Here is a 72,089-nt window from a genome sequence, read left to right on the forward strand (position 1 = left end):
GTGTATCATTCAGAACAATCAAATACTACGTGCACAAAAAAGCAGTTTAGAGCAACATAAACTTTAAAAAAGTGACAATTTCATCACACAATTACTGTACACTGCTGTTCTTAGGGTTGAATACTTTCCTCTCTCACGCTCTCTTTCTCTCTGTTTTAATCTTTCTCTTTTTTTTATTTTCTTTTTTTGATTTTTTCCTTTTTTTTTCCCCCCCCCCCTTTTTTTTTTTTTTTTTTCTTTTTTGGGATTTGGTCCACTGGAGATAAATTGCCCTCAATGATATATATATTTAAAAAAAATATCAGCAGCAAGACTCTCTCGAAATAGATTCTGTTTGATGTAGCTAGTCTGTCTTTTCTGTTTTGCCCTCTTTCACAGCAGCCTCTGAAGTTTTCCGCAGGGGGGCTTTCTCCGAGTTGGCGTGTCCTTGGCCGGATTCCGCCGCTCCTCCGTTTTTGTGCGATGTGTGCTTTTCCAAGTAGTTCAGCATTTCACTGAGAACAGTTTGGAAAGTGCTTAGGGCAGCACATATTGCAGGAGTTCCAAAACCATGAGTGATCAAACTGCAAATGGGAAGGAGACAGAGGAAACAAAAAAAAGAAAAAGAAATACACACACGCACATAAATATCAATGCGCTCATCGAGGAGTTTACAGTACACTCATTTTGCTACAGTGAAATTCAAGATTTGCTCCCTAAACTATTTATTACCTGTGGGAAAAACTGAAAAGAAAGGAGTAGAGCCAAACAGCAGACTGCATACAGCTTCAAAGGTGGGTTTTGGAAGGAGCCTCAGTTCTGAAACACCGTGGGACAGACCCTCGGCTGCTGCAGACTGACACTGGGTTGTTGACTTCAGAGGAGCCAAGAGAGGATCCGTACCCTTGGCTCTTCAATACTGATAATTTTCCAGTCCCAGAAAGTCTGGCTCCCCCTTTCTCACATAAATAAAAGGATTTCTGTGTGATTAATTTACAGTTCTAGATCAAACTTTGTTGACTTGATGATCTTGGAGGTGTTTTCCAATTTTTATGATTCTATAGCTCTTGAACATGACCTGACCATACGTGAACTGAATCTGTACCAGGAAATTCAGCAATGCCAAGGATACAATCTCCAACCCTCAGCACAACTGGCATGGTTTGGTCATACCCATGCTGTTAAGCTCTTGGAGTATCCAACAGAGTGAAATCTGAACTGCCTCTTGGGAGTAGACCCTGACCCAAGCAATGACCAGAAAATGTGTCACACAGGGTTAGTTTAGCCAGGCTGAATTTATGGACCATCCTAACCGACTAATAGCAAAAATAACCCAGTTCCAACAATGCTGCCCTGGTAGTGTTGAACTTAGTGGTATAGATTTATCCTGTTGCACCTTTCATTGAAATAAGGGGGTTTTTTTTCAAGATAACACTGAGTTTTTATCATTGTTATTCCTGCACTGCAAAGTAGCTGAATTTCACTGGTGTTCTTCACTTAACAGTTACTGAAATGAAGTGTTAATGTAGTTACCAGGTAGAGCTATTGTAGGCTAATCTCATTTCAGTTTAGAGAAGGATTTCAGTGCACACACGTGTATCTGCAGTGATTTGAGATGTTTTGGGCATTCAGACTGGCTTCCACCTGCATATCCAGAAGTGTTCAAGTTTCCCACATATCCTGTCTCTTGGATACTGTCTCTGTGAGGATCACAGAATCACAGTTAAACCCATCCAGTTCCACCCCCTGACATGGGCAGGGACACCTTCCACTAGCCCAGGTTGCTCCAAGCCCTGTCCAACCTGGCCTTGAACACTTCCAGGGATGGGGCAGCTGCAGCTTCTCTGGGAAACCTGTACCAGGGTCTCACCACCCTCATAGGGAAGAATTTCTTCCCAATATCCCATCTAACCCTGCACTCTGGCAGTGGGAAGACATTCCCCCTTGTACTGTCACTCCAGGTCCTTGTCCAAAGTCCCTCTCCAGCCCTCATGGAGCCCTTTTAAGTACTGGAAGGGGATCTAGGGTCTCCTTGGAGCCTTCTCTTCTCTTCTGAATAACCCAGCTCTCTCAGCCTTTCCTCACAGCAAAGCTGCTCCATCCCTCTAATCATCTTTGTGGACTCCTCTGAACTTGCTCCAACAGGGCGATGTCTTTCGTGTGTTGGGGACCCCAGAGCTGGATGCAGCACTGCAGGATGTCTCACCTACCTCAGGATATCAGAAATTGCACTAGAGACCATTTTTTAGGCAACTGAATTCAATCCCATTTGCCTAAATATTATGTGTACAGTAAGGGCCACAGAAACTCAAGTTTTATTGCACGTCTTACTATGGGCAACCAAGTTATTCCCATTGTTATAATGCCTCATTTTGACAAGTGGTAAGTGAAAAAAAATAAAACCCCTATCCAAATCCTCCAGATTTTTAGTTTTAATTTAGAAACATAAATGTAAAATTATTTCAAAATTAGAAATGCCATTGAAGTGATTTCAGTTATTCTAATTCTGCTCAGGGAAGAAAGAAAGCGAAAGGAACAGAAGCTGATTTTTGAGTTTGTGGACAGTTTTGAGAAATCAATACTTTATATTGGTTTGTGTGAGAGGAAAAAAAAAAATCCAAATCATAGTGATTCTTAGAAAAAAACCCAACTATTTCCTATCCCATGCTAATTAAGACTTTTCCTTATAGTCTCTCTGGGTGTCTCAGGCACCACACCAGCAAACCCCGATTTAATGTAGGGTTTAATTTAATTTAATTCATGTGTGGGCCAGAAATAGGAACATTTCACTTCAGTGACAACCTGTCTCCTCTGCTCTTTGGATTTTCAATCTTTCCAGCACTTTTAGAAAAAAGTGCAAAAGTGAGGACCAAGGGGAAAGAGGTTTTACAGGACATGGACAACTGCCAGAATGCTGGAAGTATTTTAGGGTGATCTGTCTGCTAGACATGGGAAACCTGTTTGCTAGGAAAGCTGGTATCCTGGGGAAGACACCAAAGATATGTGAATCCTAACCAAAATGAGAGCTCAGTTTGGAAATATCTCCCCATTTCAGATTGGGAGAGGCACAGCCTTTTATAAAAGGTCTCTAAAAGGCTATTAACAAATAACTTGCATTTATAAAAGGTCTCTAAAAGGCCATTAACAAATAACTTGCATTTAGAATATTTATCCATCAGTCTCCAGGCACTTTTCAAAGCAGGAATTTATGTTTATCTCCAGTTATTAACAAGAGGAAAATGATGATTAAATATTTACAAGGAGTATTTTGCAGACATCAATTAATAATACCAAATGAAGTTTGGACTTGAAGCCTGGACTTGTAGCAATATCTGGATCTTTATAATTTAGCATAAAAAAGAGGTAAACATACCTCAGTTTAATTTTATTTTCTTTTTAGAACTGCCTGGCACACCAGAAAAATCAAAATCATCATCACCATTGTAAGTCATGCTTTTGATAGCAGTAAAAACTAGACTAGAAGTAAAATACAAATAAGAGTATTTTAAGAGCTTTCAAGTCACTTTAAGAGTCAGCTGATTTCAAGATTTTGTGTTGCATTTTATCATCTTTTCTAATCTTCCTAAATCTAGAGAAATGGAAACGTGATGGAGCTCACAAGATTTTTACACTGCTTGTGTGATCTTCTGGGTCTTGACTTGGGGAACTGACTACACCGAGACATATAAAAAAATATTTATAATCTTACACGCAAAAGAAATTAGTTTATTTATTTTAGAAGTAGGTAGTATCTGAAATAATTTGTTTCCAGTAGATACAAATCATATAATCACAGAATCCTTTAGGTTGGAAAAGACCTCTAAGGCCATCAATTCCAACCATGAACCCAGCACTAAATCACCAAGTGCCAAGCCACCACTAAACCACGTCTCTCAGCAACATATCTACATATTTTTGAACACTTTGAGGGATGGTGATTTTACCACTTCCCTGGGCAGCCTTTTCCAATGACTGATCACCCTTTCAGTGAAGAAATTTTTCCAAATATCCAATCTACACCTCTCCTGGCACCACTTGAGGTCGTTTCCTCTTATCCCTTGTTAGCTGGGAGAAAAGACTAACCCCTACCTGGCTACAACCTCCTTTCAGGGAGATGTAGAGTTCAACAAGGTAAAGTAAATAGTAAGTTTATCAAAGGATTAAATTGAAAAGAAACTTTCTGGTCTTCCATCATTAATTCTTTCAATTTGTGAACAAAAGTAATAATACTGTGTTTATTTGATAGCTCAATGCACCCTGCAGAGTAAAATGGGAATACTACCTTGAAAACTTACAGAGATTGCTTCAGAAATGATCTGTAGCAGTCAGAACAAACTTTAATGTTCTGAAATGTTGAACAAGACTGTGGAAAATACCAGAATAGGACAAAAATTTAAGGTATGTAAGTGTAGGTACCAACTTGTAGGTATTTACATCAATGGTGCCTAAACTCCCATTACCAGCAAAGGGGATTTAAGGTAGTTTCTTATCTATAAGAATCTACAGTGATTTGAGATGTTCCATGACATCTGGAACATCTGCACAGATTTGCTAAATAGGATATAGGACTGAAATCCACCTTGCTTTTAGGTGTTTTGACACCGGGAGGTCACCCCTGTGCGTCTCACATTGTTTATGCAACTGAACTGAGCCCTGGGACTTCATTCAGTACAGCCAGAGAAATCTGGAGAATGATTTAGCACGTTAAGTGGATGTGCCTCCTTCAGGATGAGCTGCACCATCCTTCTGGCTACACTGAGAACTCCGTCAAGCTGAATAAAAATGTGAGTTGGGTGATATTTGAGATGCTCTGTGGTAAAGAGGTATCTATGTCAGGTGAACAGGTAATAATGCAGAGGGTTTATAGGAGAACAGCACCCTTTTAAAGCAGCAGTGGACTGACGGAATACCTGATAGCTTCTAAAAAGGCTCAGCTGTATCTTACCCTAGATCTTCATTGACTACATGGGAAGTATAGACATCCAGCTTACATAGAAACACTTACATATGGCTACTTTATTCTGAACAGAATATGAAACTTGTGGTTTAAAAACTAGTGTTCATAGAAAAAAAGGATTTTATGGGATGAGTAAGGGGTCCATCTTCTTTCCAGTTTAGCCTCTTAATTACCAGTGATCATTATATATGGCAGCTCTTACCAATACAACATTGTATTTCTTATTAAAAAGCCAACTCTTTTTTAGTGAAATGATGCTGTAGAGTCTCATGGCAACTCTACTTTCAGTTCCTGATGAGTATATGCTTCTCCACAGATGGGGATATGCAGAGCCTATTAATTTTCCCATGGAGCTTATTAAGAGAAACCATTCTATAGAAAATTTCTGACCACCCCTTCTTGCCAAGCTCCTGTGAGGGTGTATTTTATTAGCTTCACTTTAGGTAATGAGCATAAAAAGGCCGAGAGATATTATCTCCTACTTTATCTTACATTTCTATCAGTAATTCCCCTTGCTCTAATTTTGGTGGACTTTATTTCTCTGCAAGTTAAAAGTCTTTGAAAAATCTAAGAAAGTTGTTTAATTTCCCTTTGCTGATGAAAGTAAGTTTCAAGTTGGGGAGAAAATCTGATTTTACATTTAAATCAGACATGACAGACGGAAGAGTAATGGCAAAGCATTCAAATATGTTTCCTGAAAGTCAAATTTAGCTGCCTGACTTTCCAGGCTAATTGAGTTCACGCTGAAATTGGTTCATTTTTGGTGTGCTTCACACCTATGAAAGGAGTTGCTTTCATTATAATAATTTCTTTTGGGTTTATAAGTCTAAAATTAAACATGGTGGTTTCATAATGGAGTCTTCTGGGCATACTCAGCTTTGTAGTGCATCCCATTACAGCTCCTATAAACCAACTTTATTGCTCTAAAAGGCAAGGCTGAAATTTCTGAGTCTGGTACTGGAGAGCTGCAGGAAGAAGGCAATGAGTATCAGGCCAACATATTATGAATCCCGATGCTTAAGGACATCCAGTCCTGCAATTCTGCCCAGTGCTATGATGCAATTATGTCTGCTCATGTTTTAATGATGGCCTTACTTAAAAGTGAAAAGATCCAAGTGTGCCTGAAGGCTTGGAGTCTCGTTTGGCAACTACCTCAAGGACTCCTCCACACCCCAGGCTGCTGAAGCTCCGACAGGCAGCAGAAGAAACAGCTTCCCTCTCAGTGGGGGGGGGTAAGGGCCATCTGCAAGGAATGTTTACACCCTCATTTAAAATAAATAAGAGCTTTAAAACAATGATGATGAAGACAAAGCAAGCTTGAACCTATTGGTCAGACTTTCTCAGAACTTTGAATGTGGAAACTGCTTAGTGATTATCCAAATTCAACAATTCACAGCAGATGACAGATAGTAAAGTCTGATAAGACTTTTGATGGCTGTAAAGGAAATTGTAAAATATTTGTATCTCTTCCCTAATACAAGTAACATTTGAAGATAGAGTTGAATATATTGACTTTGAGGTGCTTCTGTTGATTTCAAGATCTGTCCTGTGAAAGTTCTCCAGAGAATTAAATTGTGATAAATCTCCTTCAGAAGGTCACTAGGCCTAACTTAGACTGATATTCAAAGTTGGAATGTGGCCAGTATATATTACAGGAATAAGTAGTTTATAGATCAGAGTGGCAAACAGCACATACAGAAGTTGCCTTCAAAGTAGGCCCTCATCTTTTTTTTCTGTTCATACTCAAACAAGTGTATTAACACTTGTCCTCCTAAGCAGATGGACCTCCTTCTACCATGTGTAAAAGCAACTGAGAAAGTAAGAAGGGAGTGCTAGAGCTGATGCGCCCTATTTCCAAATTTCCGTGTATTTTTGACCTTGGCACTGATTTTCCACACTAGAAGGACTGTGTAGGCAACATCTGAAACATCCAAGACATATCCAATATTCTGGAGTGTTTCTGAGCTGTAGACCAAAGATTCCTTATTTTGGTAAATGTGAGAGTTCCTTAAATGTTTTAAGAAATATGAACTACTGGATTGAAAAACAATGATGAAAGTATATTTGTTTCTTTTCCCATGATTATGGAATGTATTTGTTAATTTGTTAATGAAGTGGATACAGAAAACAGATTTTCATCTGTTTTCTTGACTCCATAAATTGTGGCTTTAATAGTATCATAAAACTCATGATAAAAATCATAAGCAATATTAGAAATTCACACCCTTCCAAAAGGATTTTGTTCATGGGCAGAGTAGGAGAAGGTGATTGAGACCTCGCTATGGAAAGATCAAAAAAGGAATCCCTTGGAAAGGGAGTGAGGGAAAAATCCCAGAGGAAAGGCACTCTAATACTTGTGGTAAATAAAGAGACAAAGAAAAGAAATAAAATAAAATTAAACAACAAAAAAAAGAGAGAGAAAAGAGAAAGAATCAATTTGTTGTTTCTTGGTGCCTCAGCACTGGACACCAGCGTTTTGCCTCAGCTAAATCCAAAGCCTGTTCGAGAGAGCTCCTAAATCAGGGAACTCTAGAGGGCACCAGAGGTGTTTCACCACAAACTCCACTGTGCATCGGGCTTCTTCCAGTCCGTGCCTCCCAACAGAAGGCTGCTGCTAATCGAGACGACTGGAATTATGACAGCAGCTGCTCTACCTCCTGATAAGCAAAGAAGCGTAAAAAAAGCGAGAACCTTTATAAATATATAAAAGGGGGTGAGAACATCTTTAAAGGCAGGTAAGGCTTCGGGCTTGGCTCCTTGTTACAATTTAAAAAACACATTGAGCTTCAAAACCCATTTCATTGGTCCCTTCTTCCCTCCAGAAGGAAGGATGTTCCTTTCTCGCTGCTCCCGAAGTCTGTGACTCTGGTTTCTTGTCTGTCACTTTCTGTGTCACCTCGTCAGTGTGATGCCAGGCTCTGGCAGGAGGCTGACAGCTCCAGGCTAAGAGACAAAACTCCTGTCTCAAACCGTCTCATGGAAAGGGTATTTCATATCAGTTGGATATGAATCAGAACACAGAACAATTGGTGAGGATGCTGATTGCTTTCATTACCCAACTTTAGTATTCTGAACCTATTATTTTTTTTTTGGTCTGTTTTTATAAGGTCTCTGCACTGAAAGAAATGTCGCTTACAAGAAAGTACTTTTCCCTTTGCTGTTTTACTGTCTTTTTCTTTTATACATAAAATAGAAGATCTGGGTGTGATTTTGTGTCTTGATGAAATGTAACCTTGAAGTTAAAGGATCAAATACAGCTTCAGTAATCGGTGGGTGTTCATTTTTCCCTATATGATGGATGGCATTAGTAGGATTTCTGAAATTTCCAAACACCCCAGATTCTTATAGACACAAGTGTCCCAAAAGCAGATGTAGAAGAAATGTCTATACCCAATTTTAGAAGTGAAGAAAGTGAGACTAAGAGGATGATTAACGAGGTCAAGGAGTCTGTATGTACAAACCAAGACACAGATCTCTCGAGTATGATCTCAGCAAGTCTTCCCTTTGAAAGGTTTTTGTGTTATGTTTTTGGCTTTCCAGCACAGAACGTGGGTCACTTTTGGTGGGTTTTCTGGTTAACTCTAGTTTACATGAGATTTTGGGGAACTGAAATAAATTCTGCCAAAAATTTAAAAAAAACCTCTCAAATAATTTCTGATGCAAGGGCAGGTTATGAAGGCAAAGACATGAAGACACATGTCAGTGTGACTTTCAGGTTCCTGGATGAATCTCAGATATAACAGTGGAATAGAAGAGAGAATGTACAAACTGAGGTCTGGTTTGGTATTTTATCAATAGATTTAAGTGTGAAATGAATAAAGCGGGATCCTAGATGAGAACTCCAGCTTTGGTTTGTTGCAGAAGCCACTACATTACGATACTTAAAATACTACAATGTGATATAACGATACTCAAGGGTTCATTCTCTGTCCAGCCTTAACCTTCCTTCTGCGAAGGGGAACAGCTTCAAGAGGAGGGTTGGAAAGTGAACACACAGGTTAATCCATGTAGCCAGAGATACCATGAGATGTTTAAAGTTATCTATAAGGTTGGTAGATGTGATGCAGGACTCACAAAATACCCTTGGACTGAGGGAGTAGCAGATGAATGTGAGACAGGATGTCCTTTTACACCTAAAATGACCCTAGATCTCCAGATTCACCAACCAGGTGAGTCACCCTAAGGTTCTGAAACTGAAGCTAGGGAATATCTTTAGTCACCTTTAGCTTCATTAGCAAAGCGAGAGTACACAAACTCTCCCTTTCCTGTAGCTCACTCCACTTTGGAAGCAAATGGTGAGAAAAATAGGTACTTCTCATTAAAGCTGTAGAAAATCTGGATTTCTTTTCTAATACTGATATGCTGACTTTGCTCTCTTCTATAACAAACTCATAAATGCCTTTACAGGCATTAGAGGACAGCCTTTAGAGGACAACAATAAGATGCTCATGTATCTGGATGAAAAGTCTCAGCACTTAGTAATAGAAATTAATTTTTCCAGGATTTTGTTTGCCCTGTGGCTTAGTCCTTATTCTGTCCTCAAAAACTAGGTATGGGATAACTCAAGTGGTGACTTTCAGGCCAGATACAACCCACAGGATTTTGTTCAACGTGTTCAAGGCCAGGCTGGATGGAAACCCAGTCTAGTGGAAGGTGTTCCTGTCCACAGCAGGGGGTTGGAACTAAATGATCTTTAAGGTCTCTTCCAATCCTTTCAGCTCACAGAAGAGCTGAAAGACAGCTTAGGTAGCTCTAAAATGTATCACCTCTTCTTGAACACTTGTATAATGCTTAGAAATCTAAGCTGTCCCAACATTTAGCCCATGAGGTTTATGATCCAGCTCTGATAAGGCTGGAGTTCTGTAAATCTAAATTTATAGCACAGGTAAGGCACCTGACTGGGCTGTAATAAGGGCTGGTGCTTCCATGAATTCTCAAGTTACACATATATTATTGACATTATGCGCACCACTGTGCTCAGGAATGGTTTGAGACAGTGTTAGTCAGACCCGGCAAAAAAACACCAGAAATACTGCAAATAAAGAGCAGCACAGGTAGCAAATGCCTGTGCCCTGGCACTACTTCTATTTGCTAATATTAATATATTTGAGGTTATTTGAAGTTATCAATATAACTTCAACAGCACATTGATAACTGAAGTTATCAATATAACTTCTCTGCAGTAATATCCTCCAAAATATATTGAAGAGGGAGGAATGTTGAATGAAGCAAACATAATACAGCCCTGGTTCAGATAGTGCACAACAATTGCTGCTACAAATTTAAGGCTCTACAGAATTGTCTGCTCCTGATCAAACAATATTGGAAAATCATTCTTCATGGAGAATTGAGTTTTCTGAATTCAGGTTGGATGGACATCTCAGAGAGCAGCTGCACCAACACTGTTGTACCAAGGGTGTAGAGAAGCCTCTTTTTTTGCATAAAGTTGTGCAAAATTCAGCAGTTTTCAGGCTCACTGGCAGCTCCTTTGAAGATTTCCCCTGTTTTATGCTTTATGTGAACTTTGAGTTTGGAGTTTGAGCAAGCCCAGCACTTCTGATCCCTTCACGGGGACTATCCTGTACTTCAGGTTGGACACATGTTTACAGGTCTTGATGAATTCGGACTCAGCAGAAAAACTTCAGACAGAACTGTGGGCTTGAAGATTTAAAACAGAGGAAACAGGAAGAACTGCTTCAAACTGACCTGTGCCAGTCTGTGAACTCTGGTCTTAATAATTAACACTGAGTAAGTAACATCAGAAGCCAGTGGAGCGCATAACTCCATGCTCAAAAGCTGCAGGGTAATTTATTCCTAAAGAAAACTCCATTTCACCCCAAGATAGTAGTGCTGGATCAGATTCCACTGTATGGATCAGATGTTATAGCTTTTCAAAAAGTCTTTCGCTATCTTAGTACTTATTTAAATAATAGAGATTTGTGTGATTCCTCTGAATTTTTATAGTCATAAAAAAATCTCTTTTTCTTTCAGACATGATGTCATAGAAACATAAAATGGTATGGGCTGGAAGGGACCTTAGAGGCCATCTAGTTCCAATCCCCTGTCATGGACAGGGATATCTTCCACTAGACCACGTTGCTCCAAGCCCCATCCAAACTTCGAACACTTTTGATATGGCATAGGGATATACATAAAAGTAAAAAATACCAACTTATCATCTTCTTGTTTCTATGCTGCCTTTGTTATGATTTACAAGGCAAAATTTCTGAACCTCTTCTTGTTGTATTAAATCTGAATGAACAACAGAAAACCATATGAGCTTTCCTATGATCAAAAATCTGCTCATATTTGATAGTGGTTCAAAAACATATTATTTTTATGCTAAAAACCTTCACAAAACCTTATCAGAGATTCTAGAGAAAGGTTTTGACTTATTCTTGCCAAATAAAATACTTTGGTCCCATACCCATGTAGAGAATTCTACAGCATAGAAACAGAGGATTTACTGGGGAAAAAAACAGTGTTCTAGAATAAAGGTATAAATGAAGATGAAAAGTTCACTATTGAACAAGTATATAGATAGATAACATCTAACATATAGGTGCTATAAAACTTGTGATGACTGTATGGAGTCACTGCTTCAGACCTATGTCTCCTCTGCTACAGACCTATTTGTAGAGCACCAACAGCTCTTGGGCATTTTGGTCATAAATAACATTAATTTCATATGTATAATCAGGACCAGCCACTTATTAAGACAATCAAGCTTTCTCTGTGTGTTGGGGTACCAAGAATTTCTTCCACTTCTCTCATCCCCAGCTGATCAGGTCCAATTTCCTGTGACACAGGTTGGTTCAGTTTGAGGGTCATTCCTCAGAGAAACACAGAGAAACCCAGTGGTTTGTCACCAGTCAGTGTTGGAAACCTGACACAGAAAATAGTTAATGCTCCTGGAAAACATGGTGAATCATATCCTCACACCTTCTCTGGCATTTAAAACAGACTTAAATGCCTTCTGTGATATTTGGAGCATCTCATGGATGCCCCATCCCTGGAATTGTTCAAGGCCCTGTTGAATGGGGCTTGGAGCAATCTGGTCTAGTGGAAGGTGTCCCTGCCCATGGTTCAGTTGGGGTTGGAGTAAAATGAGCTTTAATGTCCCTTCCAACTCAAACCATTCTATGATTCTATGGTTCTATGGGACGCAATCTCAGGAAGACAAATTTTGGCAGAAGGGGTTGGGATGACCTAGGAGTGAAGGTTGCTGGATTTAGGGGAAAGGAATAATGATTTTTTTGCCTACACTCTATTCAGCTGTTTACAGTATAAATGTCTAGCGTGGTTGGACAAGCTCCCACTCAGCTGGAGATCTAGACCAGACTGTTCAGTCAGTGAAGTTTAGAGAGAAATTTAAGCCACACTGATGTAGGTGTCTGTGTTAGACCTGCTTAACCGTAATGCAGATTTCCCAGGCTATACAGGCCTGAGATGCCCAGAGACCATAGCAGAAGATACACAGCTGGCTGAAATGGAGGCACCTGCATGTAGGAGAGTAGACTTAGAGGTCTGGGTCAGGAGCTGATCTGACCTCAACATCTCTGCACTAGATGGAAAAGGAATATGGTCTGAGCTCAGTGTCTGGGCCTGTCAGCACTCATCATTCCACAAGCACAATCAGAGAGGACTGATTTAAATCCAGGGAAGTGTCTGTGTAGGATCAAGACCTGTACTTGTCCAGGTGCCCATCTTCAGTCCAACACTCAGTGCCCACAGCAGATTGAAAGAAAGGACTGAATGATCCAGGAGCTGCCTGCAGAAGCTTTGTACTCCTACCTACTGAAGTGCAGCAGAGAAAGAAGGATGGGAGCTGTACCAGTTGACAGCTTTAGTAGCTGAAGCATTCAGCATTTTATCCTGACTGCTATTTCTTTTTTAAACACAGGAATCCCTGGGGTTTAGCTACCTTATATCACATGTACTCTATGTGGATGTTACAGGGAATTATCTTTTTTTCCGCAAGCTTAGGTAGCCCATTAAAATCCCTCTATGAGTATTCTGCATAAATAAGTGTAGTCAGGTGTTTTGGAGTGTGTATATATAAGGGAAAGTATAATACACCCAAGTGGTATGTGTGTGCCTGTGCATGAGAATAGAAGTGGGGTAGTCTAGGTGTGATTGCATATGCATAGGATGCACAGATGTGTAAGAATAAACAGGCATGTGTGTATTTGTGGACCAGGAATTACCTTTGCCTCTCCCCACACCCCAACAGCTGGACGGAAGAAGTGGGATGGTGGGTATTTTGGATTCTATTCAAAGTCTGAGGGACTAAACATTAGTTTAAACATTAGTATGTGGCTGCTGGGTGCCTCATGCTCTATCAGAATCTTAATAACTAGCAGATGTTTGGATATTGGGACACAGAAGTTGTCTGCCCAGCCAATGGAAAAAGAGTGGCTCAGCTGGCTGTGCCAGAGAATATACAACAGTCTTTATAGGACTATATAGGACTATAAAATCTGCTTGGTGTTATATTCTGTAAACAACACTCTGGAACAATCCTTTACGTGATGGTTTTTTCATATATCAGCTAATTAATGAAAAAAACCAAAAATCTGTAGCCTCATCTAGTTATGTATTCTCCTCTGTGGTCTGAGCAAAGACGGGAGCACCTCTAGGACGTTTCATCAAACTTATCTTTGATAAATATCTTAGATGACCCCTATTTCAAAGTGGCCCTCTGGAAGTTCCCACCTCACTCTTCACTTTATCTAACACGTTGCCTAAAGCAAAAAAAACAGGAAATTGCACTGCAACTCCTGGGCTAATAAATCTTTCTGATCCCAAAACATCTACACACTTTTATCCACAACTTGGATAAAAGTCTGATGAAATTTGGAGTTGGCGTGCATGTGCCATGGGTTTTTGTCTTCATAAGAGCTTCTTAGGCTGTTTAAACCAGTACATTAAATATTTCTAGGGCACAGGCCCAGGAGCTTGGGCTAAATATAGTAGCAATCTCTGGCTTTTTAGTCTGAGCCAGCTTTCATTCTCCCAGACTTTTCCAGGGTGTTGCTTAGTAAATTAGTGAATTAGTGCAGTAAAACTATTTTAGTCAGTAATATACTTTGAGACCAGTCTGCTTCAGAAGCCAAAGGGTTAATAGTATGATCATGGTAAGATGATGTCAAATGGTCTCAGTGGCATAGAAGAGGTTCTGGAACTATTTAGTTAATTGTGAAGGATGCAGTCTGTTCCTCCTTTTATTTCTACTTTAATTTATATTGGCTCTGAACTTGAGTTTCTACACTTCTGGACCATCCACTTGTGACCTGTGACTTGGGTCACACTCAGAGCAAGACAACTTTCTGGACAGATGAAGGTACTTGGCCAGTAGATGTGGAAAATTACTCTACCCAGACTGTGGTCCTAGAAGCAGGTTGAACGCAGTGAGCTTGAAAACTACACTGCTGGGCAAACCTGCACTTTTTATAGGCACAGATACCAGGGATTATGGATGTTAATTGTTTATTTGGATGTCTTTTAAGCAAGAGAACAAACACTATCAAAACATCACATGCAGTCTTTATCAAAATTATGGATTTTAGTTAATTTAGTTCCTCTTTCAAAATCATACCTGAAATGTGTTAAATGTCTCTGGATGTCGAGGTCTAATATTGGAGTCGGTCTGGAGGATCCGAGGGGTGATCTGTCTTGACTTAGAAGGTCTTGGAATTCTTTACATATTTGTCTATATGGAAAAATAGAAATCCTTAAATAAGACAGGTGTAATCCTTTCCTCAGAGGTGATTCCCATAACATTGTCACCTTATCCTGAGTGATCTCATTCATAACAGAATTCCTTGGCAGAAGTACTGTTACAGAAACTAAGGGCAAACAAATCCATCTCTTGCTTCCCAGCCGCAAATGCTCAGAGCAAACAACACACAGAATCTCTTGAACAGGAATAGTTCCCCTCTGGAAGCATATTAACTCTGACATTTTAAAATGTGATTTTTCTCTTGAACTAGCCCCAGTTTGGCAGTGTTAAGCCTGGCTTAGCTCATGTACATTTGAAGCAAGGTTTATAGTTTAAGAAAATGCTGAACTAGCATTAGAAAATGCCTGAAATGTTTGAATTGCTTTATTATTTACTTTGTGTAAACACACCAATACTTGTACATTTGCTTGTGTGCACCGGTTTATCTGCAAGTTGAAGTCCTGGATATTTTGAATTTGCATTCTTGATCCCCAACCCTTAAGACAAATTGAGCAGTAGGAGTTCTGAAGGAAAGACCTCTTGTAGTGGGAATTCAGGCTCTGTCTTGTCTGGTCTCCCACCAGCATTGAAACCCAGCTTCTCTGTAAAGAATGGATGGTCTTATTGTCTTCCCTCTCAAGCCTTCCCTCCGGCTTCTCAGGATGCCTCAGCACCTGAGGGTTAAATTTATCCCCTGGGATTCCTCAATATAGGACCTAACACTAGGAAAGACCTAAGACAATAAGGCCTTTTCATTCCTGTGATGTTGTTGCATTGGGCCAGTTTGCAAATTAGCTTAGGAATATTCTACCAATATACTTTAAAAAAACCCAAACAAAATCAGCTCCATTTATCCTCAGCAGAATATTATATGGACCATGGATGACTAGACATCATTAACTTTCACTTGGTTTATGATACAGTTAACTAAAAAGGGAAATTATTTCTCCATTGCCTGTATTGGAAATATAGGCATTGATAGGGGGGCAGGAGGGCATGATCACCTCCAGATGATCAGGACATTCAGTTAGGTTGCCTGATACTAGTTGGATTGACTTAATACTAGTCACAGTGACTACATTTAACCTAGTAACAGTGCCACCCAGGGAAGTACAGAGTGCCAGGGGTCGTCCTCATACCTGCAAGCAATTTGTCATCATCTGATGTCAGCATAGTTATGCTTCTCTAGTCTCCTAAACCCTGTGGCTTCCTGAGAATAGACCCTGGTGTGGGCTATGTCACAGAACATGCCCAGAAGATGTTTGGGAGAATTCAATGAGCCATTCTAACATTTTAATAGCATGGACAATTGGAATCTGATGAGTCAGTGTGTGTGTGTGGTTTACTTTGTTAGCATAGATGGAATCCTTGTGCCTGGGGCCAGTTTCTAATACTAAAGAGCACCTCTGTGGTCGTGATTTCTGTTAGAAGACTCATTGCACATCTGGTCCTAGAAAAATTTGGGTTCTTCATTGTAACTCTTGTCTTTTGGGACAGGAGTATAATGGAAGAAGTGAGTAAATTCAGCTTCTAGGTCTTTAGAAGGTCCTTCATTGCTGAGTTACCAGCAAGAAAATACTAAACTTGTTTTACCCTTCACTATATCACTGTTGTACAAGTTGGGGATACAGACCTTGAATACTACAGCTCTCTCTTGACTAAGAGGAGAGGAGATGCAGAAACCTATTTCCTGCTGTGCTGCTGGACCCCATCCAAGCCTGATTTCTGCAAATGCTTGTCATCTGTATGAACCCAGACACTGACTGCTTGAAAAGACAGCATCATCTTAGCCTTTCAGACAAAGAGAGGTATTCAGCAGAAATGTATGTAAATGCAGCATACAGTTTTAATGAATCAGGTCCTTAGAGGAAAAACAGTTCCTTTCAACAACTGAAAACAGTCAGTCATTTTGGCTTCTAAACAATCTACTATCCCCAGTCGGCCCTGTCAGCACTGCTCTTCTCTCCTTCCTCCAACCTTTACTTTCTACCTGTTGAGAAAGTTCATCTTAAAAGTTCTTTTATTTTGACAAAGGAAAGTGTCAGAACCAAGTGTGCAATTAAGTTCCCTTCTATCTTCACATGTCAAAAGTCTTTACTGAATGTTGGCAGCTAGAAAGAAAAGAAAAAACTTTTTTATTATACATGAAAACCTGTAAAAGGCAGTAACCTAGTTTTTGTGGGTTTTTTCAAGGGGATTTCTAGGCAAAGTGGTGTCTCAGGGCCTCCACTACCAGTAAAACATCACCCGGGGTAGTGACAGGGAGAGGGGCTGACAGTTATTTGCTGAGCTGGACTGTGACTGAAAAAGCAAAGAAAGATGATTGTGCTGCCCTAGGGAGAACAGATTAATTACAATAAGTCCTGGCCACTCCTTCAGGGGAGACATCTAATGATTTGTGATACATGGTTAGATGATCCAGTAAGCCAAATAAGAGATAAAAAATTCTGTACTGGGTCAGAACAAGAGCCCACCCAGTCCATGATCCCTATCAGTGACCAAAGAAAATGCCTTGTGTTGAGTACAAGAGTGGGGCAAATGTGAACCCTTGAGTCTGATTTATTCCTGGTAGAGTTTCCAGAGTTTCCACCCAAGAACCAGATATCAGAAAAGTGTCGTGAGTCAGATATTGACTATTCTGTGTTGGCTGTAATCAATTCTACAATAAAATCATTATTCACAGTATTCTGTTTTGGTCTATGTACATATGTGTCTATCCCTGCCTCTGTCTCATGTGGAAGACTGTGCTGTGAAGAGAGTATTGCCTTAAGCTCAGTGGCCTCCATGTGTTAAAGAGGGCTGTTGGCACCTAAAGCAGCAACCTTTAGCCTTCACTAGCCCCTGGGCCACAGTTCTGAGCATGGCAGCTGAACTACTTCCATTCAGGGTGGGTGGATTGCTTGAGTATAAGGTATAGATGCCCTTGACGACAAGGAGGCCTGGGAGCTCCTACTGGACACCAGAGGCTTCACCATTGTAGACATTAAGGGCTCTGTTTAGGTACACACACATAAATATGCAATACCCAAGACATTCATAATAACTGGCAATGCAACACAGTAAGAAAAAGAGACCTGTGTGCTCCTGGGGCAGCAGTGGGTAACCAAGCTGGATAACCCAGTTCAACTCAAATGGCAAGAGGTGCTTGTGTTTGGGCAACTGAATCGAGCCACTGAAGCTGGGTGTTTAGATCCAGAATGGAATTTCACCTTTATTCTAGGAACTATGGAAATAACTTTATTTTTCTTCAGTACCCCACACGTGAAAGATCTCACCAAAGGCACTTCTATGGGCTTCTGCCTCCGTGCTACAGTGGACAACAGCAACACACACAGGCATTGGCACTTCAGTTCTTTCCATAGGCAAAGTTTGTCCTGAGAGATTTTACCACCCTGGGATTTCTGTGTTGGTTTTGGTGGCAGCATAACAATCCATCACTTTTTTTGGTGTCATAACTCACAAGGTCATGAGTCAGGGAAGTTGTGGAATTAATGAAACTGCAAAACTAAAGCTTAGGTATGACTGGTGAGCAATTTAAACTCCTGATGATTGTCTGGAGTACCTTGTATCAGATATATGGAAGTATGGCTGGAAAATGCTATGATGTCATGGACCTGTTTCTCCTGTAACACCTGGACAAGACCGGGCTGGGAATCACTGTTCTCCTTGCAGGCAGGAGAGGGCAGTAGTAGCACACACATTGACCCATCTGTCCCTGTTACTAGACACCGACTGCAGTAGGATGTGGCCTTTGTATTATCGACAGATCTCTCTGCTCAATTTGCTGGTGCTTTTAACTGAAAGGATGGGGAAAAAAGTAATTTTGTTCCTTACAATTGCAGGATAACCACCTACAAGCCCAAAGTTCATGGTGGTGAGGGGTAATGAGGGCCCATGACTCTCCATCTCAGCACTAAAGAGGGTGAGAAAGCAGGTATGGAGTGGTGAGAAAGGGTAGTGAGACTCTTGGGTGCCCCTCAACCTGACAGCCTTTGGGGACAGGACATAACAGTGACCCACTGATTATTACAACCCACAGCAATGTGATCTCTCACTAGAGCAAGGAAAAAGTGTGGAGGATTTGTATCATTATGGTTGAGTGGTGGTTCATAGATGGGTCAAATCCTTCAGCTGGGGCAACTTGCAGTCTTAAGTCTTGTTGAGGCTGTGCTGCCCAGCAGTACAATCAACTCTTGCACACTTAGAGGGCAGGTTTTTAGTGGGCTACACAGAAATGGGGAGACACAACTTCCTGGTTCTTGCCAGCTGGTTTGTTCTCACGCCTCTGAAACCCCTTGAGCCCTTATAACAAATGTCAATGGAGGTCAGAATGAGATCATATTCCAATTATATTATTCCTTTTAGTGTACAAACAAATTAGGAACATGATATGTGAGGTGTCTCACAGCCTTCACTACCAGAAAATGCCCCCCTGAGTCATGTGGAGATCGTTTTATCACCCCAGGAAAGGATCACACAGATTTGCAAGCCCAGGATGTTTTGGTGCATCTGTGTCTGGATCATCTTCAGGGCAAAGAGCTCCGGGTACAAAGGGATACATCAAGGCCAGGAGTCTTGGCAAAGCAGAAGGACATTGGGATACAGAGGACAACCTTGCTGCTGGTCAGCCCTCTTCCCTACTACAGGGTGATTCCTCTCTGCTGGATGTATCACAATCTGGATGATTTCCAAACATTTCCAGCACTGAGGTGATGATTTGAGGGCTTGGATTTCTGGCCTCAGCTCTGCTGCAGCCTCACATGTAACACTGCAGCAAACACAGGGAGAGCGTGAATGTGTTCAAGGTTACCCCATGTGGTCATACCACACACCTAGGGTAGGTCTACACTGTTCCATGCAGGCTATTTATCCCTGTTTCCCATGGCTCACGAAGGCTAATTCCTCCCTCATCAAGGCTAATTAACCTAGAAGAAATGTTATCCTAACATGTTGTTACTGCTCCAGGGAGGCGAGTGGCTTGTTTAGAGTGATGTCTGGTGTCTCTTTGTGTCTTTAATGTCTTTAGCAAAGCTCCCCTGCTGTTGTACATTGTTCCAGTGCCTTTGACTTCAGGGGAACTCTTGCAATTTCCATCCAGAGAGGATCTATCCCTCTAAAAACCACCACTCCCTCGGTAGACTAATGATAATTATCTGAGGGTAACCAGTACTTCGGTAGGAGCTTAGATCTCGTGCTCACATGCAAACAGGAGACAAAGCCTGTCTCTGTCCTACAGATCTTACCGTGTAATAATATCCCCTCCTTTCATCTAAACCAAAGCATCTGAGAAGTTGTACGTGCCCCCTCAACCACAGGCAACAAGAGCACAGCCACCAAACCCTCCCTGTAGTAAATAAGGTCCCTCTTTCAGCATCTCTGGAGAGGGTTGCTCTCACTCCATCACTGAGCACTGTTGTGATAGCAGTCACCACACTCCCAGCTCCATACTCCCACTCCTCCCTCCTCCAGCCCCCAGATCCAACATGGAGAAGTGACAGACAGATTTCTTTTCTCGTTCCCCCTCCTTACTTTGTCGCTAGGATCATCTTTTTCCTCGCTGTCTGCTCTTTCTGTTCCATGTGCTGCCTGGCAATGTGCTCTCCCACCGCCTTGGCAGGGAACTCTGTTTCACAGGTGTAGCCGAAATCTCTGGCCAAATGTAGTGCTTCCCCTGTGGCCAAACAAAAGGGGTCAGTCAGTTTTTAGGGTTATTTTTATTATTACTATTATTATTGTTACAGATTTACTTCGCTCTTTAAACAAACAAACCAACAATAGCAAATCACTTCTGCAGACAGCCATTTTCAACTCAGTTACACATTTCAGCCCATTTAGTCTGTTCATGCTTAGTCATCAGATGGTGCCAGCCAGAATATAGGAGGGATATTCCTCTTATGAGAAGGAAGGATATTACTTTCATCAGAAAATACTAGCCAAGACACTTATGTTTAGCTCCCTCCCTTCCCACCAGTGAGTAGTGGGCAACTGCTCCAGTTTTGTAAGGCCAGTTCATCATTGATATTTAAGGTATGGAAAGGATTGGGAGGTAGGAATAAACAACTCTGAAGAGCTGAGTCAGCCTTTGGTGCTTCACTTCCCTATGTCTAATGGAACTATGGCCCTCTGCACCAGGAGAGAGCCATGGAGGTAACGTACATATATTTGCTTAGGGGTTGAGACAACGGGACAATACTAGGGCCCCACACTAAAGATCAGTAGAACCCAGAGTAGAATACAAGAAATGAACCTGTTTCCAAAAGATTGGAAGCAAAATAGACCAGGCAAAACAAACAGGGAGGACAATGCAGAAGACAGTTGCTATTTTATAGGCGGTTAAATCAAGGGAAAAGAAGTACCTGGCTCCATTAGGCTCTGTGAGAAGTCTGTGACACTGAGCATCTCTCTAGCTCACTACAGAGACTGGGGCACCATAACCCAGCTCCATGCTGGCTGCCAAATACCTCTGGAAGAACCTGACTCCCTTTACTACCTTAGAGAACCCAGAACTTTATTTTAGGGTTTACTGAACACTCTGACCTGCATGCTGGGAGTCTGACAACCCTGGTGTGGGATTTATCTGATCAAAAGCAGCTGCCTGGATTGTGAACATCTGTGCCTAAATTAGTCTTTCCCTGGTGGGAAATAGGCACTTCCAGATGACACTTGCTCTCATCTCATTGAATAAGAAGAAATAGGTCAGCTACCAGAAGCATATGCTGAAGCACATCTGCATGAGTGACTAACAGAGGTGTGCTCCAGAACAGATCTGGAGTTCAGGTGTTGTGGGGGTTTATCCTATTTTTATTTTTTTCAGAGTTGTGTGTTTGATTGCCATCAGGAGAAGTGGTATTGGACCCTGGCTCTTTGAAGATCATGTTGATGCTCCAGGTGAGCAGTTTGGAGGGATGAAGGACCTGTAACTCCTCCCTTTGAGAACATATGAAATTCATCTGATTAACTGTAAGTATTGATGTCTGACCTTATACCTCCAACTCAATGGAGACAAACTAGCACTTGAAGCATGTATAGTCCTATACTAGAATAGAAGGCAAAAGGGAATCACAGGAATTATGGAAGAGTCTAGATTAGAAGGGAACTCAGGAGATCACCTTCTACTGGAAGCATGGCTTAGATTAGGTTATTAATTTTCAAGCCTAGTCTGGAATATTTCCAACTATGGAGATTCCACAGCTTTTCTGAGCAACCTAATCAAGTGTTTAATTATTAATTTAATTTAATCATTAATTCCCCAGTGCTGATTTCTCCCTGTTTGCTACAATCTGACATGAAAGGACAGATAGAACTGCACTGGAGATGGTGAGGTGAATCCCATCCCCAGCAAGGCTGGGTGTGCTCTGCACAGACCTGGCCAAGACAAGGAAGAGGAGAACTTCCATGGAAACAGTGGTTCTGTGCCAGGGACAGCATCAGAAATAAGGAACCACATTCACTGACCTTTATTCCAACTCCATTTTCCCCTTTCCAGATTTTGTTGTCTCCCGTTCTACCACTGGAGTTTTTAAGAGAAAAACACCTTTTGATTCCACAAACCAACACTTTGCTGTGTGTTTATCTGACCCAGCTGAATTCAGGTAGTAGCAAAATACCTGCACCGCTCCCAGGCAACCTGTTTGCTGATCTCAACCAACAACAACCTTTGCAGCTGTAACCAACTCTACAGCAAAAAATGAAGATTATAATCAAAATCATCTGCTTCATTTGGATTTTTTTAAACATGATTTCCAGCATGCCTAAAAAGAATAAGTTAACAAGCAACCACTCTCACTGAGTTGAAAGCAGAAATGGTTTCCATTTAGTTTACAGCTTCTAGAAAAGTAATTTTCAGTGAAAACAAAATGGACTTCAGTGATATGTTAAAAGTGAATCAGAATGAACAGACATAGAGCTGACTGCCACCTTGGTGTTTAAAACATGTCCCAGACTTCTTCACAGATGAGAAAGAATACAAATTCAAGCCGTAGCTATTAAATTCCTGTAGAGGTGCTTCAAAATTTCTATTTCAGCTCTGCTTTTACTCTTACTAAAATAAAGACTTGAAGAGTAAATCAATTGCAGAAGAGCACCAGGTTTTTGTTTTCAACCAAATTCCATGAAAATACTTGATAGGTTTCTCTTCCTTCCAGCATGGAAGGAAGATAAAGTCAAATCCTTTTGGAACTGTCATCAGGTGGAATTACAATTCTCCAGACAGCTCTATTGTGGTCCCAGTCACACCCAGTAACAACACATGGAATGTAGACAGCAAAGAATTTAAATATTTAGCCATTGGAAAAATCTTAGTTTCTTCTAGAGAGCAAAACTTCATGTGATGAAATGGAGGCATTTATTTAACACAATCAACAGCAAAGTGATTTAAATTTGTATGTTTTCATTTACTGTTAAAAAAGGGGAAAGAAAATGTGAATTGTCATTCAAACATATTTACAAAGATGGTTTATATTATTTAGTAGAGATGAGAAAATTATACTAAACCATTCTGATGATCTGAGAAAATTATTCAAAAGTATGAAATTTGTCTGCAGCAGGGATTGTGATTGAATGCTAATGGTATATGAAGAGATAAAATCATGAAGAAAAAGAAACAAACCCACTAATCTGCCGTGGATATATACAGGTAAAAATGTAGATACAAATATAGCGCTTATTTTGGTGAAATAATAATTAAAAATATTTTAAATAGAAATTAAAAATATTTTTAATGGAAATAGATAGCTGATGTATGCCACAAATATACATTAGAGCTGTGTATATTTATTTATATAAGCATGCACTTCTTTATACCATAAGGAGTAGATATCCTAAATTACATCTTTAAATTCTAAATAAAAAAATAAAAATAAAAATTTGGACACTCTGCAGAACACGACTAATCATACCTCTGTGTTGAGCAAAGATGAAATTTTGAACCAGAACCCAATGATGACTTGATATTTAGAAGTGGATTGTGATATTTTTTTGTGACTGAAGGTCCCTTGGATTACTGTATAGTAGGGTATAAATCTACTTGGTGGAGGAAAGCAAATTACCATAGAATATATTCTTTCTTTTTCTACATCATAATTTGGACAAACATTTATTTTAGGGGAGAATGTGCAAATGTTGGAAATGTGGATGAACTGACCTCTTTTGCTTTAGATTTGCCTTCTTCTGCCTCGTTATTGACATCAGCGTAGGAGTCACACTAAAGGTAGAAACCTCTAAAATCCTTACTTTTACAGTTAGTTGCCTGATTTCAATCTAAAAATCCAATCTAAAATCAAATTCCCCTGTGTGTGACATCCCCAGCTCTTCCTCCCTGGAGAGACAAAGCACTTGGGGATCGTGGACTCTCCTTAAACCCAGCACTCGGCTTTGCAGCTCCCGGCAGCGCTGCCTCTGCCCTGCAGTTTGACAACTGACCCGAGAGCTTTCCATGATGGAAAGGGACAGTTGCTGGAGCAGAACCGGCAGAGACAGCTCTGGAAACCCTCAGCGGAGAGACCAGACGAGTACCTTGAAATGTTTCTGTGGGCAGGTGCAAGGAGCAGCGTGAGGGTCCCCTGGGTCCTGCAAGAGTGAGAGATGCTCCTATGCGGAGTGAAGGCAGGAGCTGTGTCCCGGGAGGGGGACACGGCGTCTGAACCTCCCACTCTCCGCTCGGCTTTGCCTCCTCCGGATGCTCTACCCAGCAGAAACGTTACTCAGGGGGAGGAGGGACAGGCGGGAGGTGGAAGGAAAGTTTATTCTATTTGTAGGGTGAGAAGGGAGGAGGAACAAGTGGAAGGGTATTTAAACAAAGGCTGGTGGGCGAGAAGCTGTGACAGTTGAGAGCAGGATGAAAAAAGTAACCACTGACCTATTTTTCTCCAGAGTTTTGGTCCCCAAATGAGGAATGCCATTAATTCTGTGTCTTGGAAATTTAGTGTCTTAATTAGGTTTGACAGGAAAACAAACTATAGATATTTTCGTAAGTTATTATAATTTTTTTATTATTATTATTTTTATCTGATGGCTTTTAAATCATTCATGCATTGCTTTTACCTGCATCTGCAATCACATTTATGCTATGTCTCTGCCTTAGAAGTGACGTGTCCAAAGAGAAGGGGACATCTCTCCTCTTTTCGCATCCTCCTTACTGCCATTGGAGTGGCTTTTGACTCTTTTGAGCCAGCAGTAAGGCTTAGCCTTGACAATACTAGTATTTAGTGAAGGAGCCTTTATTGCATTAGCCAAGATGTAGGAATGTTCCTTTTGGAGCTGGTAAGAAAAATGACCTTTCCCTGCATCTAATCCAGGCACTAGAGGGCATCCCTCGCCTACAGGTTGCACAAGGATTTGTCCCATTCTGCTGAGGAGAGTCCTGCAATACTGACTTCATTCTCCCTGTCCATCTTCCCACCCATTGTACTAATTCATTGGGATGACAAAAGGAGCAGAGCTGATCTGTCAAACAATTCCTACTTTGGGGTCCACAAGTCCCTACCAAAGACACTAAAGATACAACCTGAGCAAAACAAGAATAACAGTAAACATCCAGCAGCAATGCTGAACTCCAAAATGAATACATTTGCAGAAAACAGAAGGACACAAATTCGTATTCATAAAGTCACTTAGCAGTATTCCCCAAAAATCAATTATTTTAGTCTGTTTTAGAGGAAAAGAAATATTAGTCATGCCAGAGACTTTTGAGATGGTTTTGGTCAATATACCTATTCACCATACAACTAATTTTGTCTTTTCTAACATCAAACAGATATTTGAGGTTGAGCACACTCCCACCTTTCAGAGATATTAAAGGCCTTAATATACTGAAGACTGAAGACATTTAATAATAATAAATTTAGAACCATCTAAAGTAATCAAGAGTGACACAATCTTGCATCTGTATGAGATGTTCACACAGTCTAGGATTTAATAAGACTAATAAGTTATTATTTCAATTTCTGTATTGAAATCACACAGAAAAAGCTAATGATGCTTTCTTTATGGGTTCTCTAAACCACAGAATAAGCCTCTGTCCTTCCATTTCCGCCTCTTCCAGCAGCAGGAACCATTGAGGGATGGGTTTCTTTGCAAAAACTGTGATATAATTTAGTTATCCCTGGAAGGAGTATCGGCATGACCAGAGGGAAACAGCTTATACAACCAAGAATTCAATAAGCACTGCCAAGTTTGACCCATGATTGGTTACACAAACAGAAAATGAACTTTGTTTTGTTTTCTGTTGGAATATAAACACACATGTTGGTGCCATTCTCAAAAATTCCAGTAGATAAAATTCATTATTAGCTTATCCAGGCAAAAAGGTCTCTGTCCAAGTGAGCTCAGCCATCTCAGTATTTATCTTTAAGACTTGCAGTAAGGCAGCCCAAGAACAAAAGCGACACCACAGGCTCGATAACAGGTTTGCTACTGGCTTTGATTAAAGGACAGGGAGGGGAGCACAGCTCCATTCCTGGGAAAGAGGAATTCAGTCCTGACTTACAGTAAAGGAACTTTGCCACCAATCCCAGGCCAGCAGCTGGAAGAGAGCTACCTCACCTTCAGTCTCTTCTGATGAATAACTGGCCACGGAATCATAGAATGGTTTGGGTTGGAAGGGACCCTAAAGACCATCTAGTTCCAACCCCCTTCCACTCTCCCAGGTTGCTCTAAGCCCCATCCAATCTGGCCTTAAACGGTTCCTAGGGTGGGACAGTCACTGCTTCTCCAGGCAAACTGTGCCAGGGCCTCACCACACTCACAGTAAAGAATTCCTTCCTAATTTCCAAATCTACCCTCTTTCAGCTTAAAGTCATTGCTCTGTTCACTAATAAAAGTCATAGCTGTGTTTATTCTTTCCTGACCCGAGATGCCTGAAGGACTGTGAGGGTCAGAACAGCCCTCGCTCCTCTATCCTGGTACCTTTTCTAAGATTGTAAATCCATTATGGCTTTCCCTTTGTTACACGCAGGTGTGATATGGACACACCTGTATTTCCAAGAAGCCCCATTGTAGTTCTTTGTGCTCAGTGGCCCCTGAAAACTCAGTCCCTTGTCAGAGACACTGAAAAACCTCCAGTGTTGAGGATTCAACACTATTTCTGCCTTGAAGGGTCTCCATCCTTTGAGATAACAAAAAGACTCAGTAGACAAGGTCCTGAACAACCTCTTCTAACTGACCCTGCTTTGAGCAGGAGGACTGGACTAGGAGATGACCAGGAGTTCCTTCCAACTTCAACCTTTAATTAATTCTCTAATTCTGTGGTAGTATGTGCTGAGACTTCAGCCTACTTGCCCAGATCTGTATGGACCTTTCAGGGTATGATTGTAGAAGGCATTGACCTTTAGGATGAGTTGAGTTCTCTCAACATCAAGAAGGAGGGATCTGAAATTCCCAGAGCTGCTACTTGCAGCCAAACAACAAACTGGATACTTAGTGGATTCACCCAGAATAGAAGAGGTGCAGGTAGAGTTTCTTCCCTTTGCCTGAGGGGTTTGAACCTGCATCTCCCAGCTGGAGGTTTGAAGAGCCTGACAGTATTTGGTGAATGGTATTTAAACAACAAATAAAGGCCAAGAAAGTATCTCCTGGGCCTGTCTAGAGTTTATCTGAAAACAGATTTCATTCATTTGTGTGTGGGGGGGAAAGGCTTGTCTAAATATTGTGCTTTCTTATGAGAGGAAAAAAAATCATCACATTTCTGGATCAGCTCCAGGAAATTCACAAGTTTAAAAAAAAAAACAACAGAGGATAAACAAACCTACTTATAGAGTTGGTATAAGACATTCATCTCTCTCACAAAAACATTTGAATCATCGATTTGTAAGTCAGATCCCAGCACAAAAAACACAGATCAATGCTGAGGAAACTGCAAGACCAAGACACTTGCTGGGGGCCAAGATATCTCAGACTGAACTTCCATTTTGTCACTCATTCTGTCTGTGGCTTTAGGCAAGTCAGTTCTCCTCTGTATACAAAATACAGATTATGGGATTTAACACAGTGGCCGAAAAGAGTTGGATACAATGAAGCATTTAAATTATAGTTATACTGTATTACAACCTAAGAAACCTTACCTTCTACCAAAGAAGTCAAGAGCGTGACATTTGCTGCTTTTCTTCTTCCTGCAGGCAAATTCAGTCCCAGTCTGTCTAATTTTTCTCTCAAGCAGCGTCCTCCATTCTTAGATTTCGCTCTATCATGAGAGAATAGCAGGAAAGAGAGACACTTCTCATTATTCTGCACCTTTTTCCTATGTTAATATAATTTCAAAAATTGTACACCCTTTGTTGATAAATGTGTGGGGTAATGCCTGTGACAGTGATATCGGTGAAAAATGTTTCAGAGCTGTATTCTTAATGTCCTGCGTGCCCTGTGTGAGCCTTTGACGTTGGTTCTTTGACAGAGTTAAACATTTTAATGCCTGTCATGGGGGCATCAAATCTTCAGATAGCTTTCCACCTGGTGGAGTTCAGTATCCTGATTTGGGCACAGAGCCTGGGATTACAATAACTAAATATAAATATTGACAGTGAAAACACTCGTATCTGATTTAGTCAAGCCAGGTTTCAAAGACAAACTAGAGAGAATCATGACCTTCTAGAATTACATTAAACAGACATCCAGCATGAGTGGACTTTACTCATCTGGCTCATCTGACCATTAAAGGAAGACAGAGAGCTACTTAAATGTAGATGTCTGTGTGGAACCCACATCTAACTGTCCCTCAAAAATTTATGTAGAGACTTAGATACTTAAAAATGTTATCTACAAAGCCCAAAATTTACAAGGAAAAAGGATAAGGCAACAGGAAATGCTGAAGCTAAAATCTCAGCCATCATTGGTTATTTATGCCCCTGTCCCAAACACCTGTCTTTGTTCTCACAAAGTGGTTCCTGGTGCATCCAGGTGCTGCTTTTCTGCAGCACCTCAGTGTTTGAAGCATTTGAGACATATTCACTTATGCAGCAGAAATAGGTACAATTTCTTCCTCAGCCTGAGGGAATTTTAACCTGTGTCTTTTACAGGATGCAGCAGCCAGCTGCCAGCAAATAACTGATGTTAAAATGCTTAAACAGTGAAGAAAGCAGTGACTGGAACCCAGATATCTCCCATCCCAAATGAATGACCTGTCCACAATAAGACTCATCGCCACAATTATACCTTTGCTTTTCTACAACAAATAATTAACCCCAAATGAGACTGAGGGGCCATCAGCTTAAAAAAACCAATTGCTGAGTATTTAGCACAACTAACCAGATGTTTTGAGGTGCAGGTTAAAGTTGCTTCAGGCAGAGGAAGGAACCAAACTTGGAATGTCACCATTTGGATATATGTTATTACCCATTAAGAAATACCACAACTCTGGCCATGTCAGAGATGTCTTCTGAGAAGACTTTTTTCTGAAGAACATTTTATTCTGAAGGCAAGCTATTTAGGAAAATATGTAGCCAGTTGCTGCTGACAGAATGCAAAATCAGCCCTACCAGGTCTCAGGCAAAAACCATCAGTGAGATTTGGTTTTGCTATATCTCTGCTGGTCAAACACAGGGTGTTTGAGCCTGTTCTTTAACTGTGAAACCCTCAATTATAACCTGACCAAATCTGTTCAATTATACTCTCTGCTTCATAAAACAGAATTAGCACATCCAAACTACTGGCTGGGACTGGTCCCTGCCTTTTGCTAACTCCTGAACAATGGCCAGGATTGATTTGGAAGAGGGGATATTTAGTTTGGGTCAAAAAGTTATGGGAAATATTCTAGCATTTTAACAGAAGAGAGAAATGAACCCCCGCGTTCAAATTGATGTCCTTGAATTCTCAGTAGCTTGCAGTATAGTAGTGAGGTCTGCAGTGTGAGTATTTAAAGTGAATATTCACTGGAGGTTTCTCCAGTGTGAAACAAAAAGAGAGGAAAGTTTTGGTGGATGTCGATTTTGAATTTCAGTGCCTACAGAGGCCTTTAAATGGGGCTTGTGCCCTGAAAAAATGTTGTGATCTATAGTCATTATTCTCCAAGATGGCTCGAGACAGCTCCTGAATGCCCACATCTCTCAGAATACTGCAGGTTGGTTAAAATGACTTTCAGTATAAGTGCGAGGATCAGTGTGGCCCTCAGTGACAGCAGTGAAATAGCCCATGACTTTCCAGCTAGTTTTGATCAAAGGGTATTCAAGTAGCTCATGCCATCTGAGCTGACGCCTCGGGGACACCGCGACTCAGATATGCCGGCCTGAATTACAGCTGCCTCCTTGTTTTCCACTTGCAATGTGAGGCACAGTCTGCCTCTCTCCTCATTTCTCTCCTGCTCTCTGCAGGTGTCTGCTCTGGTCAGCCAAGGGTCAGAGGCAAAACTGCACCTAATTACTTGCTTCTCCTCCAGTATCTCACCACGAGAAAAGTCAAACCAGCTTATTCTATCTTTTCTGTGCTCAAAAGATACACCAAGGAGAAGGGACGAAAAAAGGCATCCTTACACCTCCATATTTTAGGTTTTAATTAAATGAGGGCTGTACCTACACTTGGTAAAACAATTTGCTTTGAGGTGGTTTCTCAGCAAGAAGTCAGATTTGTAGCTCTGGTGAAATTTTCCATACATTTTTCTGCACATTAAAGCTCTCTCTTTTTTTTTTTTTTCATTCAAAACAAGGCAAAGTGACACCTTTCCATGTCTGTGAACAACTGAACTGAGGGGGTAAAAAAAAATCAGTTTGATGAAAAATTTAAACTTTCTAATTTACGGAAAACTTCCCAGTGTTCCCTCCCAATCCATCCCCTCCTGTTCACCCCAAATACTACAACCTATCCAAGCAGGGAAAGAGAAAAAAGCCTCATTGTAGAAAATAAAATTACAGAAATGACAGCGCTGTCTAGGACTTGCTACTCTCACCTTCAACTTACCTTCTCAAAATCCCTCCCAGGAGGGAGGCGTTGAGGCATTCTGGGGGTGAAAGGCGCCTCTTCACCTCTGCAATGGTCACTTTGTACTTGGAAGTGGAGCTGAGGAGAGACAAGCGACCGGGGACAGAGCAGAACAGGTCTGTGGGGTTCACAACACAAGTGCCACCTACAAAAAAAAAAAAAAATATTAGAGCAGAGGAAACCTCATATTCCGTGTTTTGGTAAATGCAGTCATGAAGAACAATTCTGTTGTTTACTTGTGGTTGGTTTTGTTTGGGTTTGGTTTCTCTTAGGGGGTGTGAGATTTGGTTTTTTATAGTGTTTGTTGTTTGGTTTTTTATAGTATTGTTGTTTTGAGAAAGATGAATGAGTTGATATTTCAGAGTGGGAAGAGTGAATTGTTAAATCTCACAAACTTTTAAGTCAAAGTATGTAATTATGGCTATTTGATATGATTTGATTTCATGTTCAGTAAAAAGTACCTATTATCACTAAGGTCTATTCTATCTAGTAGGATTAACAAAACCAGACTGAACCATATTTAAATATCACTCATGGTTTTAAAAAACACGGTTGGTGAAAAATTTAGAACGTTGGTTTTAATGAGAAATGTTAATTTTAATTCTCACAGCAGTATTTAAGATTATGAAGATACAAGAACACTGTAGGTTTGCAGTGATTTGCAGCAAGAACAGCTTTGCACACCTTTGAACTCTCATAAATTCCTTCCAAAGTTAGGTCAAATCCTCAGCTGATATTAACGATTGAAATCTATTGAGCTACATCAGTTTATCTCAGGTTAGTTCTGGAATTGTTTATTTCTTGAGAGTGGCAATTACTTGGCCTGGGTCTAAAAGTGCTGAATGATCACCAAATCTTTCAGTCAAGACTGTGATCAATAACTCCTCAGGCAAAACTGAGCTTTTAACTTAAAGTTAATATGAGAGAGAGAGAGAAAGAGAGAGGGGGGGAGAGAGAGAACTTTCTCTGCAACTGATCCAAGAGAGTAGAACAAACTCCCAGGGAAAACGAAATAATCTTAAGAACTAACACATATTTCATCACCAAGTGCAAAACACTTTTCTTTGACCTGCCTTCTCCAACCTGACTACAATAAAAAATTCTGTGGAAGAAATAAATTTTACCACTGCATGCACAATTCTTCTCTGGGGAAAAGATGAGAAAAAAAGAATGAGCTGCATATGACAGTGATATAAAATATCATATAATTCAGTGCACTACTACAAGGACTTCAGGTGCTTTATGTGAGAATGGTGATATAGAGACCTTCTTAGAGCAAAATTAATCTGTGCTCATCATTCATGTTTAAAAGAAACATACTGTATTTTTTACGCTACCATGATATTTTCCTCTTTCCTGCAAACACCTTAATCTTTTTTCACTATAAGAGCTCACATTTTTATGCTTAAAAATTTTGGTTTATAATCCAAATTATGTAATGAGAATAGAATAGAACAGAAAAAAGAAAGAAAAGAAAAAAGATCACTTTAGACAAGATCCTACACCTTTATCTTCTTCCACATGCAGTTCCTCCTAAAATTAAGGTGACTCTGTTCCACTTCCCATAGAGACAGACTGAAGGATGAAACTTCATTAAAAGCAGACTATTGCTTGCTTACATAAGGCAAACAGAATTTCTTTCCAAATATTTCAGCTCTTGAAGGTATATTTAAACATTTGTGCTGACAGCAACACTAGAAAAGAACATCTCTTGGTATCAATCCCAGATGGATGAGATCCTGACTCACTACAGCAGGGTATTTTATGACTTTTCTAATTATGTCACAGGGCAGATATTAGTGTCCACTTCTCAAACAGGGTATAGAGACAAATCGTGCATCACCAAACATATACACACATCAAGGGCACTGATGCACATTTTTACACAGCTCAAAGCTGCAACTAATGAGCTCATATGCTCAAATACAGAAATCTGGTGCCACATGCCTGAAATAATTTTGAGTTTGTGTTGTTCTGGTGGTTTTTTGGGGGGGGTGGGGAGTGGATTTTTTTTTCCCCAGAAACCTGTAAATATTTTCAAGCAACGGTTTCAAACTTCTGGTCTGTCAGGTACATTTGTGAAGAGCGTTAACACTGAGTAGATCTGTTTGTTTGGCATCTGCCACACAATACATGTACACACGTGTATATATATATGTGTCAAGAAAACAGTGGCACTGTGTACATATTTGTTTACTTCAGGAAGTCTGTAGATTTTACAATGAGTGAGACTGTACTGAAATCAGTGTCATATTAAAGTTTATCTTCTTGCCAGGTTAAGCCAGTATGTGCACTCTTTATGCCAGATAAATAATTGTTTCTTTAATCCAAAAACCTGTTACCCTGCAGCTGCTTCTACCTTAACCAGAATTTACTGGAACACTTCTCTTTTATATTTAGTAGAAAGTTGCTTACAGTTTGAAATATTTTAAAAAATCATGCCTGAGCAACGTGACCTCAAACAAAGCAATTCCAGGTAAGCCAGGTGTGGGTTAAAACTAAAAGAAAACAACAAGTCCAGGCCATTTGCTTTCCAGAAACACGGAAAACAAGTTGTAAATCACAAGAAGGCAAAATCTATTGCATATAATTATTTCACTGTATTAATTATTCATTGACACAGCAACAGAGAGTGGTGTGATGCTTTCTAGACGAAGCTCTTTGTCACAAACTGTGTGTGTTTTTGAAGACACAAATATCTTACTACAAACTCCACCTTGAAGAGGATATGGATGAAGTCCTGGCCTTTACACCACGTAGTAAACAGAAAAAGGCACGTAGGGCTGATGGAAAGAAAAAGGAAAGGAGAAGGGCAACCACACAGGCAGATGAAGGATTAGGTTTCTTGCTAAACACACATGCTCTGGTGTATTCCTTCCCCCATATTCTGATCACGTGTTAGAGTGCAAAAATGATTTTCTGAAGCAGTGCAGCTCAACATGAAGATGACGAGATATGTTTGAAGTTACACTAAACAGCAGTGGCAACGACCAGCTTTTTTTCCTGTCAACCCAGTGCCACTGTAGGTGCTGTTGGAAAAATCAATTCTCATTTAATTATTGAGCCAGTCTTGTCCCATCAGGGTATTTGAGTGGTGGGATGCTAACAGACACAAGCCAAAGAAGCAGAAGAAACTGTCCTCACAAATAGAATGGAAATAATGTCTTTTGTGAGTCTAGAAGTTCAACCCGGAGATCTCTATTCCTCTTAGCAGCTTTTACTGGCTTTAAAAATCTTTACAGACTAACTTCTGGTGCCAGGATACATAAAACCCCCTCAGCTCATAAAAGGAAGAGCCACACAGACACAAACAGCAAAGTAATGTGCCCACCAGCATATACGGAGAAGGGAAAACTGTGGCCACTGCTCCCTGACTGGTTACCCACAGCACTGGTCCTATGGCAAAGCTGGGAGAAAGAAATTAGAGCAGGCAGACAGAGGGATAACTGGTAAGATCATCCAGCAAATTGCCTCAGCAATTTTGTGCTCTGAGTACCACATGAAATAGGCCTGTGAATGTTAAGAAGACTCTTTTAAGGACAATTGTTTATTCCCGTAGGGAAGTGATTACATGGTCTGGTCTGACTTCATCTGTTGCCATAACATACTGTGTTAGAGATGACTGTAAATGGTGATGGTTGTGCTCTTACAGCCACAGAGGCCTGAAAACACAGGAAAGACAAGATTTAGATGGAGAATATATTTTATATTGCAACTGATAGATTAGGAAAAAAAAAAGAAAGAAGGGAAGCTTTCAGGCACAAACCCTTCGTTTGAGCTCCTTTCATCCAATTCTACTCAATTAATTCTTTCTTCACGACAGAGTTTTACCCTCTAATCTTTCATCTTCATGTTGATTTTTATAAATATGATTGATCTCAAGGAAAAAGATAGATGAGGAAGAGATATGCTTTGTGCAGCCTACCACATCAGGGTGAAAGACCATGTACTGCCATGTACTGAATCACCAAATCACCTCAGGGGATCATATATAACCTGATCTAGTTGAAGATATTCCTATTACAGGGTGTTGGACTAGATGACCTTTAAAGGTCCCTTCTAACCCAAAATATTCTGTGATTCTAACCTATGATTATTTTCAAAGGGATCCGAGGGAGAGGAATAACAAAAGACTAAGTTCATAATTGCTGGATAACTTTTGGGGCCCAATCCTTTTCCCTCTGACTGTTTAATGCTCAACACAACAAACTCCTTCCTGTGAACTGCACTTTGGCTTTGTTTCCCAAGGCTAGAATAAGCAAAAGTTAGACCATGTGATACCGAAAAAGGTAGTCAGAGCAAACATTGGGAGAGTATTTTCCCTTCCCTATTCCTGTCTCCCCATCAAATAGCACGTCAGTACAAAGTGCCCACACGAGCTGATGATGGGTTGTGTAGGTGGCAGCAGTGAGAACAACGGAGCCAAATTCTAACCCCACAGTCTTGTCAACACAATGAAAATCCCAATAACCCACAAATCAAAGAGAGCTCGGGCTGTTTTAGTTGCAGGTTCCCTTTGTGTGGATGAAGAGGACAACAGGGTGGCTGGAGAGTGGTGATTTATTCTGATTTACTTATGCACTTGGGCACCTGCTGAAATGTAAGGCTCCCTGACACCCTCAGAGTTAAATATCTGTGCATCCTTTCATTCATAAAACTCATATTCTGACGTATTTTTATGCTTTTCACAAACAATGTTTTTGTTTTATTTATAATGAGAGAAATATCAGTTGATGTCACTAGATGGTTTTTCAAATAGAAAATTTTTTAAAAATGTGTGTCTATAATTTTTTATAGATACATCCTTACACTCTGCAAAGTCATTTCTTATTTGTTAATCGTAACAGGCACAATATGATGAGTATTTTTATATTCATTCAATAGTAGCCCTTTTCTCCAAGATATTCACCTGTAAATATCATGCACTTATGTAAGGAAACATCATAATATACTGGTGACAACAGTGCAGAAGCACTGCTTATTTTGTTTTACAGGATATACATGTTTGTGTACTTGTGTACATTATTAAGTATAAGCACGGCTGAATGTCGACAGATTAATCTTATATAAAATATTAATAGCATGTTATGCTTTTTGTTAGTCTATTATTTATATCTACAGGTGTTGTTTGTGGGAGTCTTCAGTTTACAGTACACTTTCTGCCCTGTTCTGAAATTCTGGCAATTTCTTACAAAATGAAGGTATTAGAATCTGCTTCTCCTTAACACTTTTCCCCTAGCACACAGTAAGTCTAAGGAAGCAGTAAATGGTGCAGAGTTTATCAGTATTTAATACCACGTTCAGTTCCCAAAGGTCTATAAACAATCTAAGATATTCTCCAAATTATCCTCACATGACCCAGTCATTATTATCAGGAGATAAATATTCAAAATTCTACAACTCATCTACATTTGTCAGGAAAAATACCAAGTACTGTTTTTTTCCCCCCAGTTATTCTTTTAAGTTAATAAACTTTGCATCATGTAAATAGTCATAAAAAACAGTTTGTTCCATGAACAGAAACAATTCTGAGATGTCCCTCACTACAACATTCATGTCAAGAAAACAAAGACATGCCTGCATGCACCAAATATGGGGGGGTTGTTAAATAGAAACCAAAAGATTCAGTAAAAGTGAGGGTATTATCAGCAGTTTTTAAGAGCAGCCTCTTACCTACACTGTGTTTTTAAGGTTGTTAAGAGTGGTAAGAGTTTTAAGTTTAAATAACGTTTTAAAAATAGCTTGGGAGAAACAAGGTTGAAAACAGAACAATACAAATAAGGGGAATTGTTACAGGAACTCAACTTTAAAGGTTGTATGAACACATAAGAAGACCTCATGGATCCAGAACCAGCCCTCCATCATCAAGATGTGTCAGCACTGACCCAGGAGAACTTCTACAGCTCCTGGGCTGAAGGACAAGGTCCAAACCAGAGCCAAAAGACAAGAAATCTGTTTCATTCTTCTTTTCCGTACACAAGCCATAAGAACTAATCAGCACTTTCCAATGGCTCTCCCTGCCCTCTCTGCACCAGTGGCTTGGGAAAATCGCTGAGCACTGTTGGACAGTGTCCGTGACCCTGTGCTGGTTCCTGCAGGACGAAGGCTTGGGGAGCCTGTCCGAGGTCTGGGTTGTGTGTGTGAGGGTGTGGGAAAGGTTTAAGGTTCTGTCCATGGTGTGCCACAAGTGGGGTCTGTGTGGGGCAAAGTGAGGGATGTTGCCTCTTTCTCTCAGGAGGCCCTGGCTGGTTGTGTGTGTTGTGTGTGTGTTGTGTGTCCACTTGTCATGTGCTTCTACACACTTTGCTCCCTGTGTGTGTGCCTGAGGCTGTGGGATCCCAAGGACAGCTCTGTGTGAAACATCCCGTGTGTGTGTGTGTGTGGCTCCAAAATCTCCGCTGAGGCAAGCCAAGCTGGGACTGTGCAAATCATGGCACCTCGCAGCTTGGAATAATAATACACAACTGCAACCCCAGCAGGAGAGTGGAGGAGCGCAGAGCTCCAAAGAGGGTGAGATCCCTACCCGGGGGCTTTCCATCATCTCTCTGTCCACAGCCAGAAATATCCCTTTGCAGATCAGCAGGGAAAACAAACAAACAAACAACCGACCAAAAAAATAAAACTCAACCCTCAAACAAACAACATCCCACCGGAAAATCAAAACAAAATAAAACAAACCATCAGGCAAACAAACAAAAAAAGCTCTCAAAACCCAACCTTCTCTCTTCACCGAACTTCTCCCTGGCTGGTGACAGGAACGGAGGCTCCGCTCCCTCCCGGCCCGGCGGAGCGCTCGGTGTCCGGGCAGAGCCCGCTCAAACCCTCTGCTCAGCCTCCCCCGTCCCCAAACTCCTGGCGAGCTGGAAGTCACCGAACGATTTGGCTTTAGTCTGCTGGAGATTATCTCAGCTGGAGCCGCGAAAGCCATTAATTAAGCCAGCTATTTAGGGTTTTAATGCGATTTAAATTGGCCCTTGGAATAGAAAAGAAAAGAAGAAGACAACAGCGCTAATGACAGCGCGTTAAGATCTCAACACAATGATGGGCTATTACAGGAGTCCCGAAGCTCTTGTAAGGTTCAGAAGAGCCGGGAAAGGGGAAGGAAGGGGACAACAAAGGGAAGACAATGAGGTGGACTGCTCTACCCGCAGTGGGCTCAAAGCTGGGCTTAGGGGCAGGGTCCACGGCGGGGATCCCCGCTCGCAGCACCAGCACCGCTCCAGTCCCTGGAGCTGCCGGTGGGCAGGGACACCTGGGCCGACACACGGCCGGGACACGGGCGGAGGGTGCGGGGGGCTGATGGGGGTCCTTGGGCACTTTTCTGGGACTAGAGAGGGACAGGATTGACCAGGTGACTCGGTTTGCCACAGCAGGGGATAGCAAGATGAAGGAGGATGTCTTAAAGATCTTTTCCAATCTGAATTATTCTATGGTTCTATGCTTCTGTGTCCCCGCTGCCGATTCTTTCATCCCGGGATGCCTGAGGAGGTGGTAACACGCCAGCACCTTATTTTTTCCCCTTTCGTTTCCACACACAAAATAGCAGGGGAGAAGATTCTCCTGGGGCGAGGTGCAAAGCCCTCAGCCCCTGCCTTCACCCGCCTCCTCCAACCTTCTGCCCAAAGCCTCATCCTTAATGACTGAGTCATTAAGCGGTAGTTTGGAGTGTCAAAAATTAAAATTAGAATGAGGGAGAGGATCAAGACTCAGTGAGTGCCTTTCAAATGAGAGGTGATACCACTACTAAGTACATAAAAGGGAGAGGGGAGAAAGGGGAGCGTCTTTCCCTGGATTTTATTGGTAGACTTTATGGTGACTGATGCTTGAGCTTTTAAGAAGAGGGTGGTTATTTTATTTCTTTCTTTTTTCTTCTTCTTTTTCTTCTTCCTTTTTTTTTTTTTAATTTTATTTTATATTTTTTTTTCTAATCAAATAAGATCTGAGGGTTGTTCCTAGCCAGACACTAATGCATTCGGATGTCAGTCACCTCTAAGCGATTTGACAAACTCAAGATCTCTTAAAACGTGCAGAGTTCAGATCATATTAATTCCCCAAAAATGTTTTGATTCAAAGTGGTTTGTATTTTATGTTGCCAAGGGCAATCGAAAAAGAGCTATTGCCGATAGGTTGGCCCTTCTCTCTTCATGGCCCAGAGGCGATAGCAGTATTTAAGCTTCTGAAATTAGCCTGGGGCAGGAACGATGGATGATCACAAAGCGAAACAAGAGCTTTTTTTGGAGTTTGCCATCTCGATTTCATAAAACGATGCAGGCCAAATGTCACCGTGTTGTCTTTTTAATCCAAATATATGGAGGTGAGGACACCAAGCCTGCATGCACTTCATGTCCGAGGAATGGGGAAGGGATGGGTGTGGAAGGCGGCTTGGAGGGCATTTTAAAAAGAACTGTGTAGGTCCTCCCGCCCTCCCAACCTCCCAAAAAAAGAAAAAAAAATCAAAAAGAGAAAGAGAGAGAGAGAAAAATCAAACAGGAATCAGGTTATTCTGCTTTTAAAATGGCAACCTAGAGAGGAATTAAAAGGGAATGGTATGTAATAAAAGCCTGAGACGATTAATAGGAAAGTATAAGAGGGGAGGGATTTTTTTTAATGATTAAAAAACACAGACGACTCCTGTAAATAGAAGCTTCATTTCTTCAAGTGATTTCTTTTGAAACGAGCGATCTGAATATTCAACTTTAAGGCAAAGCTCCACTCTGTATGTACAACATTAATATGATCTCTGCAGAATTTGGTACTCAGAAATATTAACATATCAAAGCCGCTGCCTGAGGCTAGAGAAGCTATCGATACACGAGCAGTAGGAAAAGTAAAGATTATTGGTTCTGATGGTTAGAGCAGGGAAGCTCCGGGCTAAATCCTGCACACCATTAACTGAAAGTGATAGCATAGGGATCTCTGCCCTGGAATCGGTGGCAAATATTTTCTCTAGCTAGTAATTAGCTCGCCAGCACCTAAGCCTTGCAAAAATCTTGTACTTTCCGAGCCTCATTAAAAGCAAACACCAAATCACTGCACTAAAAAAATCTAGAAAGCAGCTGATATGTGCAGTGGTAGACCGAGATGGAAGCAGGGAAGAGCAGTGTTTGGGATGTTTGTCATTTCCATCACTATTAACACCAGGACTGCAAACCATGACACTTTTTAGGGATTGCTTTTTCTTTGGAGAGGACTAGGGTGTGGTGTATTCCTCTAGGAAAGTATCTGAGAAGTTTTTCTTTCTTTCTTTCTTTCTTTCTTTCTTTCTTTCTTTCTTTCTTTCTTTCTTTCTTTCTTTCTTTCTTTCTTTCTTTCTTTCTTTCTTTCTTTCTCTCTTTCTCTCTCTCTTTCTTTCTTTCTTTCTCTCTCTCTTTCTTTCTTTCTCTCTTTCTCTCTTTTTCTTTCTCCCCTTTTCTCTTTCTTTTCCTTCCTTCTTTGTTTCTCTTCCTTCTTTCTCTTCCTTCTTTCCTCTTTTCTTCTTTCCTCTTTTCTTCTTTCCCCTTTCTTCCCCCCCCTTCCTTTTCCCCTTTTCCTTCTGCTACTGCATCTAAAACACTCAAAAGCAACCTTTTAAAAAATATATGTATATATTAGTGACAAAAATAAAATAAAAAGTCTGACACGAGATGTTTAAAATGTTAGGGAAGCCACTCTCGAGTTAATATATTCTTATTGATGTATTACTAGAAAAGAAGTGTGATTTATTTATACGGGATACTGTACAGCGCTTAGGCACAGGGTGTTTTGATTACTGCTAACACCTATCGCTTTTTTTGAAGTTGGACAAAATATTTATTATGTATTTTTAATATACATTTGAAACTTATACTCTTGCCTTTGATATCTTCCCTGAATATGCCAAGAAACAGATAGCAGTGCAGGAGTAGTTCAGCACTTAAATCGGGGTTGAGAAGACCTTGCATTTTCATGTTGGATTTCTTTTAGTATCAAGCTTTAAATCCTTGAATAATTTGATCGCTTTAAAAAAAGAGAGAGGGGAAGAGAGAGACGCCACTACCGTTATCTGCACAGGTAATTGGATTCTCCTTAACAGGAGCTGGAGAGCTGAATAAACTGGAGTTGAGCTGAGCTGAGCTTTGAGCCGCTCTTCAACTGGGAAATGAGAACCGCCGTCAAACACGACAGGCACAGAGCCCAGCTGATGGGGACTGTGTCTGTCTCTCTTTCAGCTAACGATCCCCGCTTCTCGGAGGTCAGCTCTCGGATCAAACCCGAAAGAATTATCCTCTTTCCTAGGGATAATTATCCTTCTTCCTGGGGATAATTAGAACCCTCCGAAATCCGAGAGACAAGGACTCAGGGCGGGCGCAGGCACCGGCAGCACGAGTGAGGCAGGAGATTGGCAGCTCCTCTCCACAGCGTCCCGCCAAGGGAGGGGACTGCACATTTGGAGTGTCCCCCCAGGTGCCCGCATCCCTGTCCCCGAGCGGGGGGCCGGGGCGAGGCGGGGCCGTGCGGGGCGGAGCGGGGCGGCCGCGCGGAGCTGTCCCTTCAGCACCACCGCGACAGGGCTGTCACCTCTCCGGTCCTGGCCCCGCCGCCTCCCCAGCCCTCTGCTCCCTTCGCCCGCCCTGCACAACACCCGCACAAAGCCTGGTCTGAGTCGGTGTAGGGACGGAGCAGCCCAAAACCTCCCCTCCCCGGGGTGTGAGCCCGCTCCCCATCCCCGCCCACCGAGACTGGGGTTTCAGCAATAAATACTTTTGTTTCAGTGGGACTAAAGTTTGTCCAGGGAAGTGATGGCTGGAAGCAGCTCCCTGCCACAATCGCCCCAAATATCTCATAAATATCGTTTTTTTTCACGGTGAGTGCAATGAATAAGGGGATAATAGCATAGGAAATGCGCATTGAGAGGCCGAGTTGCCAAGTGCCCTCTCCCCGACTGCATTATTCGGTTTGTATCGGGAATAAGAGGAAGCGTTTAAACTTATTAGGAAAATATATTCCTACGTTAGGCCTTTCGACTAATGTTGTTTCTCTTCAGGATAAACGACGGTAATAACAAACTCCCCAGGACACTCAGATTTCGCAAACGCTGCAGAGCCGCGTATTTACAACGAGTTCCAAACCTCTCCTCTAACTTTGACGTTCGATATTTACATTGACAGATGGTTATCAAGTGAAGTGACACTCAAAAAGCGATTTCCACACCGGTCTGTAGCGCTACTGAAACCACATTTCCAAAAAAACTCCCTCCTTTCCCCACACGAGATCAAACTGCCGATTTAACAGCCCAGCGCCAGGGAACACGTTTCTCAAACTATCAGGGATCATCTCGGTTAAACGGGGAATGATACAACGAGTCAGGAAAACTCTGAATTCAACGGGAGTATCCCAGAGCTACCGAAGAACAGATCGTTTGCAAAGTGCAAATGGACTGTGAAATGTGAAGCGCTCTAAGCGAGTTTGGACAAATTATCACTATTTCGGCAGTAAATCCAAACTACGCTAAACAGTGGGGGAGGGAAAGACAGGGAGAAATGGAGAGGGATGTATGTTAGTAAAAACTGATAGACGCAAGGATTTGTAACCTCTTACCTCTTCTTATCACACCTCCTTGCCCGTTGAGTACAAGTCCACACTGGGCCTCCACTGAGCTCTTAAGTAATGAGGGGAAAACAGGGAAAGAAAGGAAAGAAAGAAATAAGACACAGAAACCCACAGAGAGATCACACGTTTTTGCTTTGTTACACGACTCGCTCAGGAACAATAGTTAAGGTGAACTGGAAAACCAGTTTCTCTCAGAGAGCTCAAGTGCTCTGGTGAAATCCCCCCGCCATCGTGCCGTCAGCCCCTACCCCTCCAAATGCAGAATAATTTTCCTTTCATTGCCATGTAAATAAGAATTTATCCTGAACTGGGAACTCAGACTGGCAGTTACGTGGCAGGACAGAGAGAGACAAACAAGTACTCCTGAGAGACGTGTATTCCCGCTCTACACGCACAAAGGTAAAAATACACTTCTATATAGTATTTTTGTATGTTTGGCTGTATATTTATATTCAGACACGCAGCTAAATTCATAGGTGTGTTTAGCGACACGTATATACCGACTTACAAAGTGTGCAAAGAAGTAGACAAAGAGCACAAACAACAGATGACCTATTGGGCTCTGCCGGCTACACAGAGTCGTAAGGGTGTTGTAACAATGCGTGTGTCCGCACATAGGTGGGGATGAATATGCATCTGTGTGCACACACACACAGGCACCCATGTGTGAGCGTGGGGTGAGGAACCATCAAAAAACCTGCCTAGGGCTTCTGCTGCACATCCGAAGAGATCTCACTTCTTTATTCTCCTCTTACAAGGCTGATTATTTGGGGATCTTCGCCCTCCTTAATAAATATTTTTATTGGAATGATAAAAGACTTGAAAGGGTTGGGTTTTCTTTGGGTTTTTCCTTATGTTGGGGTTAAAAAAACACAACAAACCAAACCTAAATCTTTGCCCAGTGGAAATGTGTTAAAGACGCATTTTCCTCTACAAACAAACGAGGTATTGGACATGAAAGAGGCCTTTAAGGGTGTTAACCTATTCAACAGCCCGTGAAGAGTTAAGTAAATGCGGAGAGAGTCGGTGCATAATAAAAACCCCACTTTACAAAACAATCTTTACAGTCCTGGCTCTCTCCCCCACTTTCACCATATTGGCGCTGGCCCTGTAAGACCTTCCTTTTCAAGGCTCTTTTTTATTTTAAGTGTTCTGCCTTAAAGTGATTATGAAATCAATATGAAAAAAACTTGGCGACTGAGCATAAATTAAAGCGGTGATGGGAAAAGGTGTGACAGTTTTCTTTGTTGCCCATGGAAAATCTTTTTAGGGCACTGAAAGATGCCACTCCAGCTCCAAGACTGTTTGCATCTGTTAGGCTGACTTAAACCGCCCTCGAAACTATTGGACATTCACTTAAAATTCTGTGCAGGGAAAAGTATATTTACATTTGTTGCATTTGAAATGAGGCATATGCTGATGAACGTTTTAAAAAGAAAGGCTAAGGGGAAAGGGGAAGGCTGGTTAGACCACAATTTTGGTTTAAAAGTGTTTGTGAGCAGTCCTGTTTCTGCTCGCCACCAAAATGCTTCCCCTTCACTAACCCCGAGGTGATATTCGCGAGAGTGCAAGTTTGCTCTGAATCATCTAAAACGTAACGACAAATATGAATGATTTCAACTTCTCACCGCTCAGGTTTTTTGATACCTCTACACACTCCCTCTTGTGTTCGGAAAAAGAGGGAGGAGGCAAAATAAAGAAAAGATCAGGTACAAAACTCTAAGTCTTTTAGTTTATAATAAAACGTGATCGAAAAATTAATATTTTCTAAAGAAAAGCTGTTGATTTTCTTCTCCTTTAAATAAACAAAAAGAGAATGCCCTTCCAGAAGCTTAACCAACCCCCCCTTCCTTTTTTTTTTTTTAAGGGAAACATGTTGTTTGGTCGGATGACATTGCATAAATGACCAGTTGAATGGCACTAAGTCGAAAATTGGATAAACTATGGTGCTTTTTTGCCCGGGACTTAGGCATTGTCTGCTGTCTTGCAAACGTTCCTAATCCCCTCTTTTGAAAAATACCAGGCTTTGTGCCTGCCAAAGAAAAAAAATTTGTACAGATACAAAAAAATCAGCAGCAGACGTGGTTATAAAAAGGAGTAAATAGGTTTTAGTTGGGTTGAGCAGTGAATGGTAGATTTTTTTTTTTTTTGAGGGGGGTAACATAAGGAGATCCTTGTGAAAAATGTAAACAAAAAATGGCCAGAGAGGATAAAATTATATAGTGAATTTCAATGGAGAAAACTAGATTTAAATAAGTTTCCTCCTCAAAGATAACATTCTTTGTTGTTGGGTCTATTTTCTTCCTTTAAAAAAAGAAGAAAAGAAAAAGAAAAAAAGAGAAATATTTCTTTTCTCTGATAAATGGAGGGGGGTTCGTTTTTTTTTTTTTCGTGATTTGATTTTAAAGGAAGAAAATAAACCACCTTAATTTTACAAACTTCGGGTAAAATTGTTTTAGGTTTGTTTTAGCTTTTTTTTTTCCCCAAGCCTTTGACCGCTACATGTTTTTGGAAAGACCAACCAGCTTTGTGTGCCTGGGAGCAAGATATGGGGGGAAAGTAAGTACAGTAAACACGGTCCCGTTTGTCTCGCCCTGCTGATGGGGAAGCCCTTAGTTCCTCAGCTCGTCGGGAGAAGGAAGGTTTGCTTTTGATTTGGGGGACATTTCGAAATGGGTGTTAGGTACAGGAGGGCGTTGTTTGCAATTTTGGAAACCAATTTCATTTAAGCAACCGGCTCGATTTAGCGGAGACGAATTTTTAGCGCGGGGGAAAGGATTACTGAGCGGATAAAGCTGAGGTTTTGATAGAAATAGAATTTTTAGAATGGATCCAGATGCCGGTTAGGGCGGAGTAGACGAATGATTAGATAGATAGGTGAATTTAGCTTTATCTGCTTTATCTCTCACCTCATTAACACCTAGATCGGATATTGTGAGGGATTTTTATCATCCTGAGTCTTTCTGATGAACAATTACTCCCGTTTATTTCTTTCCTCCCTCATAGCTCGGAAGGTTTGCCTTTGTAGGTCTGTCGGAAAGCAGATTTATTTCCTGCCCTGCTTTTTTCCTCTTTTCTTACTCCATCCCTTTCTTAAATAATTTTCCTGCTCTGTCACTGCAAATTGTTCCGTTTGCCGAAAGAAAGTAAAAGTTCAGGAAAAGTAGGAAGATGGATTTGGTTTGGTTTTGTTTGGGTTCTGTGTGACTTTGGTAAGGGCTGGTACAGGCACACACGCACCCCCAGATCTCCGGATGAGCCCCATGGTCTCAGCCATCACAGAGACACAACCCACGCGTGGAAGGCAGGAGCGAGGTTGTTTTTGTTTAATTTGTTTGTTTGTTTGGCCAAGAAAGACAGCTTGCCTTGTTTTGGTTTTTTTTCCCTCCTCATTTTTTGCTTGTCGCTACTAATCTGGAGGGGACGGGCTCTGGATCGGATTTGGGATGAATCGTCCCTCCTTTGTATGAGCTATTTCGAGCAGAGGAAAATGGGGGTGGGAGACCTGGGGGGGTGGGGGGGGGTGGGTTGGGGGGGTCCAGGGCGGGGGGAGGGGAGAAGAAGGTACCTCGAAAGGAGATCGCATGCTATTTACCTGCAAATCGTCTGCTCCCGAGGCTGCAAGCCCGAGGCTTGGTCCTGGCAGGAGTCTTTGATCTGGATGCATCCCATATTGGGATCCATGGCTCATAAGAGACAGGTCGTGGCGGCGGTAAGCATCTAAGCACCCGAGCTCTCTCCTCTGCTCGTCCAAGCAAGAGGACTTGAGCGCCCGCGCATTGTGCAGGTTGATAAAATCAGTGGGTTCTCCATGGTGGATCTGCTGGTAATATTGCTGGGAGTGATGGAGAGAGTTCAAGGAGTAAGCGTCGGGGTTGACTGCCGGGTGGCTGTGTTGGAACTCGTAGTGGAAGGACTGGTGGTGCAGTGGGGTGTACTGGTGGTTAGTGGAGAAGTACGGGGAGGCGAATTCGGTGCCCGTGGTAGAGTAAGTGAGAGGAGATGAGGAGGAATAGGCGACGGTCGAGTTGGCCACAGACTCCAGGCATCCAAGCTGCATCAAACGGTAACTGTTTGATCCGTCATGACGTATCTGAAAAGAAGAAGTGAAAAGAAGACCCCAAAACTGGAGGTTTGTCATTGAAAGCCCCGGGTACGGTTCTTCCAAGCACGCTGTCCTGCATAGCTTCTCCCCCTGCAGAAGCGTCTAAGCTTGCGAGCGGCAACCCCAGCAACAAAAGATCCTTTCCTACCTTGGGCTGGTGCCATAAAGATCTGTTCAAAAAATCATAAACAGCCCAGCCTGCCCTTAATACAGTAAAGTGAAAGGAATCCACGCACTGAAATAAAAACTATCTATCTATCTATCTGTCCATCCATCTATCCATCCTCCTCCTGATCACAGCTGTAATATCTGGGGCTGACACAAAAAAAAAGTCATCAAACAGAGCAAACTACCGAGAATACACACAACTCCCGTCCCTATGTTACAGCGTTACACATTGAGAAAGCTTTGCCGCCTGTTTGCCTTCCTTTCTTCCTTCCTTCCTTCCTTCTCTTCTTTTTTTTTTTTTGAACCCCTATTTTTCTTTCTTTTTAAAATAACGAATCAGATCCAAAATTCCCCCCCTCCTTTCCCTGCGTTTCGAAAGAAAGGAGAGTCCTGCTTTCTAGCGAGAACTCCCCATTCCTGGCGAGCTGGTGGTGATTTCCCTCCACTTCATTATATTATTAGGGGTATTATTCTGATTTTCGTTCTGGCAACGGTTTTAACGTGGTAATGAGTTGCCCTTGCTGGCGACAGATGTCATAACGAATTTTCTCTCTATACTTCTTTAAGTTATCTCTGAAGCCGGATTATAATTAAATGTAACGGTCCAATATGGATTTTAAAAAAATGGAAACAACCACACAGGCACATACACACACACATATGCACACACACGCACACACACATCCACACACGCACACACACACACTCACACACACAAAATACCTCTGCATCGTGGACGAGACCTGGAAAGGTAGTTGACATTTTTTGGTTCTCCGAAAAAAAAAAAAAAAAAAAAAAAAAAAAAAAAAAAAAAAAACCCCCAACTCTGGATAAAACTCCCCTCTCCAAATTTAAAAAAAAAAAAAAAAAAAAAAAAAAAAAAAAAAGAAAAATTTGAAAAATCCAAAGTTCATGTATTTCCCCAATTTTTTTTAGAAAAAATCTCTACAGACAGAGAGAATTTGCAATGTATCTGCATAGATCAGATCTCTCGCTTTTCCATGCACCTCCTTAAAAACCTGTAGGAACAAAATTTTCCCTCTGCACAAAAGCTGCTCCCTGGATCAGATTTTGTACTTGCTGGGTATTTCTTTGGCTGATGTCGTAGGTCCCTTGGTAATATAGAAGTTTTGAAAATTAAGCATCAGCACTGAGAACTGGGAGGACAATAGATAGAGGAGCTTCATCCCAGGAGACAAGGAATAAATATTGTATCTTCGCCTAATAAGGAACTGTAGGTTCTTTCAACATTTTTATACATTTTTTCCTCCACTCTTTAGAATGCTTTTTCTTACCCAGGCTAATATGGGAACTAATCTGATCGAAGGGGGTATTTTGTGTACATTTTATTGGGAAGACATAAAGCTAATATATATTAATATATATTATTAAACCATCCTTTTCAATAGGTAAGTGCTCCTTCCTGTTGATTATACTGCTTTTAAATACTGACCAGAATCTAAGATTGCACATTTGTATGTGTGTCTGTTTAACTGTATTTTTTTTTCCTAAATGAAAACTATGTGGTTTGTTTTGGGGGTTTGTTTTTTTTTTTTTTTTTTTTTTTTTTTTTTTTTTACCCTTTCATTTACATCGAATTTAAGTCCACCCCACACTCCAACCTGCTTTTAAAGCTGCCTAATATGTTATCTTACAGGCTTCTTTAAATAGCATTTTCAAGCATAAAACTAGGGTGAGACCACAAAGTATCACTGCAGTGACATATGATATGGAATTATACATAAAATACATATAGATCTACGGAATCACATCTGTAATAGGGGGAAGAAAAATAGAGAAGGGGACGCAAGAGCTAAAGACCACTGGTTCGACATTTCCAAGTGCCGATATATTTTGGAGATGGGAACGCACGGAGGCTGCGTAGCCCCGGGTTGCAAAGCTGAAGGGGGTACGTGATTTATTTGTTTAGTGACACCGGTCCGAGGAGCTGCCATTCGGGGAAATAAGTCCCGTCCGCCTGCCCGGCGCCCCCCTGTCCCTCTGCCCCCAGGTAGCGGCTCTCCAGCCCCGCAGCCACCGCGGGCTCCGCCCGGGGAGCGCCCGGGGGGGGGGCCCGCCCACTGCCAGGCGAGCTCGGGGTGGAGGGGGGGGCTCACACACCCCTCGAGAAGATGCCAGCCCAAATGGCATTTCCCGGCGGGGAGGCTCTGCTGATGGCCAGCTTCCACCCGTGACAAGCCTGGAGATAGGAGAGGGTGTAACTCGCTTTTAATTGCCATTTAATTTGGGTCGCGTTTAAGCGTTTAAGCTGCGAAGGTGTCTTAATAATAAGCCGGAGGCAAAGAGGCATGTGGCTCCCTGCCTCGCTCTTGCCTCTTTTTTTTTCCTTTTTCTTTTTTTTTTTTTTTTTTTTTTAAGGTCCAGGTTTAGGGAGGGTTTATTGGTATCTGTTCATGCAGGCTAACAGGAGCTGTCACTCAGCACTCTTTTCTTCCTACAAATGGACAAAGGCACACGACTGGAATGGAAATACATTGTCTGAGATGGGAAAGTGAGGGTATCCCGGCGGGCGGGGGGGGGCAGCGGGAACACCTCACACCTCTCCAGGGCGTTGCTGAGGAGATGGGCTCCCCCCCGACCCCCCGCCCCGCCCGTCCCACCGGGAAAGAGAGAAAAGAGTAAAAGGAAGGAAGGAATGGAAGGAATGGAAGGAAGGAAGGAAGGAAGGAAGGAAGGAAGGAAGGAAGGAAGGAAGGAATGGAAGGAAGGAAGGAAGGAAGGAAGGAAGGAAGGAAGGAAGGAAGGAAGGACTTGCTTCTTTCTCTTCATTTGGATTGCCTGCGGTTCTATTGTTGTTAATGGAAAAAAAAATATTTCTCCCCAATGTATATTTGAAAAATAAATCTAGGAATTCTTCTAAATTCAGGTTTTGTTTGATCGTCTCAATATTTTGATAGTTGAAAGAATTAAAGAAAAAAAAGTCCTAGAAATGAGCAAACTGCTCTTTCCAACACCCCTTTGGAATGTGGCGAGCACAGTGGAAACAGCCACACCAGCCTTGAGCAAGGAGGCTTAGACCTACCAAAAAAGTTAAGACACCGTTAGCACGCTTTCCTGAAGGAGGGAGAGGTATCCCTTCCCTTCGAGAAGAAGGACAAACCTCCTCCCAACCCCCCAGGGCAGTGCACTCCCCAGCTCAGCTGATTTTCAGTTATTTGCACTTTAGAACTTTAGTTCTGTGTAGGTATTATTATTTATTTTTTGGGAGAGGAGGAAGGAAATGTTTTCCTCGACCTGGCCAAGTCAAGCCCGGCTCAGTGCATGAACGGGGCACACACGGCGAGGGGACACGACGATGGCGACCCGGGCAGAGGGAGCGCGAAGCGCACGGAGCCCCCGTCGTGACCGAGGGCGCTCCAGGGCGGCAGCGCCTCCCACCAAATCACCCCGCAGGACACTTGTCCCTCTACGAGCCTGTTTATTTATTTTATTTTCAGGAAACTACGTGTGTGGGAGAGGGATCTGGGGACAGAGTCCCTTCTTTTGGATCCCGTGGGTGCCGTGGTGTGGTTGTCACCCAGCACTGAGCGCTGCGGGGGAGCACACGCACAGTGCAAGGGCTGATGCCTTCCCAGCTCGCTTCCAGGAGATCACCCCGCTGCCAGAGATCAGTTTTGTAAGAGATCGACCCCCGTCCTACCCCTTCCCCCTCCATCCTCCCTTCCCACGCACACGCAGCCCAGACGAACCCACCGCCACGCCACCAGCCAGCTCGGAGCCCAAACTTCACTTCAAACAACAACAAAGCCACCAAAATGGTTTTGTTTGGAGGAAAGTTTATAAGAAACCCGGCTTGCCAGATGCACGTTACTGGTCAGTTCCATCTGTTAGCTTCGTTTACAGACCCTAAAAAAAAAAAATCATATAGACCGTTTGCGCTTTTAACTCCCCCCAATCCAATTAATAACGCGAGTCAAACTGCAAAGCTCTTATTAATTGCTCCCAAAGAAAAATCTTTCAGGAAAGTTAATTGGGAGCTTTCTGATTTTCCAACCAGCGCTATGAGCAGAGCAGACAGACTTTGCCTTGAGTTTCTTTGTGGCTGAGCACGTTGTTTATCCCTCGCCTAAAGTTTTGCTTCTGCTCCTGAGCTACAAAAGGGGGGTTGGTTTTAGGTTTGTTTTTGTGTTTTCAAGGAGTCTGGAAAAACAGTCGGACGGGGCTGCTCTGAAGGGTGGGGATTTTGGGGGGAAAAAATAAAAACAACAAGAAAATAAGAAGTTCTTCCCTGGGATCATCTCACTTCCCCTGATGGTTCACTGAAGTGTGCAGAGCGTCTGGTGCTGCTGCAGGGACAGTCTGGGTTTGACGTCTGGCTGCTGTATGAAAGCAGCTCCCGAGACTGACTGAGCTCTCTCACCTCCTGTTTGACTTACAAACGTTTCCCAGAGTTTAGGAGCCTGAAATCACATCTTTTCCTCTCATTTCTCCATCCTGCCTTAACTTCTGCATTCTGCTGGTCGCCCAATAATAGTTTAATTTTCTTCTTAATTAAGAGCCTTCTCTTCCACTGAAAGTCACCAAAACTTGGTCTTTGTTGGACCTAAACTTCTGATGACTTTTTCTGGGATTTCCAGAAAGTAGTTGAAGCCATCAAGGACAGCTGGAGCCAGCAGTGCCACCCTTTACGATGCTCTTTTCTGAGGAAGACGGAAAGAACAGTCCTCCTTGTGCAGCCAGTAAGGGTCTTTTGCTTAATACTCTTTTCTCTCCCTTTTGTCCTCTGCGGTTCCTAAAATTTGCTGACTGTGAGTTTTGGGAATGCTCATCTGACCTAAAACAAAGGCAGACCTGGGGTGACTTTTGTGAGTGAGTACGTCCTGGCCATTGTTTGCAGATCTATTGTTATTGACACCGAGATTAGCTTTGTTGGTTGGAGTAAGGTGTTAATAACGCCAGACTTGTGGGTTTATGTCCTTGTGTGAGCCGATAATTTCAGAGTTGGACTCCATGATTCTTATGAGTCCCTTCCAACTCAGAACGTTCTGTGATCCTTTACCTTACCTTTTTCTCCTGATCTGTTGAATTCCTCCCTCTTCTCTGGCAGAAGGGCTGAACCTAAACATGGGCCCCCTCTGTGCTGAGCATCACCATCCCTGAACTTCACATGCAGGGAAAACTCTGGGAGAGGTCCAAACTTCTGCAGGTGGGAGAGAGGGAGTTGATAACCCTCCTCCCTTCACATACACCCACAGATTACTCATCTGCATTTTCAAGCAAACCTCTCTGTGTGAGCGAGATATTTTTTTCCTCATTTCCCTTTAAGAACCATTATTTTGAGAGTACAAATTACATTGTATTGCTTTTTCTCTGCCAAGGAGGATGATTTGACACTCAAGTTCACAGAGTGTAGCTATGGGCAATGAAAGCGGGGAGTTTTAAAGTGTTTTTTTTTCAAGTTACAAGACAAGAGATGTCCTGCAAAAGATTTTTTTCCCTGCCTTCTGAGCACAGCTTCGAAGCCCACCACCACATTTCCTCCTCCTTGCAAATTTGTATTCTGCCTCACCACAACAGCCGAGAGGCAACATAATGGGACAGAGAAAAATGCATTTGCAAGCAATTAAAGTGCTGTAAATATGCTAGTCAAAAATTAAAGAGGATAACTGGTGTCTCGAGTCATTTCTTTGATGGCAGCAAGGCTTCCTGCTTTGCTGAGGCTTTCAGGAAGACTTAAGGGCAGCTGCCTGGTGTCACTCAGAGTAAAGAGAAAGGCGAGATGGCTTCAAAGGTGTCAATCTTGGTCAATATTTCCTTGCTGAAAAACGGACTGATGCTCACTTGGAGTGAATACCATTCATACCATTCCATGCAAGCATCAGGAGGGCAGAATTTGTGGCAGCTGCATTGCAACAAGACTTTCCAGATACTTGGCAAGGATGGTCTCTTGACTGCCTGTCAGTGAGAGATCCCTTTCCATTCATTTTACTGGTTCACTACCCCCTGTCCTCATCTTCCTCAGACTCTCCCCTGCTGGCTGCTGCCTATTGCTGGCCAAACAGGGCTATGAACTCCACAGTTCCTGTCCCTGGCCTATTATTTCTTGTGATAAGAGTCCTGGTGAGGTGACTTCTCTCTTTCTTCTTCAAACATCCTCTCCCACAACCACAGGTTTACTCCTTCCATGGAGCTGCTCCTCATGTTTATCCTCTCCACTCATCTGGTCTTGCAGCCATCTCATTTCTCCCTCTCTGGCTGCTTCCTCACAGCTCCCTGAGTTGCTGAGTCGCCCATCCCATCTGTCTTTGCTCTCCAGCCAGACCTCAAGAAAGCAGCTTGTCTTGGCTTAGGCTTGTTGAGTTGTGGAGATCCTCCTGGAGAAGCTGCCTAGGGCCCCTTCCTACATGGCTCCTAGGGCTGTACCTGCTCCACAGAGGCCTCTCCACCTGGTCCTCCTTTACAACAGCCTCTGGTGTATCTTGGTCGTGCACACACTCCTGCTTTAAGGCATTTATTTCATCACCACTGTTTTGTTATCAAGCTGTCTGCCCGCCTTTTCTCTCTCCTTTAGGCACCTGCAACAAGAAAAACAGGCTGCCTCCACTCTACCCCCTTGTGGGATTTCCCCCCTTTCAATCTTCACACAACACTGCTGTTTTGCCAGTGCCTTATCCTGCCATGTTCCTAATTTCTTTCAGCATCTCCATCTCATCCCTTAGGGGGGTAACACACTGACTGTCTGTGGCAGCTGTCCTCGCTCCAGCTCTGCAAATACTGAAACAATGAAAAACCTCCCTCCCTCCTTCCAGGTTTCTCTGGAAAGCAAACACTACTTCTTCAGTCAATTGCTCTTGCCACCTCTTAGAGGCCATTTTTATTTTCCAGTGACCTCTTATGTACTCGAAGAATGTCCTATTACTTTATTTATCTTGCTCTCTTGTACAGTTCTTTCGTTGCTCAACTTGGCTCCTCTCACATCTCTTGGATTTACTCCCCTTCATTAGGTGATCCTCTCAGGTCTCTTTTCTCTTTACCTGATCCATCTCACCTCTAAGGGTCACCTTTTTTTTACCCTTAAATCCTTTTCTGATTCTGATGCTATCTGAAGGTATTTACTGCTGTGAGAAAGAGAATCATGATAATTTTGGAGAATCTTTTAATAATCTCCTTTCTCCTGTCTATCTGATGATTTGGTAAATTTCTCATATTCTGTGTGTTTTGCTGTTCTGAAAAGGGAAGTTTGATTATAATTACAAATGTAACTGGAAACTAACTTCTCCTCTATGTGAAAGCCCTACCTTCCTTCACATCAATAGCTCATCAGCCAATTCCTCTTTGCTTCTAAGCCATTGAGGCTTTTAAATTTTGGGAAAGGAAGCAGTCACAGATGTCCCACCAATATTTTATGCCCTCAAGTTTATATCAAGAAAGAAGACAGAAACTGTGCCTTAAAGAATCTTTCTCTATCATAACAATGCTTTTTTTTTTCAAATTGTGATCACAGGTTTTATTGCTCTGACCACACTTTCTAGCTGTTGCACCTACAATTTCTCCAACAATATTGTTGCTGCAAGTTATTTCCACTATTAATACCACACTGGGAAACTGTTAAAAGGAGACACAGACATAAGCAGCTCTGTTCATGAAATGGGAGGAGGTTAGAAATTTAACTCTAGAGCAAAATGAAACCTGATCCTGGAAAACCACATGATGGTGAAAAGCCCCAAAATGTGACTTGAAAATTAACTGGAGTCATTCAAATTTTTGCTCTGCTTTTTGAGGCACTAGAACACGTTGCCCAGAGAAGCTGTGGATGCTTCATCCCTGGAAGTGTTCAAGGCCAGGCTGGATGGGGACCTGACAACCTGGCTGAGTGGAAGGTGTCCCTGCCCACGTCAGGGGGTTGGAATGAGATGATGTGTAAGGTCTCTTCCAACCCAACCCATTCTAAGATTTTTATGATATGGAGTTATTTGAACATAGGCCTTCTAGACCTAATAATTTACGTAAGATTTTGTGGGTTTCAACAGGGACATTCCTCAGGACAAGAGTGGAATAGTGGAAAAATGCAGAGTTAGGAGAATGATTCTCCAACATTTTCACTTGGCTCTTGAATCTCTGAATTCCATATTTTCCCTAAAAATCGTCTGATTTCTAGAAAATTTATAAGACACGTTCACTGTCTTTTTTTAAAACTAGCTACCAAAGAAAAGTTCTGAAGCCTACTTCCACAGAAAGTAGTATAGGAGGAAGCTCTATGGGATATTCCTGCTCTTTGATGTAGCATAATATCCTTTCTCAACCAAGGTAACAGGAAAGATCCATATGTGATGGGGATTTTGTATCAAACCATTAAAATTCAGTGGGAACTGTCATCACAACCTTAGATTTTGCTGCTCAGGAGAAAGCACTGGTGATGAAACTGGAAATCTTGCAGTCACCTAGTGCATCTCATTAAAAGATTTATGTTTTTTCCTCTTGTCAGTTTTAGTCCACAGGGCAAGTTTAAACCAAACTCTGCACATGGCCTAGCTAAGCTAGGACTTCAGGAAATAATCCTGATCATGAACTGGCTAAGAAGACATTATCCACATTATTTTTGGGATGCCTTTCAATGTACGAGGCAAAATCTTATCATTAAACTTCTCTCTGGTAGTGGAGAATGAAAACATCTGTAGACTGTGATGTATTAAAGATGTACCTTATATTAGAGTCATCCATAATTAATGCAGACATTCCAATAAATAATACAGTGTCAGGTCCTTTGGATTATTGAGTGTTCTCCACTGTGCTCACACACTTATGCGGTGGCAGTAATATTGAGCAAGTTTCCTCACCTAATTAAACCCTACTCCCTACTATGTGTTTAAATAACATTAAGGTTTTGTCACAAAGTTAAAAGAGTAAATTCAAAGGTAAGACTGATATCTTTGTCCTCAGCTTATAAATCATGTATTGATGGCTGCTTCCATTTTTCCCCCATATATATATATGCATTGATACATATTTTCATTGATTTTTTTTTTTACCACTTACACTGAATATGTAGCCTTAACACTTTAAAATTAGGTGTAATACTATTAATATTTTAAAGAGATTCTTTTCTCAAGAGCCTGGAATTGCTCTGAATAGCTCAAATAAATCTGTATTTGGGTTAAGTAATATATAATTTTCACTGAACACATATATTTGTTAACATATTTGAAAATGGGACTTGTATTGACCCAAGAATCCTGGGAAGGTGCAAAGAAACCACTATATATTTTTCATTGGTTCGGTATTCAGGCATTTGCCATTAAAATGCATAAGCTGTATCCCCAAAACTGAAGCCAGTTACTTCAGAGACATAAGATTCCACCGAGGGAATAGGTATTTATGCTTTAAAAACATATTTTAATTTCCCAATTGATCATAATAGCTCATGCATAAAAGCAAGAGATTTTGGGATTTCTATTACTTTAAAATTGGGCATTAAAATTCATTTGGCAGAAGGAGCTTTTTTTTTTTTTCTCCTTTTTTTTTTTTTTGTCTTTCTAGAAATAAGATCTTCTCTGCAGGATCTGATTCTGGAATGAGATCTCTGATAGAGGAGGCATCATTCACAACCTCTAGTTACTAGAGGATTGATGATGAATGTGCTGCTGGAGCTCCCTATGAGTTCCATTCTGCATCCTTGACTCAAGCCAGTAATCCCTGTCTAAGCCAGTTGTCTCTTTGACCTCTGTGGGCCTGAGCACACTAGAGAAGGAAGGAGGGTCAGGCTGTAAAAGACTAGTATTCTCTTAAATGAGGGACCTCATCCTAAAATCACCTTAAATCAATGGAATTCTTTCCCTGAAACTCAAAGAAAAATGCCCTAAGCAAATATTTGGATTTGTGTTGTGCCTAAAATATAAGAAGAATAAAAGGGAAAATAAGAATGTAATAATGTTGGCCTAGAAAATGTCTTTAATTTAAAATGTCAGTTACGTTGTCTGAAAACTGAAAAATATGTATTTTTGAGAACGAGGAGAAAATTTCCTTCCTTCCTTCCTCCCTTCCTTCTTTTCTTCCTTCCTTCCTTCCGTCCTCTCTTCCTTTCTTCCTTCCTTCCTTCCTTCCCACAATCCCTCCTATATAGCAATACCATCATATATATATGGGTATATATATATATATATATATGTACATATATGTTCTGTGGACAACCTCATTACTCAATTTCTGAACTGTGAATTAAAGTGTGATTTTCAGCAGTAATTCCCCTCAGTTTGTGTTGTCTGGCTGTTCTGAAATGATTATTTGCAGCCCAGTGAACAAAACATGGACAATCACCAGTTTTTGATTATACAATAAAATGTCTGCCACTGAAGTACAACATTTTCAGCAGTTTAAAGACAATGGGCTGTATCTTTCTGACACCATCAGCAAAGTACTGAAACAAATGCTTAACCCTATCTCTAGAGTTAAAAAAAAAATTTCAAGGAAGTGCATTTAACACCAGTAAGCAATATTCATTCAGGATGGAAACAGAGACTGGTATTCAGATTGGCAGAGACCAGGATATAACTTTGGTTTGTATGTTTTAGGGGCAAGGCACACTGGCCATGTATTAAACGATGGTCAAATGAATATATTTTTTATCATAAAAAGACTGAAAATTGCTATTTCTAACAATGCTTTAGTACATTTTTCTATTTCCTTAATGAAACAAATCTGTGACAACAATAAAGACCTTGACTCTTTCTCCCTGTAAGCATATATCACACATATATACATCATGCAGATACATCATGCATTTTTATATATATATGATAGTGAAAGAGAAATATTTTACAGTAATTTTCACAGCTGTTTTATATCTTAGTTTTAAAGAAATCAACACAATAATTGAGTCACCTCCCATTTGAATCAGCTGAACCTCTGGTCTGCTATTGTGAAATATAGAAACACACTTCTTATGCACATGCAATTCCTTGCCACGTTCCTGGGAAATGCTGAGGTGTTGTCAGCAATCCCACCTGCCTGCAGAGATACAAGTGCACAGTCTAGACTTTGCACCCACACTCATATCCCTCCAGAATCCTATTTTGACTTTTGTGCATCCCAAAGTGCATAGGAAGGGGATATATTTCCCTCAGCTGGAAATATGAACATTTGGTTTCCATATAACCTTAACCCTGACCCTAAATTTGCAACCTTTAAAGATTAGCTTAAACAGAAGATCAATTTTGTTTATAGTGATGAACATTGATTTCTTGCCCTGCAGTGCATGACATTGGCCTGGCTACTAACAGGAGAAAATATTCCCTGTGGCTGGGAAGTTCTATACATAAAAAGAAGATGTATATCATAGGATCTTAGAACAGTTTGGGATGGAAGGGATCCTTAAAGGTCATCTTGTCCAACCTCCCTGCAATGAGCAGGAACATCTCCAACTAGACCAGGTTGCTCAGAGCCCCATTCAACTTGACATTGAATGTTTCCAGGGATGGGGCATCCACCACCTCTCTGGACAACATGAGGGTACTTCACCCCCCTCATCATACAAAAATTCATCCTTATCTAGTCTGAATCTATATAAATGTGTATGTATGTATTTATATATATATATATTTAGATGCATACATGGAATGTTATCATCACCTTAATACCTGCTGCCCTGCAGGATGGGCTTCTAAAATGAAAAGTTACTTTACTTTATTGTCTTCAAAGAGCCCCCCTGAGCCAGGTTAGTTGTTTGTAGTAACCCAGGGGAGGAAGAAAGCCTGTTTAGTATCCCTCTTCTTTCTTGCAGCCAGAAGCAGGCTGCGATGTGCCCCCCCCTCCCCTCTCCCTCCCCCGGCTGCGGGGTGAGTCCCCCCTGCAGCCCCGCCGGCGGGAGCTGTCCATTCAGCACCCGCCCGCCAAAAACAACAAAAGCAGGGAAATATTAATTAATTAAAAGAGGGGGGGGAGAGCTAAAAAAAAAAAAAAAAAAAAAAAAGCCAATCTGCTCAATCCTCTGCCTGCAGGCAGACTCTAACGGAAACCACATATGCTTTGCCTCTCCCTATAAGAAATCTTCATTGGGGCATTAAAATACTTAAAAGGATTAGTCGTTAAATACTTGTACATTTGGTTTAATTCACTAGAAACGCTATGTCACAGGGTTACATCAGAAAGCTAGAGAGTTTTAATCTCACTTGCAGTATTTACCTAGATGTTTTATTCCTTCTGCTGCTTGTTACAGGGATAATATTAATATCCTACTTGTCCAGAGGGAAGAAGTTAAAAAAAAGAAAAAAAAAGAAAAAAAAAGAACTGTCTGCTGTCTGATGGTATAAAAATATCAAAGAGACTTTTAAGGTAAAACAAAACAAAACAGCATGAATTGGAGCGTGGCATTCCTTCCCACTGCCTGTTGCTTATTTCTGATTTTGATGATGGAGGTGTACAGAGCTGTTGTTTTAGGAAAACAGAATAACTTAGTAGATTGCACAGGTTTTGGGACATGGGAGATGGTGACTTTGTTTCAAGCAATCTCCTTTTTCTAGTGTCCCTATGCCACAGGTATGCAGCTCCTTTGTAACTCCTCTTTCAGTGTAGCAGCTAAAATTTTGGCAAGGCTCCAGAAGAAATTGTTTTCAACTAAGTAAAGACATAGGGGCCGTAAATCTGATGAAGGTTGCACAGAAATGATTTACTATGAACTTTTCAATGTGGAGGGCAACAGATCTGTAGGAGGACATCCTCGTGAGACTTGGCTGTTTTTGTGACCAGTGGCAGAGAAAGGATGGTTAGACCATAAAGCTTTGCTCAATTTGTAGAGGTTTCTGCACTGACATTCTTCCTACAGGCTTCCTGTAGCTATATGCAATCAAAAAGACTTCAAGTAATGAGATATCACTGAAATTGTTTGTTCTTCAATCAAGAGTTTATTCATATTCTGAGATGTTTAGGTGAAACAAACAAACAAAAAAATAATTAAGAGTGAGATTCTGGTCCCATTTAAGTGAATGAGTGTATTGGTATAAATTTCAGTTAACTTCATAAGAAAAAAACTCAGTGGAGCTACATACACTTAGTATTTTCAAGAAAGAATGCCTGAATCTTTCATAGAAAAGGAAGAAGGGATTGAGACAAATTCCATCAAGTTCTTTGTTTGCTCTGCAGTGTCAGAAAGCAGAATGACCCATAACCAACTATTTTAATTGTATCAATGGAGTTATCACTGTTAGGATTAGTCTCACTGGAACATCTGCTGTTACTTCAGCAAGGTACAACCCAATCTCATGGTACTTCCTCTTGGCCACCATCCTGAGTCAGGCAATCTCCAGAAACATAAACACAGACAGCCCTGTCAAAAAATGTAGTAAAAGTAGTGTCAATGCCTGTGTGTAGAGCTACAGAACAAAAATTGCAATGCACCCTCCTCTTCCCCAAAGTACACACGTATCTACCAATAATCTGGAATATAATTTCAGCCCTGAGATTTAATCTGAGATGTTATCCATCTGAGACAGCAGCGAAGTGTGGGGTGAGGCCTGGGTAAGACTCCTCAAATTAGGCAATGAGTTGTTTTGGATTCAGAGAGAACATCCTTTCTATGATTGCCAAATCATTCTCCTTTCAAACTCTGGAACAGGAGCATTCCTGGGAGTTGGCCAGAAGTCTTTCTGTGTTCCTGAATGATATAAGAAGCATAAGGAATACCATTCCCTACAAAGTGACTCAGAAGACAATTTTTTGCCTCTTTTAATCTAATATGAATATTTATTTATTTGTGGAACCCCTCCATCTTGTTTAGGGTGTTTTTTACCTCCTAGATCTCTCAGCTTAATTTAATTTTTGGGGGTGTCTGAATATCACCCTGCCCTTGACACAAAGAGCATTTTTTGTGTGAGTCTTTGTGCCTTGTTGTGCTTTTTTTCCGGCTCAAAAGCAGAGAATAGTTTCTTGTATTCAAAGCATAAACGCAGCTGCCCATGAGACTGCTTGGATGAGGACTAGATAAGAGAGTTACATTAGGGCAGAAATTCGGGTCACATCATATCAAACTGAAAGCATGAGGCCAAAGATAGGCTTGGCTAATAATGCTCATACACAATCATTTAAAATGGGAAAACTTTTGCAGCGTAAGAAACCTCCTTTCAATCTCAAGTCTATGCAGGTATTTTCAATAAGGTTGTGTCACTGCTTGCTAAAATGCAATGCATTTGCATCTTCTTTGCATTATTTATTGTTATCCTGCAGGCTGGATTGTCACACTAATCATGATTTATGTCACTGAATTTTATCAGCTTCTGCTAGACTATATTTTCAAGTGGTGCCCCTGGACTTTAGGAAGAGAAATGTCAGTGCAAGTCTTTTACACCTGTTACACAGCAGAGGTGGATGCTGCTTGTTGTCAGTCATGCAGAAAAATGTCTCTCCTTCAGTAGCAGCTCCTGGTGTTGTGACCTTACCACATCCTTAGCAGAGAGACTCTTTAATGCTTTCAAAGCCTTTAGAACCATGTCACAGGAACACTTTATAAGTTTATGCTTGACAGACCAAGGGGAGAATTTTCCAATCCACTGTGATGTGTGCTGCAATATGTGACACAGGAGGCAATGCCTGTGGTTAGAGGACAGTGGATGGTTGGGGAGGGAGTTGGGAAAGGTTTTGGGCTGTGTGTGGAAGATCACTCCTTGCATCTTCTATTGACTTTCTGTGTCACCTTGGACAAATCACCTACCAAGTTATTGCTGTGTTCCTCATATTTTGCAAGTGTAGCATAACTGTTTCTTCTTTTATTTTTATATCTTACCTATCTGCAATATTAGATCCTCAGGGTGAAGACTGAGTCTTGCAGAGTGACTGTCTGCTGCTTGAGAGAATGGAAACCTTTATTTGAGCTTGAGTTCAAAATCAAAATACAAAACCTTTAAGTTTTGCATATTCTTTGGGAAAATTGCAACATACAGGATGAAACTTTGAATCATGAGGGCTTGCTTAAAGATTTGTTCTAATTTAACTTTCTCTGAGAGGCTTTGATGTGTCACAGCCTGCCTGTAGGCCCACGTAAAGACCATGAACCTGATGCTCTGATTGGAAAATAAGGACACTCCACAGCTTGAAAAGGTGAAATGTGGAAACCAGTGGAAGATTTGGACTTTCTTGGCTGGTCTACACTGGTAAATGAAATACTACACAGTAGGTGTGGTTATTTAAACTAGATGTGGAGAGGACAAGGCAACAATATCAGGTTTGCCCATGACAAACTGTGGGATGATAGGCAAAGGTTAGAAGGATGGGGTCCTATTGAGGGCACTGAGCTTGTTGCTCTGAAATGTGCCGGCTACATTGCAACACATAAGTCTTACTGACATGAGCCGGGCAATAGGAGCCCACAGGGAAATATCTCAAAGAAATTAAGGAATGTTCCTTTAGGAAGGTGATACAGCTGACAGACCAGCTGAAGGACCTCTACCTCATCTACCTGGATTTCTGTAAGACCTCTGACGTGGTTCCCCACAACACCCTTCCACAAAGTTTGATAGATGGACTGTTCAGTGGATAAGGAATTGGTTAGACAACCACATCCAGAGGGTAGGATGACTCAGAGTGACAAGGGACATCAGTGGCAAGTAATGTCCCTCAGGGGTCCATACTGGGACCAGTGTTATTTAATATCTTCATCAGTGACCCAGACAGAGGAGTCAAATACTCCCACAGCATTTTGACTGTGACACCAAGTTGAGTGGTGCAGCTGACACTCCTGAAGGACGGGATGCCATCCAGAGAGACCTGGATGAACTTGAGGACTGGGCCCGTGGGAACCTCACGGAGTTCAGCAAGAACTCACTTGTATTTCTTTTAGCCACCAGGAGAGCAAATGCTCTGATGAGAAATGGGAGGAACAAGTGTTAAAATGCCACATGGTCTGTGGAGTCGCATTTTTTTCCATAAGTGGATGATCTAGGACACTTTTCTTAAATAACAGCACTATAACCTGGGGTACCAGATATACCATCGGTGTAAATCAGCACAACTCTCAAAGGACATGTGTTGATTTTACACCCACTGGACATGTGGCTCAGCCAGTCTGTGATTTTTAGCACTTAGTTTTCTTCATGAACAGAAAATAACATTATCATTTGCCAGTGATAAGGATATCTTTAATCAGGAACTAGGACCTACTGTACTGCTAAGTGCCAAAAAGACAGTCCTTAATTTAGAAACGTCTTGGTGTAGCATAAAAGGACTCCATGAATGCAGAAAACTGAAGGAATAAAACAAAGTGATAAATCAAAAATGTTTCAGTGTTCAATTTTATGTGGACATGATTTGCTCAGGGATATGACAGTGAATTAGGATAATTATTTTTTTATCTTAAATATATATTCAACTACAAATGTTATTGTGGAGCCGAATTCTGGTCTCATTTCCATCAGTAGGAATAAAGAGTAGGTCAATGGAGCTGTGCTATCACAAAGCTAAGATGTGTATCCTGACAATTATTCTTGAACAGATATAGAATAGCAGAGTTATTGGTTTGATGGCTCAGGTTTAAATTATTTCTGAGAATGTCCTGTGGAAGGAAAATGAATTTGAAAAGATATTGTAAAGGGAAATTCATTTACATCTTTTGTGCAGAAAGAACCTGTTGAATGACATTTAAAAGAGGATTAAAGCTGATTTCTTACAAGCAGTAGAATAATCAGATTTCTAAGCTAAAGTGGAATTAAGGTCCTTCAATTCATCTGCAAAACTGACTGAAGTTGAATCATGGCTTGGTAATTTACATGTCATTTACAGGGGCATTCATTGTGCTTTTAGTACTGTAAATATGATCTGAACAGCTTTTGATCTTTTGCAGCATTTGCAGGAACATATTATTGTTTCTGAGAAAAAAAAAAAAAAAGGAAGACTTTTATAAAAAAAACACAACCCTCAACGCTTTTTTACAATGTCAAAACAAATGTGTCAACCAAATGGTAATATCTGCGCTGGTTTCATTTATCTGCACACGGCGGTTGTGAGGTTTAATGATTGTTTGTCACAAAAATACATTTTAAGAGAAGCAAGCAGATTGCTGAGTAGCAAACATGTTTGATGGAATATGTAACATTGTAAACACACTTTTGTTTCAATAGGATTTACAGAGGTTTGCAAAATGAATGTGTACATACAGAATGAGAAGTAGACAAAGCTTATATTTTCCTGCTTAAGTATTTTGCTTTCATTTGGCTTTGACAGAAGGATTCATTTGCTACCATTAAAATTCACACCTTCATAATGTTTTATACGGGTCTAGTCTCACCTTTGAACTGGGACTAATTCTTCTGACATACATTTGACCACAGCTCCCATAGCAAGAAAACCCTCCAACATTTCCCACAACTGCCAACCTTGTTTATCTTGTCAATTCTCTCTTGAAGGGTCAGATCTTTAGCTGCACCAAAGACCAGGGAAGTCAATGAAAATATTCCCAAAAGCTTTGAATCGGACTCTGGCAGCAAAGCACCACTAACTTCAGTGGAATTGCACCAATTTACTCCAGCTGAGGATTTGACCTGGCATTTAATACTACACTCATCACCATTCTGTCTGAGATTCATCCTCAGCAATTCTTGGAGGCACAAAAAGAGAGACGTTCTGAAACCAGAGTTTTGGCTGGGGGTAGGGCAGAAGAAGATAGTTTTTACTTAGAAAGATAATAGCTCAGTCAAATAATTTATTGAATGAACTATTGGGAAACTTTGGACATGCTTACAGGAGAATTATACTGTAGAACAAATCTCAGTTTGAAGAGCACTGTTGTCATGGATTATAGAGGAAATAGTTATAATATATATCATATGTTATTGACAACTCACTTATTCTGAGAGCAGCCAGATTAATACCTTGACACCTCTAAAAGGCTTATTTTTCTTCCATCAAATTATTTGTCTCTTGTTGTTGATTAAGATTGATACAGGAGCCACACAAAAAAACAGAGTTTGTTGTCAGTCAGACAACACGGATAACTTTAATATTATGATTATGACTTCATTTCATGGCACAAAAGCCAATTAAAATAGTGTAATCTAATACTAAATATCTTTAAATAGCTATCTACATTCTAGTCAGTGGAAATGAACTGAAGGCTTTTGACCCTCTTCACCTGGGCACTAATTTTAAGTTCTACTGAAACACCTTTTGGAGTTTCTGAATCTTTCCATTGATGGTAGAGAGCCCAGTGAGTGTATTGTATCAATTCCTTTGTTTAGGGGGCTGAAAATGAGCAGGTTGAATCCCAACAGTACTGATTTCATTTCATATCAAAAGATAATCATATTTGTAGTCTTAGGAACTATTCTGTCTCATACTGGTGGTTTCCTTTACCTGAAGAGTAGGGTGGTCAATGGATTTTGAGTTTTAAGCACCCACTAAGCCTCAGGTTCATATTCATTTACAAGGATTCATAATATGAAAACAAAGCAGTTCTAATTAGATGAAAAATACTGGTTCTGTCTGTTATATGAAGAGGCACAAGCTTCAAGTTTTGGAGTGATCTAAAAGACACATGGAGGTCAAAATCCCCTTGACATGTTTAGATTCAAAAGACTATGAAATCCTATTAGTTTTGAAACCAACACCTCATATCTGCCTTTAAATAACCTTGCTCTGGTTTAAAGAATCACAACACATCTGAAATTCATGTCAAGGTACACTGGTGTTCACACTCATATTTCACATATATCTGCCTAGGAGAGGTCTAGGTAGTTCAATTTCTTTCTCCAGTTCATGCTGCCTACCATTCCCTTCTCTCTTCCTGCAATATTTAGTGGATTTATTATCAATTTAACTATCAAATTTAGATGTCTAAAACTCCTCTATTTCCTGAATGATTTCTTGAGTACCTGTTCATAACTTTACCTTCTTGAAATTTTTGTTGTCTGTTTTCTGAAAAAAAAACTAACAAAAAACCGCTCAACAAAACCCACCCCTAACAAAACCCACCCCTATCAAAACCTACCCCCAACAAAACCCATATTTCAGTTCATCATCTTAGAGATGCCGTTTCCTACACTGTCTGTCTGTCTCTCCCCTGAGTCCTCAGGTTTCATGTCCTCCATCATCTCACAGATGGAATCCAGCTGTGGATCCAACATAGGATGGGTGTTTTATCATTTTTATAATAGTCATGATACTAAACACTCTCCCAGAGTTCACCAGATTGCTATGGTACCTGCACATCATCATCTTGTGCCATCCAGCCACCCATACTACAACCAGGAATTCTACATCATTTAGTTTGATGGTTAGTTCCCTCACATGGACAATTTGCAGCTGTGCAACCTTTTCTTCTTTTCCCAAACCTGTCAAAGGCAGCAAGAGTTTCTTTCAGAGATGCCATTTCCTTTTACTGTCACTGATTTCACATACAAAATTTCTTCTCCCTGTCTTCTCTCCTCTTTTTCTTATTTTGCTTTCAAGATACTCTCAGATCTTATTTTTCGAAGGCAACAACCAGTCTCCTTGCATTGCTTGCTCTCTACTAAATGAGCTTTTTTGGGTTATCAGATTCTGGTAATCCACTCTCACCAACTCGGAACCATTCTGCAGATGCCCACAAGCACTGAGTACATCTCTAGGTCATGCTGTATTTATAATAAAGAACTTTCTCTTCCCCAGGAGCTGAAGGAATAAGAAAGGACAAGTGCTTGCAGCGAAGAAGAGACAATGAGACAGGAACATCCTTTGTTACCATCAGTTATCCTGTGTATGTGGGGTCTGACAGGACAGAAGAGTGTATGATATCTCCAGGCACAGACAACCCATGTACCTGACATCTGGATGTCAGGCAGGAATAAGTGAAGCAGTCAGATGGATTTAATCTTTCAGAGTTAAGAAATGAAACAAGACACAGGCACTGTTGTGTCTTCTCCCATACAGGTGTTATCTTAGAAAGAAAACTAACCCCACCTTTTCTGCTCTTTTGGCCTGAATACAGACATCTGATCTAGGACCTTCTTCATTGCAGGTTGAAGCTTGAAATGAAGGTATGGGTTGGGAACATCTTTGGACATGTCAGAAAATATGAGTTTATGGATTTCTGTCAAAGATCCTTGTGAATGTGTGTGGTTGTCTGCATGTGTGTGTGTAAAATACTGTAATAGAATCACAAATATCTTAGTTTCCATGCTGGGGGAATCCTATAGTTTAGGAAGATATTCCAGCCCAAACCATTCTGTGGTTCTCTGCTACTGATGATTCTGAGACAAAAGTGGTCATACACAATAAGGAAAATGTTAAATCTATGATCTGTTTTTCTTGCTTATCCAATTTCTCTACCACGTTGGAGGAGCTGGTATTTTAGTGAACATAAATCATCAGAGGATTTGTATATCTAGTGGTTCATCTCAAGCCCATGGGCAGCTCATCTGCAACTTTTGGCTGCCCCAAAAAAAACTTACACTGCTCATCTGTTTCAATGAATATTGATATGTAGCTCATATCCCTTCAGCATTTCTTCAGATCCTCAGCCCTCAAGCAAATCCCCCAAAGGAAATAATTTGCTTGGTCAGATTCCCACAGGCTTGATCTTTAGTGATGCTTGACAACTTTTGTGCCAAAAAGCAGAATGCTTTTTGGTCTACTATCAGTCAGCTGAGTTTAGCTGTCAGTGACAGACAGGAGTTGTCTTGAACACCATCAGGGCCAGACTCTTGACTATTCCTATGTTTCTTCCCTGGTTGAATCCTTTTCAACAATTTTCTAGAAGGTATTTTTGGTGGCTAGAAGAGCTAGAAATCCCCCCACTTGGTCTGCTCCATAAACCTTAGAGTTTTACACCATTTTTTGCACCATGAATGGCTCTTTTCTGCTTCTCATCTACCTTGAGCGTTTGTTTAGGCGTGGGTGAGTCGGCCCCGGAAGATTCCTGCCTCAGCAATAGCTTTAGAGACATCCCACATGCTTGCCTAGATGAAACAAAGCATCTGACTTTCAAACAGCTCCATTTATAGGGGGTGAATCCCATTCTAAGTTGGCAATTTTATGTTTTGGAAGCTGCAAATACAAAACTTTCCCCCACTTCGTCTGCTCCTAATTGTTCTTTTCACTGCTTGTTGGTACTTCGTGTTCCTCCTTGTTGCAGATGACTGCCAACAGTTTTTCATTTACCAACCAAATGGATTATGGCACCATTTCAATGGACTGATTTAATATTCTTTTTCAAGGGAAATTCTCCTACAGTTTTTGGCTTTGGTTCATTGATGTGGGGGAAATTGTCTTGTTGGTAATTATGTTTTCTATAAAGCATTTAAAGACCTTTAGAAAGAGTTGCTTGAACTGATTGTTTCTCTTATTTGTGACATTACTCAATCCATTAAAGGACTCAGGGGTGTTTAATACATCCCTGGCTCACTTCTGCCTTGCTCTGGGTTTGCAGCACCAACACAGCTGAACAGTCATCGCGCTTACCTGAAATCAAAACAAATGATGCTGTGGTTAAATAGAAGCACTTGGATTTAGGAAACCAGGGTCCAACTTCATCTTTGGAATAGACATTTCCAACCCATATAATTTTCCATTATATAATTTTCCAAGCCTAGGTCCTTTGCTGGTCACCAGATCTCACCCGATAAATGAATTGTCTCAATTCATGAACTGCAATTCACTGAGATCACCAGTTAGGATACAGGTCCATCATTATTGTTGGTATCCTTGGAGACCTGTTCCAGGAGTGTAGCATCAGGAAAATTTTGCTTAAAATACTGTTTGCTTCATCTGTTGTATGTGCTACAACCACTTATTAATTCTGGTCTTTTCCTTCTGTCTCTTCCAGTAGACTGAAAATCTTGACCTCTTGAAATCAGGGCAAAACCCCTTGTTTGGAAGAATTTTCATAATTTAGGACGGGGACAATGGAAAAGGTAAAATATTAGATTTATATGTCAGTCATACTATGATGGCCTCCAGGCTTATATATCTCTTAACAGATGACACCTCTTTCTTATTTTTTTTCTTTTTATTGGAATTATAACTTAAGAATCACACAGATTCTTTCCCTTTTCACCAACAGGCACTGTAGAAAACAATTTTTTCGTCTTTGGAACTTGTAGTCATAGAACTCGCATCCACAGACATGTTGTATTTAGAGGAATATAAACAGGAATATAAATATCTAGGCTGAGTAATATCAAATCCTATTACTACTACTGTTTGTTTTGTTGTTTTAATTATCTCTTCCAAGATTAATTTGAAGCTTAGTAACTATTCCGATCCAAACCGAAATAAATTTCATTCTATGTTCAATTTACTGCTAAGCATGTTTTTTGTTGAAAGAGCTTTTCTGTAAGGAAAAGTTCACGAGAGTAAGTGCAGAATTCTCACCATTTCTGAATATCTGAGGGACATCTATTTTCCCTCATGTGTCTCCTGTCTCCTAATTGTGTTTTGTGACTATAATTCTCAAGCGGAAAAAACTAATATACACATACATATGCACCTATACACTCACACTACATTCTTTTCCAGTTAAGTGGGAAAGACTGATTTTATATAACTTTTAACATGATATTCCAAGCAACAAAAGTCACTGTGTCATCTATTAGTGTGCCAACAAAATTATTCTCTCCAGGCTAAAGGAAGTGGCAATTCTTAACTGAGTTTGTCCTCATCTCTTTCTGTGGTAAGTGACTGGTTTCGTACATTAATTCAAAGGAAGTTTATTTTACAAAAAGCCCAGAACAACCTCCTGGGTCACACCAGAATTGGTGGAAGCTGCAGCAGATCTGTTCCTTTTCCTTCCAGCTCTCATGGCAGGCTGCAGGCATAAGCAGAGAAAGTGGTTTCCTCAGGGAGCAGATGCCAAACCTGTCTCACTTTGTGCTTTGTCTGTGACTGTGACCAGGAGTTGAGTGAACCCAGACACAGCTGCAATAGAATATTTCTAAAACAGACCAGATTTAATTCCAAAATTCAAAATAAAGCCCCATGCTTATTACCCTGTTAGACTATTGACTATATTTTAGAAGCAATTAATTAAAATTCCTAATCTTCAGACCTATTCACCAGATAAGATGACAATTAGAATCCTTCTGGACTTGAAAAATGAGATTATCACAGTTAATATCATGTGTATGTACTTGACCGTGTCAGAACCCAAGGTCTAATGCGGAAAAAAATGGTTTGCACAGGTGAAGTTGGAAGAATAATTTGGCTTTGAGTTGCCATTCTGAAAAGGAAAAGGATTTTTGTTTGACAATTTACCTTCCTCAATCAGAATTGGGTGGGCTTGATTAATTCCTGAAAATAGAGAAACCTGAAGATAAAAGCACCTTTTTCCATTACAAAGAGCTCATCAGCCAAATATTCAGAGCAAACTGGTTATGAGCATTCAAGAGGTGCAACACCAACCACATCAATGGAAACAGGAGAGGAAATGTACGGCACCAACCAAATTTGTGCAATAATTAATCACAAAACACTTTGCCTTCAAACTGAACCGCAGCAATGCAGCACTGGGTGAATTTTAACCTCAGAGTCCTACTTTGCACAGAGTACTGTGAGGCTTAATTAATGTGCCTTTACATTGTGGTTGGAGATCCTCAGATAAAAGCAATGGATACACTAGTGGAAAAAACAAACAAATGAGCAGAAAGGGAAACAGGAAAATAATAAATCTCTACACGAGCTTGCCAGAGTTAAGATGCCATTATTTCAGCAGTGATTAAAGGATACAAGCTTTAAGGAACTGCAACAGTGAGTTTCCTCTGTGGCAGAACACTGTGGTTTTGTGACATAAAATAGGGCTGTTGAGTTGATTAGCAACAGTGTCCCTTAAAAAAGAAAAGAAAAAAAAAGAGCAGCAGCTTCCTATTCATATTCAGCTTAAATAATTAGAATGGTATTTACAAATGCTGCTAAGATATTTTGTTATTTCATTTGGCATGTGTTGCTCTTTTTTTTTTTTTTTTCCATAGGGCTAATAAGTAAATTGCAAACATATATTATTCTTCACCATTCTCCACTCACTTTCCTCCCACTGGCAACCAATCTACCAGAATTTTCTTCCATTCCCATTAATTGGTCCTTAGAGAATCTCCCTCTCGTACCTTTGCAGTGACAGTCAGGGAACATTTCTTAGTAATACTGAGTCAGAAGCCCTGTGATAGCTCACAAGTCACATATTGAACTGGAGCTGTACTACTCCCTTCCATTATGTTTAATGCATGAGGCTTCTGAAATGGCATGGCTTAGGTGATGGATCATACTTTTCCTTCCAGAGTATCATGAGTTTCTCTGGTTATTTCTTTGAGATATTTATATATAATTTTTATTACTAATGCAACAATTGCCTGGCAGTCCATATCAAGTGCAATAGCATGGCAAAGCAGAATAGCCTCATGTTTTTTGAAGCTGCAAAATCCCAATGTCTCAAGTGATCATAGCTCTACAGGGAAAAGGTAATATATAAATAAATAAAATAGCCAGCTCTCCCAGACATTCCTATTTTTAACGTGTTTGAAAATTTTGGGCTGGGAAATTTCAGTACAATACGGAATCCACAGGGTCTTGCAGAGTTTAAGTAATCCATGACATTTTTTATTTTAAATGCATATTGCTCAGCAGTGCTACGAAGTCCCAGGTGAAATCAGGTGTCTGCTGTGCACAGAAATACAGAATAAAAAAAAATCTTCACTACCCCAAAGACTTCAAAATGAAAAGTGTCAAGGAAAGCAATTATTCTTATTTTTCAGAGAGGGAATTAACATGCAGAATGATGAAGTGTTATTTGGAAACAACCTTCTATAAATGTCCAAGTTATTTGTTGTGTACATTTTAGTGAACTGGGCACTGGATACAGTGGGGTGGTTCAGATTGGTGCAAGCTTCCTGCAGCTGCTATCAAAACACAGAGGGCAGAAACCAAGGGTGAAATTTATTCTATCCAACTGTAGAAATGGAAATAATTTTACCCTCCTCTGGGTGCACTGAATGCACAGCAGGTCTTTGCCCACTGGATTTTCAACTGCCAGTCCAGAAAGGTGAGCGTTCAATTAAGTCCTGTCACATCTGCTGGCTCCAGACAGATGTCTGCCACCCTGCAAGGTATCTCAAATGCCACTTTGTGCTCTTTGTGTAATGGATTTTAGGACCTAAACTAAGGAAATTAGTTAGCTTTACTTCAGAACTATGAAGAGTGCCAACTAGACACCTCCAAAACTGGTTTGGTCCATCCTAACAGAGGTATCTGGAAAAGATGGGATGGTTCACATTCTGGAGGTACTTAGCACTGTCCACTAAGAGCAGAGGAAGGCTGGAAGCTTGTCTTACGCAGGATACATATCACTGAGGTACCTAAATTCATCTGAAACCCTCCTCACATGACTGACAAAGCCCAAGCAGATAAAACTCCTTTCCATTTCTCCCTCTCCCTCTCCTACATTCAGCATTGGAGGCATGGAAGGTGACCTGAAGTTCTTATCTTAACGTATAAAAATACAATGAGATGTTATAAAAGAGCAAAGTAGTTCTGTATATATATATATAAAAAAATCTTATAATTCTCTTGACTGCAAATCTTTTGATTGAAGGGATTGTAACTAACTGTATGTCTGTACAAAGTTCTCACACTGAGGTTTCACCTTGCTAAGGCCTCTCTGCTCTCTGTAGAAGTGGTAAATAATGATACTGTTGGAAGCAATAATTTGCATTTTTTACAATAGAATGTATTTTTCTAAAAAAATATTATCAAGAACCATAGCTAGTCCACAAACAACCCAAACATGT

General features: G+C 41.0%; 1 protein-coding gene across 4 annotated transcripts; it reads right to left on the bottom strand.

The window, feature by feature from the left end:
* Nucleotides 1-232: 232 nt before the first annotated feature.
* TFAP2D (transcription factor AP-2 delta) lies at nucleotides 233-47,168 on the bottom strand. Of its 4 annotated transcripts, none has more exons than XM_027738344.2 (8): nucleotides 47,125-47,168; nucleotides 45,724-46,221; nucleotides 42,117-42,177; nucleotides 30,540-30,705; nucleotides 27,716-27,834; nucleotides 20,187-20,328; nucleotides 14,535-14,648; nucleotides 233-563 (listed from the first exon to the last, which is right to left on the bottom strand). In XM_027738344.2, exons 1-8 carry the CDS (start codon nucleotides 47,161-47,163, stop codon nucleotides 344-346), a joined length of 1,359 nt encoding a protein of 452 aa, XP_027594145.1. In that variant the 5' UTR covers nucleotides 47,164-47,168; the 3' UTR covers nucleotides 233-343. The 4 variants fall into 4 exon arrangements, with proteins under 4 accessions (XP_027594145.1, XP_027594147.1, XP_027594146.1 ...); XM_027738346.2 differs by lacking the exon at nucleotides 47,125-47,168 and adding an exon at nucleotides 46,587-46,830; XM_027738345.2 differs by lacking the exon at nucleotides 47,125-47,168 and adding an exon at nucleotides 46,382-46,830.
* Nucleotides 47,169-72,089: the final 24,921 nt, after the last annotated feature.

Source organism: Pipra filicauda, unplaced genomic scaffold (assembly GCF_003945595.2).
Source record: "Pipra filicauda isolate LSUMZ 115617 unplaced genomic scaffold, ASM394559v2 scaffold155_size1731166_pilon, whole genome shotgun sequence".
In the NCBI taxonomy this organism is placed as follows: domain Eukaryota; kingdom Metazoa; phylum Chordata; class Aves; order Passeriformes; family Pipridae; genus Pipra; species Pipra filicauda.

What these genes read in the sequence shown, in the direction of transcription:
- TFAP2D (XM_027738343.2), bottom strand. Translation starts at nt 46,269, where the DNA reads ATGACAAACCTCCAGTTTTGGGGTCTTCTTTTCACTTCTTCTTTTCAG. An exon ending in CGGGAGCAGACGATTTGCAG is followed by an intron (nt 42,178 to 45,723) that starts GTAAATAGCATG and finishes TCATTACTTAAG; the next exon opens with AGCTCAGTGGAGGCCCAGTG. An exon ending in AAGATGATCCTAGCGACAAA is followed by an intron (nt 14,649 to 20,186) that starts GTAAGGAGGGGG and finishes TTTTCCATATAG; the next exon opens with ACAAATATGTAAAGAATTCC.